We start from the raw sequence: 72,089 nt of genomic DNA on the forward strand, positions 1-72,089 counted from the left end.
TTATGTGTTCAAATATCCAAAGTTGTTACAGAAACAACCAAATTAAATCATGTAGAAAGAAGCTCTGTCTAGATTTCATGTCACTAGATTTTAGGATAACTGTATACATACATAATCTAGTATTTTAAGTGCTCACAGGGAAGTTCTAAGGAAGACAACAAACTGAAATTGGTAGAACTCAGATATCTAGAGCAATTTTCTTAATTAAGGCTTATAAAACCCAGCAAAAATCATTGGAGAGGAAAATAAATATGTATTTGTGAAATCCTTTTTTTACTAATAAAAGAATCAATTTCATGCTCAGAGTCTTTCATATTTGCCCATTAAAAGTCTTCTTCAATTTTTTTCTTCCATTGAGCTTCATGGCACTGCACTCACTCAGTTTTATCCTTAGATATCTGGACCTCCCTTCTCTAACTCCATTACTATTACTTGTCATATTAGTCATGGTTCTCTAGAGAGACAGGAGATATCTGTAAATATGAGATTTATAAAGGTGGCTTATGCAACCCTGGGAATGGAAGCGTCCATAATCTGTAGGTCAGGCTATGGGGCTGGGAGCTCTGATGAAAGGTCTAGATGAACTCCACACATTGTCTTTCTGACTGAAGAAGTAGTAAAAAAGTCTCTCTTCCCCCTCAAAAGACTTCGACTGATTGAACTACCTCATTGGTGGGGGAAACCACCAGTGTTGATCACAGATGTAATAGCCACAGATACAAGCAACTGAGAGATGATTTAATACACCAGCCTTCCTGTCAGTCTACCAGCCATAATATATCCTTGCAGCTATAACCAGGCCAGTTCTTACCTGACCAGACAACTGGGCATCATCACTTGGCCAAGTTGCCACCAGAAACCAACCACCACAGTCCACCCACTGTCAACTTGGCAGTTATACACACCACCCTGAAACATGCTTAATTTCCAAGTAGAACACAATAATAGACATACATTTTGCCTAACAATACTCATCTATCCTGAATACAAACAGAAAAGTACTGCATCTCTTCAGAATAGAGTGCAAGCCCTTAGGTAACATTCATTCTTAAACTTCACTTCCTATGACTTAAATATTATAACATGAACAATACAAGCTATGCCATATGATAAGAAGAAAACAAGATATTTACTTATGTACAAATGCAAACATGCTCATAACAAAACAAGGGGAAAATATTCATAAGATCATAGCCCTCATTTCTGTAACTGGTCACGTGGTCATAATTCATATTTATCACTACCTTCTCTACTTCCCAGTCCACGTTCCATTTATCCGCAGCAAGCACTTCAGCTGGCCATGGTTCTTTGCCATTAGGGTGATTCAAACCTTCATATCTGAAGTTTCTGGGCCATTGGTACTTGTGTTAGTTTGCATTCTACTGGAAAGTGATATCCCAGAACTGGAGCTGCTTTTACAAAGGGGAATTTAATAATTTATGAGTTTGCAATTCTAAGGCCATGAAAATGTACAAATTCATAAAAAGATACATTAATTCCAAAAAAGGGCTGATGAAATTCAAGGTTTCTCTCTCAGCTGGGAGGGCATTTGATGAAGCCAATCCTGGCTTTTTGGAGATGGTTGACTGGTTCCATATTTGGTTAAATTCTCATGTGGGGCACTATTTTCTGGGGTCTTCCTTTCTGGAAGCTCAGAATTTTCCAGACCGTCAATTTTTGGTTTCCTTATACCCAAGATTTCAGTTCTCAACTGATCACTTTCTTGTCACATTTCACTACAAGCTGCAAGGAGAAACCAAATCTCACTTTTTATATTTAATTTGGAAATCTATTCTGCTAAATATCCAAGTTCATGGCTTTTAAAATCTGCCTTCTATCCAAAACCAGTCAATTTTGCAAGATTCTTTACCTTCCTTCCAGTTTTCAATAATATATGCATTATTTCTGTTTAAATCCTTACCAGAAGTATCTTTAGATTTTGCATTTCTACCAACAGTCTCTTCAAAGTATTCTAGGCCTTCTATATCAAGCTCCTCATACCTCTTCCAGAATCTTCCCCTTATTCATTTAAAAAGCCATTCTAACATGTGAGGTATTTATAAACTGCAGCACCCCACTTCTTTAATACCAAAATCTGTGTTAGCTTGCAAGCTGCGGGAATGTAATATACCAGAACTGGAACTGCTTTTTAAAAAGGGAATTTAATAAATTATCTGCTTATAGTTCTAAGGCCATGAAAATGTCCAAATTAAGGCATCCATAAAAAGATACCTTAATGCCAAAAATGGGCTGATGAAGTTCAAGGTTTCTTTCTCAGCTGGGAGGGCACATGCTGATGTCTGCTAACCTTCTCTCCTCATTTCATAAGGCTTCCCTGGGGTCATTTCCCTTCTGCTCCAAAGGTCCCTGTCTATGTGAGCTTTGTCTGTTCTTTCCAAAATGGTTCCTGTTTAAAGGGCCCCAGTAAGCAATTGAGACATATCATCACAGAAACCATCTAATCAAAAGTTATCACCTACAATTGAGTGGGTCACATCTCCATGGAAACAATAAAAAAGATCCCACCTAGCAATATCGAATAAATATTAAAGAACTTGGCTTTTCTGGGGTACACAACAGATTCAAAGTGGCACAGTAGTCCTGTCTGGATTGGGTTTTACAGTTTTCCGTTGACCTTAATCACAGGGCATGGTAGTATAACAGATACCCTAGGGGATCTCCTGTATTTCCAGAAAACTCCATTACCTCTATTGAATAAATTGCAATCCTATTTTCCCTTGATAGTCAAAGACTCTAAAGTGATTCCCTTGCAATCACTCTAGACTGAACAGTAATCCCCTTTCATGTCTATTGATTCAGTGGCATGAGAAGTCCAAAGTGGCCAGATGGCAGTCTTAATTTCCAGTTCAATGGAATTATTTTGTCTTCTGGAAGAAGCACTCCTCCTTTTGAAAATAAAACCTTCAGATAAGCAGAGTCTTGGTTTCAGGAATAGGAAGGAAACATTTTCCTAATGGATCATGAGAGGTTATGGTGAGTGATGCCACTCCCATTTCTACCCCTTGGTTCCTGGGCCCATGAATCCTGGCTATGGGAGAAACAACACCATAGAGTGGACACTGATTCAGAGCCTCCACAGCCTCCTGGAGAACATTGCCTTAGCCTTGCAAATTATCGCCACCTTCTTGGCACTGTAATTGGGTCTTCAAAAGGCCATTACACCATTCCATCAACCCACCTGCCTCTGGATGATGGGGAATATGGTAAGAACAGAGAATTTCATGCAATTAATTTGCTGCGAAGTGGGTTCTTTCATGCAATTAATTTGCCCATTCATGCAATTAATTTGCTGTGAAGTGGGTTCTTTCATGAGAAATAATGCTGTAGAATACCATGACAGTGGATAAGGTATTTCATAAGTTCACTGATGGTAGTTTCTGAGGAAGCATTGCATACAGGGAAGTCAAATCCATATCCAGAGTATGTGTCTTTTCCAGTTAGAGCAAATTGCTGCCCTTCCATGATGGAAGTGGTCTAATGTAATCAACATGACACCAGGTAGCAGGCTGATCCCTTCAGGTATAATGGGGATTAAGTGTGGGTCTCTGCTGTTGGCAAGCAGGGCAATCAGAAGTAGCCATAGCCAGGCTGGCATTGGTAGTGGAAGCCCATGTTGTTGAGCCCGTGAATAACCTCCATCCTTACTTTTATGTCCAATTTGTTGCAGAAGTGACTGAGTAAAGAGAATGGTTTGTATCCCCAGGATGGGTCATCTTATCCACTTTTTTATTAAAGCCTTCCTCAGCTGCAGTCACCCTCTGGTGAGCATTTACGTGGGACACATTTATCTTCATGTTCTTTGCTCACTCAGAAAGGTCTATCCACATGCCTCTAACTCAGACCTCTTTGTCACCAATTTTCCAATCATGCTCTTTTCAAGTCTCCGGCCATCCAGCCAAATCATTAGCAACAGCCCATGATTCAGTATACAAACACACCTCTGACTAGTTCTCTTTCCAAACAAAATAAACAATCAGGTACACTGCTCTAAGTTCTAGCCATTGGGAGGATTTCCCCTCACTACTCTCCTTTCAGGACATCTCAGAATGGGGTTAGAATAGTGTTGCCTCATACCGGGTAATCCTTACATATGGTGCAGAATCATCTGTAAACTAGGCCTAAGTTTTCTCTCCCTCAGTCAACTGACTATAAGGAACTCCCCAAAAGGTCATAGCTCTGGTCTGGAGAAGAGAAAGTAATGTGGCAGGATTGGGGGTCATGGGCATTTTGGGCCACTTCCTCACGTAACTTTCCTCTGCCTGCAGGACCTGCTTGAGCCCTATCTCTTATATACCATTTCCATTTGATGATGGTATGCTACTATGCATGCCCAACTTTGTGGCTTGGTGGGTCAGACAACACCAAGCTTATGAGAGGCAGCTCAGGCCTCATGGTAATTTGGTGGTCCATGATTCAGCAATTAGTCTTTACTAAGTAGCAATCTAAAAGCTATTCTTCAAAAGAGAGCAGTTATCTGCTGCACATGGTAAGGCCTTGTTCCAAAATTCCAAGGGTCTACATTTTGATTCTCCTGTAGGGGTTACCCAAGGCTCCAAACAGCATCCCTATTTGCCACTGACAGTTCCAGCACCATCGGATCTTCTGGATCATATAGAACAAGTGGCGAAGCAGCTTACACAGCAGTCTGGATGTGTTGCAAAGCCTCCTCTTGTTCCAGTCCCCACTCAAAACAGCATCTTTACTGGCCTCTTGGTAAATGGGCCAGAGTAGCACACCCACATGAAAAGTATATTGTCTCCAAAATCCAAAGATGCCAACTAGGCCTTGTACCTCTTTTTTGGGTCTAGTAAGGGCCAGATGCAACAGCTTATCCTTCATCTTAGAAGGGATACCTCTACATTCCCCATACCTCTAGACACCTAGAAATTTCAGAGGTGGAAGTTTCCTGTATTTTGTTGGATTTATCTCCTATCGCCTGACACAAAAATGCCCTACAAGTAAATCTAGAGTAGTTGTCATTTCTTGCTCACTAAGTACAATCAACATGATATCATCAATATAATGAACCCGTGTGATGTCTTGTTGGAGGTAGACACAATCAAATTAACTTATGGACAAGATGGTGACAAAGGGATGGGGAGCTGATAAACTCTTGACACAGGACAATGAAGGTATACTGCTGGTTTTGCCCTTGGATGCAAACTATTTCTGGTCATCCTTACTGACAGCTATTGAGAAAAAAGGATTTGCCAGATCAATAGCTGAATAACAGGTGTCAGGCACTGTGTTGATTTGCTCAAACAATGACACCACATCTGAAACAACAGCTGCAATTGGAGTCACCACTTGTTTAAGATTACAATAATCCACTGTCATGCTCCAAGACCCATCTGTTTTATGCACAGAACAAATAGAAAGTTGAATGGGGATGTACTGGGAATCACCACCCCTGCATCTTTCAAGTCCTTAAGAGTCACGCTACTCTCTGCAATTGCTCCAGGAATCCAGTATTGCTTCTGAGTCACTATTTTGCTAAGTAGGAACAGTTCTTGTGGATTGCAGTTGGCCTTTTCTACCATAGTGTTACTTTGTACTTCACCTTTCAGGGCTTCTGGGACTTTAGTCTAGTTATAGGTCTTGAAGAAAAGAGGCATTGTGGGGGTGGGCATTGAAAAAAATAAAAGTGTCTCTCAAGCCAATTACTTCAGGGAATTCCTTTACAGTTTCATTCTGTGGAATGGGATTAGTTGCTCCAGACAGAACAGTGAGGGCTGTTTCATCAGGGAAAGTAGTTACAGAGTTATCAGACACTCGAGGGTTAATCTCTTTAAGTGGAGGTTGGATAGCAGACTCCTCTGGGCAGACTCAAGTTTAGGAAGATGTTTCCTCAAGGCAGGCTAGAGGTCAGCAAGCTCTTTTCTCAGGGCAGTCCATTACAGGTCTATCTAGCAAAGGCTCAGCAGATTCCAAAGATTCTATCTCCCCATTGTCAAATTACCAAGACATATACCCCATCCCACATTTCAGGATCCCATTATTTTCCAGTCAAAGCCCTTACTTTAACTGTAGACACCCTGCCCTGATGACATTTTAGTTTATGTTGTAAATCTGCTATTCACACAGTGAGGTTTTGTATCTGATTTTCAGAATTCTCAAATCTGCAACCATAGGAAATAATATTTTCTTTCAGGGCACACATGGAAACTTTTACATCATCCATACAGTGCTTAAGTTGCAAATTGGAAGTCTTCACCCCATCCCTTTCCTTCATCATTGTATCCAGCATATCTAATAATGACCAGCCAACATCATTACAGTTCTTAATTTCACAAAGCTCCATAAAGGTGTCAAAAACTATTTCACCCAGAACTTTGCTTCATATAAGTTCAACTCACCCCATGGACTGAAAGTGCCATCTTATTTATTGGAGATTGTGTCATTAGTTCTTTGAAGTTTAGTCAGAGTCTAAACCACTTGTATAAACCCATTTTTAAGTTTTTGCTTCTCAAGAACCATCCTGGTACCAATCGTGTTAGTTGGGGTTCTCTAGAGAAACAGAACCAACAATAGATATCTGTAAAATATGAGATTTATAAAAGTGTCTCATGCAACCATGGTAGTGGAAGAGTCCAAAATGTGTAGGGCAGACTGTGAAGATGGCAGCTCCAATGAATAGAATAGACAAAGTTCATGGGAGAGGCTTGCTGGCTGAAGAAGCAATGAAAAAGTCTCTATTCTCCCTAAAAAAAAAAAAAAAAAAAAAAAAAAAGTCAACTGATTGGATTATCTCATCGGTGGGAGGATTGCCTTAGTTGATCACAGATGCAATCAACTGACAGATGATTTATTACACCAGCCTTCTTTTTATCAACAAGCCACAAAATAACCTTTCAGCAATGGTCATGCACTGAGAGAACTGGGCGTCATCACTTGGCCAACTTGACACTAGAATCTAGCCATTACCCTTGTCTACCACTAAACGTTAAAGTTTTTCAGACTTCATTCTAGAGCATCTTATTTACTCACTCAAAATTCTTCCTGTAAAGGAATCTTACTCTTCCCTTGTTTTATTGGCCAAATCTGCTGTTGGCTCCAAATTCTTTATTCTATTTTTATTTCTCTGTTGAGTTTCAGATTCAAATGCCTACCTGAGATTTTCATTTGTGTTCATAAGCCACTATTTGTTTGACATAATATTTGACAGAAAATTTAAATGCTGTCAAATCTGTTTTTCGACAGCATTATCTTATATTTTTATTAAAAGCAAAATAGAACTGCCAGTAGCTAGTTACTCAGTGTAGAAACCTGTGTGTCACTCTTGGCACAATCTTCTCGCTTGCTTCCCAAATGTAATAATTACCAAGAGCAGCTAGTGTCACCTTCTAAGTATTTCACGAATGTTATCCCCAGTCCACCAAAAAAGTACAATGCCCATAACATCCCCAGCACATACTATTGAAATACCCACCAATTTTGTTATTTTATTTACATTGTTGATCTTCCATCATTGAACTTGCATGTTCCAGTCACATGTTTTGAAATTCACAATTGATCATAGCAATTCCCAACTTATGCCACTTCAATATTTCTCCATTGTTCTTAGTACCAAGTGCAAAATATTTAACTTCCTCTAGAAGCTTTTTTTTTTTTTTTTTTTTTTTTTTTTTTTTTTAAAGGAAAGACAGAGAGAAGGAAGGAAGGAAGGAAGGAAGAAAGGGAAACATTTTTAAACATTCTCTTGTTTTATTGTATTCTGTTTCTCCGTTTTTGTTACATGGGCTGGGGCCGGGAATCGAACCGAGGTCCTCCGGCATAGCAGGCAAGCACTTTGCCCGCTGAGCCACCGCGGCCCGCCCGTCTAGAAGCTTTTTATCAGTTTCCAAAGTCTAGTGCCTGTAGCAAATACAGATTGAGGGAAAATGGATAATAATTTTTGTCAAAAAAGTGAAGAGCCACTGAAGATTAATTCTATTTGAGTAAGCCAGCAGAAAAGCAACAAAAAATTTAGATTTTTGGAAGGAAACTATTAAATCCAGAGTATTGCCATATTTTTAGATTCTCCGCAGATCTAGAGATTAAGATTTTTATATGGTATCTTGCTATTTTTTTAGTGTTGGCAGCTAATTTAAATACATTAATAAAGTTTTTTGTGGTAGAAACAATCCAGGTCTGCAGGTCAAATCCAGTCTCCATGATACCACTCACCACCTCTGCCTAATAAGATCTGTCTCCCGCTCACCTTAGCAGTCTTTTCTTATTCTTTTACCCACCTTCCCTTACATTGTCCTCATATCATCATTATAACTACATTATCCCTCATATGTTTTCTTTCTACTAGATACATCTACGTGACTTTCTTTTAGATATTCCCCACCCAATCATTCAGATATTAGTTCAATAAGCTTTCTCTAGACTTCTTGATTAATTTATCTGTACATAATTCACTCATATGGCATCTCTTCTCCTTAAGAACACCTCCATATTTACATTTATTCTTTCATATCTATATTAGTCACTGAATAGTTAACTCCATGATAGCAGGTATTGTGTTTGTCTTCTGGTACATTACACACACACACACACTATATATATATATATATATATATATTTGATATATGCATATATCAAATGAGTGTTTAATTATCTGCCTCTCAACATATAGACATTAAGATGGGGAAAAAGGACAAGTTGCTTAAGGTATATACTCATTCTGTGACTTAGGAGAATTAGGAGAAATACAAACCAAGAGTAAATAATCAGAATAGTCTTTGTAATTATCTTAGGCAGAAATAAGTAAACACAAATTCATGATCCTAGGAAGCATTGCCAGACAATTAAAAACATAGAATCTGAAAGATGAAGAAATAAAGTTAAACAGAGTGTGAAAAATATTGGAAGTATTAAGCTTTTGTCATCTGGAAAATTTAATTATATAATACATAATTCACCTAAAAAAATCTTATAAAGACGGTGTTACATGGCTTTTAGGAATATCAGGAAAAAGTTTTGTTGCATAGAATGAGTGAAATGTAACCATTCTACTCTTGAATTTTGTCCTTTCAGAGAGGAGGCTTGGATAAAGGAGGCCAGATAGCCAGTACTTACTCAAAAAATTTGCTCTTACCTAGTTTTAAAACGGTTTGTGTATGTGTACACATATATACCTTTAATATATGATTAAATAATATATACATATTATTAAATAGTCTACATAATTATTTATTCTAATTTTTGATGCAAATCTACAATCCAATGCATAACTAATAAAAGTTTTGACATCAAATAGATGTGAGTATAATTCTCAGTGTTATCCTGGAGACACTTTGAAATTTACATGATATTCTTGAGCGATCTATCTTTAAATAGATATATGGAGGTTTTAAAAAAAGATTAAATAATTTTTATGGTTTATTTAGCAGATTTGTTGTGATGTTTTTGAGGGGATGGCATATATTTGTTTATTTCTTTTCTGTTTTCCACATACTGTAAGAAAACAAAGGATTTTTATCAGTTTTTTTTTCGTCAAAAGAAAGGAGTGTTAGACATCTTACACTATTTAAATGGTGTTTATTTTCAAGGATAAGCCCTCTCCAAAAGAAGCATAATGCAAAATACTCTATTCTCTTTATAACCACTCTGCCTGTTCTGAGATGCCCACCCTTCTTTCCCTTTCAGGTCACTGCTTGTGAGATTCTTGTTAAAATGCATGTGATATAGGTAACCAACATACCCTTACAGTTAGGTCAATTTTAATTCCAATTAATTGACCCACTTTGAAAGCACATTATTTCCTGGTAAAATCAAACAGCATTAAAACACACTGTTCTTAAAATATTTAATGTCTGTTTTTAAAAGGTGAAGGGCAGTAAGTTCTAGGAATAAGATGTATTACTGTAAGTTTCTTCAATGAAAAAAAAACATATTTATTAAGAGCTTTTGTGACTTTCTTTGGGAAAAAAAGACTAAATGATACTGAAAATTTCCCACATATTTATCTTACTTTTGAAGAGACATGTTGGATGTGGTGGTAGTTTAGACTTAAAAATTTATTCACCATCTCTCAAAAAATGAAATAGCAGTTATAAAGTAGCCAGCCCACTGGAGTTCTGAAATATAACACAGAGAGAGAGATAATGATTTATTTACTGAAAATATTACAAAAAATATATTACGAATGTACCAAGAAAATATCAAATATTGTTTTGGCAATTTTTGTTCTTGATATTGCCATTTTCATTAAGGTGTTGTTTTTAAAGGGAGAGATATTTTGTTTTAAGCACTTGAAAAAAAACATTTCAATTCTCCAATAGCATTAACATACCATTTACATATTTTAAGTATACTCTCATGACAAGTTACAAGTGGAAAATAAAGGAGTCTTTTTGAAATTCATTTCATTCTCTGTCAAACAGATGCAAAAATGAGATGGTTAATGCAATCTTAATGGCTGCTTTAGTTATCACAAAGATGACTGTCAAATAGTAATTGAATGAGACTCAACTCCTTTAATTCGAATTACCATTAAAATATCTATGCCATTTTTACTCAATATTTTAAAATACTAGATAACCTTAGATTGTATTTTGTTAATAATTGCATACATTTTTTGATGTGCTAATTTTACAAATTGCTTTATTTTTGTAAAATATTTAATAAATTTTTAAGGAAGAAAGAAAAACAATTGCTAAAACAGATGACTTTCTACAAAGAGCACAAACATTATTTAAATAAGTCGTAATTATTATTTTTACTTCTGAAACATGAAAACTTGAACGGTACAATTTTTCACATCCAATAATCCCTTTTCTGATTACGTAAAAGTCTCCTATTGTACTTTACATTTTAATGAAGTTAGCAACACAATGCCTATAGGTATTATATGTTGTTTGCTTTCCCAACATTATTTGAGAAATTGAAATGCAGAAATAAGTTTTTGAACAATACTATAAAAGAATAGTAAGAAGAGTGGTGTGTAGTTTCAATAATTTGCAAATTTATCTCTGTGTCTGTTTAAATTATTTAAGGTATCATTCTCCTCCAATGCATGACAAATCCCTGCCCATTATGAATTATTAGTCACATATGTCAAATCACCTGCAAAAGAACAAAGAAAAACTTTTACATTTGAGACTATCATATGACATGTTTGCATAATGATTTTTATTTAACAAATAGGAATCAGAAGGGAAAATTATCTAGTTCTATAATGCCCACTACTACCTTTAAGACATGTTTTTCATAAAATATAAAGATGTTTCTTCAAAAATGCATTTTCTAAATTTCTTTGACTTTAACTTCTTCCACACCCAGTTCACTACAGGTTTTGTAATGGAATAATGGCATTATGTTGTGACTCTGCTCTAAAGTGTGTGTGTGTGTGTGTGTGTGTGTGTGTGTGTGTGTGTGTATGTGAAGTGTCTGCATGGGGGAAGGAAGCATTCCTTATAATCTTACGTTGTTTTGTTTGATGGTATTCTGCACCATAAGTTTCCCTGTGTTAAAATCAGCCTGGCATCATTACAGTAGTTGGCCATTTTATGATATAAATGGGAAAGGCTCCTTTTTATTCCCAACCAAATGTTTTCTTCTATCTTTTTGCTTTTGATTATTGATCTCCTCATCATGTGTTGCTTTGCATATTTGAGCTTTGTCCCTTTAAGGCTATCATTCAACACATTCTGAATTTAAGACATACCTTCATGATAAAACAGTGTCACAACTGAAGGGCGTAAAATCATCAGTCCAATACTAAATGGTCACCAGTAATTTCAATGTAATCATTTAGTATAGTAAGATACTATTTTACGATGTCTATAACAAGACCTATAATTATTGCTTTATTTACTGTTTTGATAATTTAGAAAAACCATTACTATTCTAGGGGTACTGTTTTCTGATCAGAATCAAGGTTCTTATATGTTCCCATAAGCATACAATGCTTGATTAGAATAGCTTAATATGAAGTGGTTAATACTGAGTGCTTCCTCTTACTTAGAAATGTAAATACAAATAAAACACTGAAAGTATTTGTCCATATACCTGTTTAAGATTCAGGGTAAGATACTCTGCTGATATCTTTCTGTTCTAATGCATTCATAAGGCAAGCAATCCGAAAGCATCAGAGATAGAAATTCAACAAGTCCTAAAGGAGTGCAATAGAAAAACAGGATCCCATTTCCACAAAGTGCATATGTGGTGTGAAAGTTGCAAATCATTTTGTCTTAACATATATAAATATATGATGCTAGCCAAACTGATATTGGCAAAGTATTACAATTGACCATATTAATAACTTCATATAATTTCTTTTTATTTTATAAAACCATCTGCGAGCAGAAAGCATTGACTGATAGAAGAAATTCCATTTTGCACTACCCATTTGGTCTCTTCATTCACTCAGAATAATAAACTTCAATGATCGTGAATAAGTAAACAAGGTCATCATACTGGACTTGGTCTCTGCTAAGTCCGTGGTGTGAGAACATTTTGACTTATCTTAGAATATTAAAATAGATCATTATAATCCATTTACTACCAGCCACAGCATGATATTCTGAGCAATTTTGAAGTTTAAAACACAAAACAAAACAGGTTGAGGTCTACTTTACAATTTTATATATAGTATAGAATATAATACCATGGCTTATATTGCTGATGTTTTTTTTTTTTTTTTTAAAGAAGAAAGAGGGCAGGCCACAGTGGCTCAGCAGGCGGAGTTCTTTCCTGCCATGCCGGAGACCCGAGTTCAATTCCTGGTGCCTGCCCATGCAAAAAAAAAAAAAAAAAAAAAAAAAAAAAGAAGAAACAAATTTATTGCAACATAAAGTACATTGCCAAGGCATATTTTAAGATTCTAACTTGCAGTATCAACTTCACCATACCGACTGCAGTTCAATTTACTATAACCTTTTTCAGGTCAGTTATTCCTGGAAAGGATACTAGAACATATCCACAGAGCAGTGTTAGACCAATAAGTACGTTAAATGCATGTTTCTTGCCCATAAAATTGGAAAAGTGAACCTATATATGCATAATATGTTGTCTATACAATGATACTAGAGAGATTGATGATCATTGGAAATATCTAATACTCTGAGAATAAGCGAGCATTATGCCATCTTTAATTGTATATTTAGTAATGCATATGGAAATGTGCGTGCATATACACAATGTTTCAATACTTTGGAAATAATAGTTCATCTAGCATTTACTCTGTACTTTTCAATTTGCACAGTGCTTCAACACACACAAAATTTAAATCAATGTATATATGAAAATAGCCTCAGAAAGATTGAACAACTTGCCAAAAGATTTGTAATAGTTGAATGGCTACTATTTTAACAAATCTTCAGATTTATAACCCCATGGTTTTCCTTAATAAGTAAAAAACATTAAATCAAACTATAATACAATATTAGCAAATACAATATAAGTAAATTATAATAAACATCTGTGTAAAGTAATACATTTACAACTCTTTAATTCCTCTAAGTTAAATATAAGAGTGATAGCAGAATATGTTGATTTGGGGCAAAAAAACACTTTTTTTCCAAGTCAGAATTGATACCACCACTATTTATGACCAAATATTGTTGTTATATAATCATGTATAAAGATAGTTTCAGATATATCATGGAAAATGAATATTCATGTGGTTTAAACTAATCCAATGAGTCAAGATGCAGAATGAATGGGGAATAAATGTTAAACCACATTCAGAAACACTCTTTTAAAAATTTATAATTTTTGACAGATGATCAGATTATCCCTAAAATATATTTTTAAATTTTGATAATTGTGTATTTAAATAATTGTTGAGAAACTGGAGTGGATTAAGCCTATTGCAGGGAATTGGGAAGTTTAGCTCTAACTCTAGTTTTTTTTTCTAACTCTAATTTTAAACATAAGGATTAAACTATGGAAAATGGAGACGTGAGGAGATGTGTGGTGAATGATTCATTTCATATAGTTGAAGGGTTGTCATGCTGAAATGGAATAGAGAAGATTTCTTTTTATCTGATGATAGATCTGTGAACAAGGGTGACAGTTGCTTTAGTGGTCAAAATGTAAGTGAAGCCTCTGCTATAAGTTCTTCAATAATCTTTAAATTTGAAAAAGAAACACATCATAGTGAAAAGAATACATTTAAAATCAATAAAAATGTGAATTTTGGAAAGTTATTAAAATCTTAGAGGATTAGATTCCTGATGTGAATATACTTCATGTAATTTATTTATAGGTTATTAGGAAGATTGAATTAAATATCTATGAAGTCTGACATATAGTGATTATTCTTAGTAATGTTATTTTATATTTTCATAATTAAAAATTTAAGAGAGAGCAGTGCAATGGTGGCTCAGTGGCAGAATCCTCGCCTGCCATGCCAAAAGCCGGGGTTTGATTCCCAGAACCTGCCTATGTAGAAAAATAAAATAAAATAAAATAAAACAAAAATTAAGATAAACAAAAAAAATTAATGGACACAAAATATTAGGGAAATATATACTTTAATGTTTAAAAAAATAATCGTATTCTATTTAAAATGCTAAAAAAATTGAAGTAGTCTTGTATTCTACTAAAATATCATTGCAATATGAATTCAGATGGTTGGTATGTAAAAATTGCAAGTCTCTCTAGTTGAATAAATTTCTTGTAAATGTCCATCTCCTTTAATTGATGATCATTCATGCAAGGAAACACATTTCAACAATCAAATTGTAGATGTAATAATAAAAAAGCAAAGCTATGCTGCGAATTTTGAATTCCTTTATAATTTGACAGCAATTATATGACTACAGATGAAACAGACAGAATTATTTACAATAGCAAGGATTGCTGATGGGTTAAAATTGACGTTGAAGAAGCCTACCCTTTGCAACCCCCTATTGGCAACAGTGCTACCATGTCACCATAAATAACCTGGCTCGAATCAATTGTTTTTCCCCCAAGAGAAACTTTTTTCTATAATATCACCAAAAAATAATGAGAGGAAAAAGTTTCCCTGCTAGAACATGAGAAATTTCTCAGTATTAAACTAACAAAGCTTGAACTAAGTCTGCCAAGAAGTACACTATGGGAAATTAACAGGACCTGCACATCAGCAAAATGTCTAGGCAGGAAATGGCTGGACAAGTAGAAATGCAATCACTGTCTTATTTATTTGCTACTCTTGGAAACAGTAATATGAAAATGACTAATATGGTATAATAGTTCCCAGAACCAATTAATTAGTCATAGCATGACATTAATAGATATATTCCTTGGGGAGACTCTCTCATGCTCAGGGAAATTAAACCATTTTATTATGATAAAGTTTCCCCTGTCAAAGTTGCTTTAAATGCAGATTCTCACACTGTTAACTAGGTGAGAATTCTAGTGTCCTGTCTCCAGATGAGAATTAGTAAGAAATGATAAAAAAGAAAATAAAATTTAAGGTGAATATGGAGATGGTTGTGATTAGAAGAATCTATCTTCAATGAGAGAGTTTTCTTTGTGTTCTTCCTTTCAAGTTTTTGAATACTCAGATCTCTAGGAACTTAGGTTCCTTACTGTAATCATACTCCAATATAACATAATTGATTATTAATCTTTTTGCTGTAACAGAAGAGAATGGAGTTGGATGAAACAATACAAATGACAAATTTCTCTCATTTTCTTCTGCTCATCCAAAGTATTTAATTTTATGCTATTAAAGTTTCTTTTCTAGTAGTACTGGCTTCTTGCCTCTAAAGTCTGGATCCCAGAATGTTGTAAGAAGCAAATGTGTAAGTATTAAGTGAGTATTTGGGAAAGTATGTCAAAGGGGAAAGACAAATAAGTCTACAGGCAAGTTTACTGCCCTCCAGTTCTCTGGCTGCAGAGAAGACATGTGAGTTATTGGGAAATAAGAGAACGCTCTTCCCAACTCTTGACTCGCTCTCCTTCAGATTATGTGCTTAAGTTAGGATCTATGTTTATTATTATTTGCAATTTCAATGATAGCATGATGTCTCATACATCAGAGGGATTTTTAAATACTATTCCGACAAATTTGTGATGAATTAAAAATATCCAAACATGTTAGTGGATTAATGCCAAAAGTAAGTTTATTTCTGTCTCATATTAGCTCTACTCTTTTAGTGACCCAAAGCACCACACTGAAGGAGATATTTTCCTGATTTAAGCTTTTACAATTCCAAAGCAGTATTTAAAAATTCAAGAAATTACATTGGCTCTTTGTTTCTGCCAAAGAGTGATTCTAGTAAAGCATGCCATTTTACTGGACAAAGGAAATCGTGTGGTGGTTAACTAAATGCAAATGGAGCAGGCAAGTAATATTTTATCATGCACTTGGAAAAAGAAAGAGAAAAAAATTCTTCATAAACAGTCCCAATGGCTAGCAGAGTGTTCAATCAATAGTCACTGATGTGAGATTGATCCTTATCCTTGGTTTTGTAAGATTGAGGGCACTTTCCCCTTCAGTTTGTTCTATTTGTCGACATGTTCTTGACTTGGTAGTCCATTTTGGAATATACATAAGTTGAATCTGATAATATTTTACTTAGGTGTGCTTCTTGTGCACACTATTTTTTTCTTGAGAGGAAAGACATTCAGTACATTCCATAATCTTTCACATCTCCTTCTGTATGTCATTTCTTTTTATTCAGTCTTAATTCTTCTTCAACAAACCAACACCTTTGGGTTGATCTTATCCTTTGAGCTCAACTGAGAATTCTGCTGTAGCCTTTCCATCACAAGTCTGGATTGATTGTTTTTACTCTGTGTTTCCAGACTGTATTATCTGTGTTGTAGGTTTAATTGTTTTATTTAACTATTTCTCTAATGAGTGACATGGTGCATTGCATGATATATAAAATATGCTCAATTAATGTTTATTTGAGTTCCACTCTGTTTAAGAAACAGGCTCTGACCAGGATACTGTTTTTGTTTGTTTTTTGCATGGGCAGGCACCGGGCATCGAACTGGTCTCCTGCATGGCACGTAAGAACTCTGCCACTGTGCCACCACAGCCTGATACCATATTTGTAGCAGATTTTTTGTACTTCATGGGAGTTTATCCATTATATGATGACTTTTTATTTTTGCAAGAAACCGGAAAAAAGGGAAATTAATATATATTGCAAAAAGACGGATTTTATTTAAATGTCAGGAATCACTATTAAAATGATTTAAAATATAAAACATGATGTAATGATAGATATTAGATACTACAATTAAAATGTTTTTACCTAAAGAATAATGAAAATTCTTTCTTAGAATGTTTATGCATTTCAATAACTCATGTTTTCTTTTATTGTGAAAAATAACATCTATTTAAAAAGGGATAGATTTCAAAGTGCACTGCAACAATTAATTGTAGAACTAATTGTTGGTATGGGTTATAATTCTACAATTTTAGGTTTCCTCCTTCTAGCTTTTCCAAGACGCTGGAGGCTAAAATTAATACAATGATTTGGCAGTCATATTCATTTGTTAAACTCTATCTTCTCTTTTATAACTCCACCTTCTCCTTTGCTCTTTCTCCCAATTTGTATGTGTATTTGGGATATGCCCATATCAAATTTTCATGTTGAAAAGGGCTATCAATAATATGGGATGGGGGACGAAACCAGCTGATGTTCTGGAGAGGCTGGCCCCTGTACATTTCAGAACTTATCTGGAAAATAATAATAGTGTGTGGAACCTTTGTAGAATCTCAGAGAAAGCCCCAGGTGTTCTGTAGGGTTGGTGGGAATGGTTTTGGTTGGGGTGTGGCAGACCACGCTAAGTATCAGTGTCTTGCTGAAGCTTGCATAAAAGTAGCCTCTTGATTCTATTTGAAATCTCTCAGCCTCTGATATCTTACTTATTACAATTCTTTCCCCCTTTTTGTCTGGAATGCATTGTCAATCCCACAGTGCCAAGCCAGACTCAATCCTAGGAGTCATATCCCATGTTTTCAGGAAGATTTTCACCTCTGGATGTCATATCCCCCATAGAGGGAAGGGTAAGGATTTCACTTGCAGAGTTGAGTGCTGGGAGAGAGAGGCCACATCTGAGCAACAAAAGAGTTCCTCTGGAAGTAACTCTTAGGCATAACTATAGGTAGGCTAAGCTTCTCTGCCATATAAATAAGCTGCACAAGAGCAAGCCTCAAGATCAAGGGCTTTGCCTACTGACTTTGAGTCCCGAATGTTTGAGACAGCATCAGGGATTTTCCCAGTGGTAAAGCTTAATAGTTCTATATTTTTCTCCCATCCATCAAGGGACTTAGCCAATAATTTCAAATTATCTGCTCAACATACTTTGAAATGTATCTTAACATTACATTAAGCTATGCAGAATTATAAACCCTCATCCCCATTCTGGGTTCCCTGTGTTGGCATTGTTCAAATGACCTATCTAGGTAGAGTTAGGTCATGTGCTACAGAAAATTTAGGTTCTGGACAATATAAACCTTTCTTACTTTGGTCTCATAGAGTAGGTGAAGTTCTAAAATACAGACAATGTCCTCTCTACCCCTGTTTTCTGATTTACCTTAGTCCCAACCTGATTGGCTTCATTCCTATCTCTAATTGAAGCCTGATCTCTTTTCCAGTTTCTTTAACAGTTGTTGTATGTGGCAATGCAGACCTTCAGAACTTCAGAACTCCTACTGTGAGTCTAAGGTAACACACAGGAACCCAAAGTTCCAGGGAAATACCAGGTTTTTTATATATGTATATAGATAGCACAGCCACTCAAAATCTAGAAATGATAATTACTGCTCCAGACTAAAGGGAACTGTTTTAAGAGCTCACAATTTAGGTCCCGATTATAAGTATTTTCTAAATGAGACTATATAATATTTCCTTTTTTGTTTCTGGCTTATTTTGCATCACATAGTGTCCTACAGGTACATTCACAGCTTTGCATGACTCATTTCATTCCTTTCTATAGCAGAACAGTATTCACTCATGTATACACCACAACTCACCACTCTACTTCTCAGTGTATCCTTCAGCCACCTCCAACTATTGGGCATAATTTTTTATGTCCAAAGTCAATAGTCCTTGTCTTTAGTTCTCAACTAATTTTCCTAACCCTTTGCTCATCTCTTCTTCTGGGACACTGATGATACTTCCTCTTTTTCCATCATTTCCCTGAGATCCAATTCAAATTTCTGCATCATTTTGCCATTTATTTTGGGAATTCAAAAACAATTGTCCTATCCTCTAGTTCATTTATTCTTTCTCCTGCCTCTTAAAATCTGCTGTTGTGTGTCCCTAGTATATTTTTATCAATAATGTCTAGTTATTTTTTAATTTAGTTTACAGCAACTCTAATCTCTGTGATATTGTTATTTTTCTATTTATTCTTCCAAATTCTCCTTTAGGCTGTTCTAGTATCATAATGGCCTCCTCTATGTCATTAGCCAACCCATTGCATTCATTTAGTAGAGTTGTATAAACATCTTTGATTAGCTGTTACAAAATCTGTGTTTTCTCTGGTGTTTTAATTTGATCATTCAACTAGGCTATTTCTGTCTGCATCTTCATATGCTTAATGATTTTCTGTTTTCTTTGAGGCATATAATTTTCTTGATAGGGCTAATTTGGAAGTTGATTTTCTTTAGTGGCCTGAGGTTTTACATTTGTGGAATGGATGTGGGGCAGGATGCAGCAAACAGTGTGGGGCTCAGCAGCGTGGTGGCGAAGCACAGTGCCAGGCTAGGTGGGGGGTAGGGGTGCTATGCTAGTGCCCGTGAGCATGGGGTTCTGCGTATGGTGTGACAGGTGTATGACGTGGAGCCATGGAGCAGGGTCCAGCTTCAGGAAGCCTTGGAGCATAGGGACAGGGCACATGTGGGGGGACATGGAGGCAGGATGCAGTGAGAGGTGGATTGGGCATATATGGGTGTGTGAAGATGCATGCATGGGCAGGAGCAGGTGTGCAGCAGAGAGTGGGTGAGTATGTGGAACACAGGGGTCATGGGTATTGCAGCATGGGGCTCAGGGCAAGGAGGACAGACTGGTGGGGGTGGTGCATGGGTATGGGTGTGCATATGGAGGGAGGTTAGGTTTCCTTGGATGGGATGGGTGGGGTGAGGGTGTAGGGAGGTGGGATATGAGAGGCTGCTTGTGTGTGGGGTGAGCATCCCAGGGAGGATCCGGGATGCAGATGAATACTTGGGGGTGGGTGGAGCACAAGCATGCAGGCCACAGGGGGGTGAGTGTAGGTTGGGGGTGTGGCATGTGTGCAGGTTTCATGGGGTGTGAGGTGGGCCTGGTGCAGGTGCGCAGGTAAAGGTGGGTGAGGCACAGTGTGAATGTGCAGGGGTATGGAACACAGGGGCTGGGATGGGACTGTGCACATCCATGGGGTGGGTGATGAGGTACGGGTGTCAGCATGCACATGGCATGGATGCACATGTGAGCACATGCAGGTGTCTAGGGGTGGCAGGGTGAGACTGTGCATCTGTTGGGGGAGTGTGGCCAGGGTATGGGTGCACATGTGTGTGGGGCTGGCGGGGTGTAGTTAGTCTGCCTGGGTTCTTTGGGAGGGTGTTTGACGTGCTGGGGGACAGGGTTTGAATGCATAAGGCGTGGGTTGTAGAGGATGGAAGTGTGTGTGGGTGTGGCACATTCAAGCAATGCAACTTGGCCTACTTCCTAGTCCCCACTTCCCTGTACATGCACTCCTGAGGACTCCAGGACTCCAACTGGAAAGGGACACATTAGGTTTTTTGCATTGGCTGAATGGTCTCTTGTTTTCTGCATCTCAATTCCTCAGCTTTTTCAACAAAGGCCTCCTTATGTAGTATAGAAGATCTCTCAGGTCACTCGCATCTTGGAATCTCTGCCCTGTCATTTTTACTATCACTTATCTAGCTATTCCTTAGAGTGTGGAGGATCTCTCTATCTTTCAACTCATGTGGATCTCTTCCCATGGCCACTTTTGTTTCTCTCTATACTTAACCCTGGATGGAATCACAACACATCTCTTCAATACCCAAAGAAATGCTTCAAAGCAAAATTTTGATATGAAATTTTACTGAATGTTTCATGGGGTAAACCAGGTTATTTAAGAGAAGACTATAGGATAAAAATATAAAACAAATGATAAAAGCCTCTTTATGAAATTTCTTACCCCAAAAATGTTTTCCTCTGGTCCCTTTTGCCAGGTTTTTCCATCTCCCCTAGCAAGATTATATAATGATTATCAAGAGGGTTTAGAAGTATGTTGAAAGAATAGTGTTGAAACTTAGAACCTCCACCTACTCTGAGTAGGCTGCTTAACCTTCATTAACCTTGATAATAAAATCTGTTATGTTTTCAGCATAAAAGCTAGCTGTAACGATTGTGACAATGGTGACAAATAACAGCCTAAGACAGAGAGGTGAAAGCCTTAACCCATTTCACATAGTTGTCATCATCCTGCCTTAACATCATATAATATAATATTATACTTAAGAAAGGGTATAAGACAAGAATCTGAGGCTTACCTTCCAACCAATTAGCCATTCCTAAGTTTGTTTAATATAAATGCCATAGACCTGTTTATAAAGTAAGCCCTCAAAATCTGTCTCTAGTCCTTTCTCTCTCCTTGGTCTTATTTCTCTTGAAGTTTTCCCCACATTTCTTTACTGCTATAATCCCAGAGAATGTCCTAGACTTTTTGAATGTATGTATCTTAGTTTATATTTCAAGGTGCTTTTGGTCAGTACATTACCTTGCAGCAGATTTCAGAAACTATGCCCATACTCATTGTGCTGGTTTGAAACTGTTATGTACCCCAGAAAAGACATGTTCTTTTTCCAAAACCAATATTGTGGGGGCAAACCTATTGCTTAGGGTGGAACCTTTGTTTAGGTTGTTTCTAGGGAGATGTGACACACCCAATTGTGTGTGACCTTCTTATTTAAATGCTTAAACAATGATGCTTATTAAAAGTTTTATTATGATTGTTTACTTTCTTCTTTAAACAGCATAATGAGAAGTATTTGTGAAATTTAGATTAGAAGATGTGACTGCACCCATTCAAGATGGGTCTTAATTAGGTAACTGGAGTCTTTAAAAGAGCTCACAGAGAGAGAGAGAGACAGTTCAGAGCCAATGCAGCTGTAGACATTGGGAGTCAATTGGAGTGGCAGCAGAGATGCTTAGATAGCCAATACAGACAAAGCTGAGATGGAGACACTTGGAAATGCAGAAGCCCCAGGATACACCAGAAGGTAGAGAGGAACCAAAGCCCAGAAAACATTGCCATGTGCCTCTCTATGAGATACTAAGCAAGCCAGAACTGAAGACTGGCTTCAAGAGAAGCTAAGAGAAGAAATCCAGAGTTGCCCCAGAAAAGCTAAGAGAGGACCAGTGGACGCCGATAACATGTCTTCCCATGTGTGGTACTTAGGTTCAATTGTCAACTTGACCAGGTAAAGGTGCCTATTATATTGCTGTGGATATGAGCTGATGGCATGTGAACCTCATCTGTTGCTGATTACATCTGCAGTAGGCTAGGAGGCGTGTCTGCTGCAATGAATGATGTTTGATTTAATTGGCTGCCGCTTAAATGAGAGAGCTCAACATAGCACCACAAAAGCAGCTCAGCATACCTCATCTCAGCACTTGCAGCTCAGCCCAGGCCTTTGGCGATGCAGAAAGGAATCACCCTGGGGAAAGTTGTAGGAACCCAGAGGCCTGGAGAAAAGGCCAGTAGAGGTCACCCTGTGCTTTCCCATGTAAGAAAGAACATCAGTTGAAAGTTTGCTGCCTTTCCTCCGAAGAACTAAAGAAATAAATCCCCATTTATTAAAAGCCAATCCATCTCTGGTGTGTTGCATTCTGACAGCTAGCAAACTAGAACACCATGTGACAGAGGAAACCTGGATGCCATGCAGCCTTTCTTCAGAGTGAAGGTATGTTTCTCTGAATGCTTTAGTCTGGACATTTTAATGGTCTTTGAACTATAAACCTATAATTTAATAAATCCCCACTTATAATAGCCAATCAATTTCTGGTATATTGCATTCTGGCATCATTAGCAAACTGATATACTCACTCATCATTAATTGTCATTATGACAATTAATGAACCTGTGAAGGTTCATGCAGGATCTCTAGATGCTTCAGGTTTTTTGGTAGTCATTAATAATTCTTCAAATTTGTGCACAATATTTAGCAAGTTTTTTTTAACTGTCCTATGGAAGAGCACATAATTTGCATACATCAAATGTTAAAGATTACATACCTGTGGAGCAATGTTTCTGGAGTTTTTAGTCAGTTAAGTAGATATTTTGTAACAGATCATGATGTTATATTATGCTATAATGTCCTCTAAGAATAAAAATAAACCTATGTAAAATAATCAACAATTCCCAAATTGTGATTTTTTTCCCTTTGTTTGTATGCAATTCATGAAAGAATGTCAAAGATATATTTTCACATGACTTCAATAGAATTTTGTTATATAAAATATATTATAAGCACCCAAGCATATAACATATCATGAGGTTTTTTTTTTGTTTGCTTTGTTTTTTTACCATAATAGACCTTTTCTTTGTATTTGTATTCAATGAATCTTGTATTTTTTGTAAGCCACAAAACATGTCTGGAAGAAAAATTTCAGAATCTATCCTTGTTGCATGACAAAACACTGATCTTCATGCTGGATTAAAGTGCAAGCACTATGGTCAAAAACCCTAATCTCATGGAATTTACATTATAGTGGATAAGAGAAACAATAAACAATGTTTACTAAAATATTTGGTAGGTTAGCTGGTTCTAAGGAGGAAAAAAAAAACAGGAAAGAGAAATAGGCATCATTTAGAGAAGTGAGTTGCAACTTTTCACATCAAGGTTAAGGAAGCCATCACTTGGAGCAAGCATTTGAGTAAAATGATTTGGCTATCTAGAGAAAGAGGCTTCCAGTTATAAGAAACACATGCAAAGCAGGTTGTCTGGAAAATTTGAAAAACAGTAAGAATGAGCTTGGAATGGAATCTATGAAGACAAAAGTGTTACTTACCGTGAGCAGAGAGGTATTGGGATAGGAGTGAATGTCAGATTGTGCTGAGTGGTATGGGATCTTCACTTGTACTTTGGGTGAGGTGGGAAGCAAATAAAGAGTTTTGAGCAGAAGAATGCAATTATCACTTTAGTAGCTTTGCTGATGACAAATAGAGGGAAGCCAGTGTAAAAGTAAGAGATGTTGGGCGGGCCGCGGTGGCTCAGCGGGCAAGAGTGCTTGCCTGCCGTGCCGGAGGACCCTGGTTCGATTCCCGGCCCCAGCCCATGTAAAAAACAAACAAACAAACAAAATATAATAAAACAAGAAAATGTTTAAAAATGTTTCCCTTTCTTCCTTCCATCCTTCCTTCCTTCTCTGTCTTTCCTTCCTTTCCTCCCTCTCTCTAAAAAAAAAAAAAAAAAAAAAAAAAAAAAAGTAAGAGATGTTGTAATAATCTAGGTGAGAGTTGATATGGTTTGGAAAATGAGAATAGATGTAGAGGAAAAGAGAAACAATCAGATTCTGGGTAATTTTGAAGATAGAGTCAACTAGATTTCCTGATAGTTTACTGGTTGCTGGATTCTCAAGAAGAGAGAGATTGCAGATGACTCTAAGGTTTTTAGAATGAAGAACCAGAAAAACAGAGTCCCATTTAGTAAAATGGGGAATATTCTAGGTGAAGAAGTTCGACATTTGTTTACACATTAAGTTTAAGATATATGTTAAATATCCATTTGGAGACACTGAGTAAGCATTTGGGTATATGGATCTGAAGCTCAGGGAAAAGTTCTTCCTGGCGATACAAATTTGGAAATTGTCCACATGTATTTCTCCAGACATCTTTAGATGCATGATTTTAGGCAAGGAGCAGAAAAAGAGTTAGATTTAACCAAGGTTGTAGTTTTGGCATGAAGTTCAAAAAGCAAGAGAAGGACAAATGGGTTGAAGGGTAAGATCAAGTGATTAAAATGGTTGATCATTTACTTCAATCTTCATGAGGAAAAAAGAAGTGAGGGAAAGAGGTTTGAGATGATAAAATATTGGTAGAATCAGTTATCAAAATCGCTGTTAGAGTTGGTGGTTTGTTGGAGTTAGAGTAGAAAGGTCAAAGACAAAACTCATTAGCAGAGAGATAATTATAAGAAACTGAGAATGGGAAGAGGTCAGGCTGAATAATATAATTATCTTCTACTTTGATCAGAATATGTAAACAGAAATTTTAGATCTGTATCTTTATATGTGCATATATTAATATGAATTTTCCAAAATGGAAAATGATATAAATATTTATAATATTTGTAAAGCAAATTGTAATTCTTTTATAAATATTCTTCTAGTTTTCTAGTTACAGTGTTTGGGGTAAAATTAAGATACTAGCATAACAAAACATGATTACTATCAAACACTATTACATTTACTGATTAATGTGGGAAAAAAGCACATTTTGAATTTCCACTTTATGTTAAAAAAGTTTAACAATTAAATATAAGTAATTGCACCTAATTTCATAGAAAACTATTTCAAAACCATACCATATAACTTACAATTCAACTTTTTTTGGAAATTTTTACACCTATTTGACAACAATTATCTTTGCACATGCATTTGTGAGGTTGATAGGAAGGGACTAGAAAATGAGAAAACTGCCAAAGAGAGTTTAGATCTCTCTGAGTCACTCACTTGTTCTCTTCCATATTTGCAGGGAATATAAACATTAGTGCTGACAGTGATGTGACAAAATCTTTTCTAAAGCCCTGAATTTACAGATGTAAAATCTGAGGTGTAGAATGCTCTGTGATTTACCCAGCTTTCTTCCTGACCATACTTAACATAGGTGACTTGCCTTTATAAAAGCAACTTTCCAACGTGAAATGTTATGAAGATACTCTCATTGGGATATTAGTTTATTTTAAGGAAGAACAAGGTTAGGTCCCCAAAACACAAATATAACCAGAAAATTGTCTCTAATTTTAGTTTTCTGTCTAAGTGCTGAGGCGATTGATGAAGTAAAGATCAAATGAGTAAAACAAATTTTAAACTTTTTAATATCCTTCTGAAACATCCTTTCAATTATCTACACACAATCTGAGTCTGTCTCTGAAGTATAGTAGAATGTAAGTTTTATCTTTGCAATTTTTTTGAGACATGATGGAGATAAGTTTTGAAAAAGAGCTTACTTAGGCATGTGTGCAATCTAATTTGAATTTTAATATACGATCACCCAATAACGTCTGTGCATTCTTTGATGTTTGCTGCTGGTGTTGCTCCTTCTTTCCCTTGTAATCTCTCTAAAGACCATGCTTCAGTAAATGACCCCATGGAAATTCCTATGGATTGCTAGTCTTTTCTATTCCTGCTCTCAGATGTTCTGTGAAGTTAATAGAATATTAGACTAACTGGGTCTTTTCCACATAAAAGAGAAAAATGAAATCAAATTGTGTTTGTCAGTTTCATCTATGAACTTGAAAGATGTTAAATCAAGAGTATAATTTCCCAAACTACAAATTATCATCCAATAGAAAAAAAAGCCAATTAGTATAAGACTATCTGGGAAGGAAATGAAAAGCCTCATTTAGCGATCTGCAAAAGAAGTTTTCAACAGATTTCTAATTAATACTATAAACTTATTAATGAGTTCCTATTTCAGTTCAGGGAGAGGTGGTAAAACCTATCTAACCACAGAAATAATTACTGTTGAAAGTCCAAAGTGGAATTTTCTGCTAGGATTTTGTTACCATTGTAATTGTTATAATAGCAAGCTGTCTGATAATTAAGCCTACTAAACTAATATTTAACAATACAGCGATTTTTCACTTTTCCACTCAAGCTCTGGTAAAATGTTTATAATATATTGTAACATCTGTTAAATCGATTCTATCAAAGACTTACTTGAACATTTTTTTATGGATTGTGTAAACAACCCCGGAAATTGAGAAATATATTCTATTTGTCTAAAAATAAAACAGAATTAGAAGTTACAAATTTTCTATAATAGGTCAAAGATTTTATAACTGAGCACAGAGCGTGGACTTACCTTTAGGCTCAAATAGCAGGTTTTGAATAAAAATGTTAACTGTCTATCAACTTTTGCATAGAGAGAAGTTATTTTGCAAAACACAGTATTCACTAGTATTTTAGTGAATAATATCTATACTTTCTCATGTTTAACAGATATTATTAAAAGAAAAGCACTCTAAAGTGTTACTTATGATTTTAGAGGAGATGTTATCTAAGAATATCATTTGATTTAAGGAGTATTTTGCTTCTATCAATGTACAATGATATTTACGTAATTTAATAGTTCAATATTGTACTTTCAATCATGTCTTAAATGGTAATTGCTACTCAGAGGTAGAAAATGTGTAATACTTGTATGATAAAGAAGGATTTTAGTAAACATTAAAAATGAATAGATGTGAAAATACATGAAATGCTACTAATAACTGAATTAATGTTAAGAGATTTTCCTCATCTTTGGTAGATTTTCTGATTTATAAATTTGTATATTTTTCACATCTCAACATTATTTTACAGAACACACACTGCATATTATAGAGGCTGATTCATTTCTCCTTCAGCGTTACATTCTACCTTATTTCAATAATCAAATATTTGGTTAGCATGTGCCTTTCATGTAGTTGGGAAATGTTCCCAGGGCACTATGGCAAAGCATGGTCTACAGAACATCTCTTTTCCTCTTTACAAGTGGAGCTCACTAGTGTCTGTTAATGCTCTTGGCTAACTTCTCACTGGCACTACACAGATGTTTCAAAGACATTTCTTAAAGCACTTGAACTGAATGATGTCTGGTATCTTTGAATAAATGTAGCAAAAAATATTAAATTAAGACTATGTGATCTCCTACACCTAATTAGAGATCATGACTCACTGTTTGTAAAATAATTCCAAGACTAAAATCTATATACCCCCATAGCATTAGAGATGTCCTAATGATGACAAATGAATATACACTATAGACTGACTTTAATATACATGAATTATAAGCTCACATTTGGCTGAAGAGACAGTAGGTCATGAATGATCTTGCCTCTCTAGTTACATCATTAATGGATTAAAGAATCAGGAGCAAGAAAATATAGAATAAAAATATGGCAACAAATATGGTCAAAATTAGTGTTCCAATGTATTTCAAAGGTTGTAAAAAGATTTTGTAACATTGAAAATGCTTGTAAAAAAAGTAAGGCAAATATTTTTCAAGACAATGAGTATATAAAATATAGTTAGCAATCATATTTGATGAGCATCTCTCAAATTAATACAGAGATGTATGTCTTTGAATGGAGAAATTATAATTGTCCATCATATTTCAGTGTATTGACCATGTTAGTCGACTGAATTCAAATGGTCCTTAATAATTTCTGCCCTTTTCTAATGTGCATTCCCAATAGAAGACTGTGAAGATGATATATGTTACTTCCAGGGTTAGAGAACATTATGAAAAAACTGACCTCAAAATAAGAAGGTTGTCAGGGTGGATTTGACATAATCACAAAGAGCCCTTTAAAAAGTAGAATATTTTCTCTAGTTGGTCACAGATAGGAAGTCAGAGATCCAAAGCATGAGAAGGACATAAAGATGGAGGCAGCCACATGGCAGAAAAGGTGCATGGCCTTTAGTCTCTGGTTGCTAGTTAGCAAGGAATTGAGGCCCTCAGTCCTACAACCTCAAGGAATGGAATTCTGCTGAAACAAGAATGAGTCCTGAAGTAATTTTTCCCCAGGCCATCTGAATGATAGAATTCAGCCTTACCTACACTTTGATTCCAACCTTGTGATAGCGTATGTAGAAAACCCAGTAACACCTTGCCAGGCACTTCACCCATAAAAACTGTCAGATAATTCATTTCTTTTGGATAAGCACACTAGAAAATTAATACAATTCTATTTTTAAAATATACATGTATTATGCTTATGATTGAGAATAAATTGATGTATTTAATAAATTAAGAAATGGAAAATAAATTTATTTTCAGTTAAGAATAAAAGATTTTTGAAATCACTCAACATCAATGACTAGTAAAAAAAAGAAGTATTACTTCCTAAAATGGGAAATCTACTGTGAGTTTCCCAACTACCCTAGGAACTGAGTTCTGTAGTCCTACCTGTCAAACAGTGAAACCCATTTATTTATCATTTGTCTTCCTCAGGGGATAGATAAGGAATTTTTTCTTAGTTCTACTAACATGAAACTTTGTACATGGCACAATAAGCAATTTAAATAGTTATGAAATAAACAGTATTTTTAAAGGAAAAATGAATAGGTAATTCAAGAAAGTATTCCTTAATAGTTATGAAGATTGTTCATCAGAATAATACCCAACTACTAATATTTCATTATTCTTTATCAGGAAAAACAAAGACAAAGAAAAAACACACAAGTCTTGCTAAATGATGAATGCAGCTTAACATAACTTTAAATAATGATAATGCCACATGTGGATCATAAATGAACAAATAGAAAAAATTCCAAACACATATTTCAGGTGTTTCTACAATAAAAGTGATTAGATGAGAAAGGTTTTGATAACCCAAATGATAACAAATGTCCATGGCAAATCTTTAAAGAAGACATTTACAAAGAAGGTTATTCATCATATAAAAATCCTCATAATCCCTGGCTTCAAAAATGTATGCTATACGATCCTCATAAGCACAAAATATCTACTAATAAAATGCAAACCTCAGAGCAATCATATGAATTAGAGAAACCAAAACTGTTCATGAAGTAGAGCTGTAAATTCAGTAATGAGAAAAAAATAAAGTAACATGCACATAAAAGCTGCTTAATTGAGGGTCTAGACTTCACACCAAGTAGTAAAAAGAATGTATTTAATGTCATGGAAGAAGCTTTATAATAATAACTTCCAATATAAAATAAATATTCTTAAACTAAACATAGATGGCACTAAAGAATTAATTGACCACAATGCAAAATTTATGTCTTTCAAAAAAAATTATGATACTGTTAAGAGGTATAATAATTTACCAAGAGCACCTCAAAATTGTAATGTTTTCTGGAAACTCAGTTTCACCGATTCTGCAAAATATATCTAGTTGACATATAGTAGATGTATTTTAGGCATGTTCTAGATTAAGGTAATCCCACAATCTATTTCAATTCCAGGTACCATAAAATTATTTTATTGTATTTAGGAATACTAAAAAAGAAAGAAAAACCATGTATGTGTATGTTTATGTTTGTGTTTATATGCAAGTGTGTTGCTGGTGGGTGATAGTATTGTGATATCTAAAGCCATATTATTCCCTATGGTTGTTGATGCAACAGTTCTGACAAACTTCACCAACACTTTGTTCCACGACAATTCATCATGATCTCTCACATTTCTGCCTATCTTGACAACAAGGACATTAATTGTCCTTTTATTCCAAACTATAGTTCAGGGATGATAATATAACAAACAGTGTTAGAAGATGGAGATTATCTCTTATTTTGGAGAAGGAAAAGGTTTATTTTCTGTCATGTATAGTAAAAATAATGTCTTCTTCTGGAGAAATATTGGGCAGATTTGCTTGCAGTCCCTCATAAAAGATTCAGGATTTCTGAGCTGGCAGTTCCTCTCCTCTAACACAATACAATAGCATCACCAGACCTTAGAAGCATTGCCCATGGAAATTGGGGCTCAGAGAACAGCCTAAGAACAACATGATAGGCTAGCTTCTCCTATTGCTGTGAGTAGTAAATCATCCTTTTTCTTTTACTGAAGTCCTCGTGTCTTCTACCAGCATTCAGGAAATGGTAGCAAGCTGAATTCCTAGGAACAGGTATGGTAAAATTTTAGAACCTTTGTAGTTATGGGCAGTTTTTGGCAAGGAAGATAGGATGCTGAAAAACACGTGCATGCATTTATGGAAAATAAAGCATGAGAGTGTTTTCTCATGGGCCAGAGAGGGAATATGAGAAGACTTCTTAAGATTCTGTAGCTAATGTCTCACCTAACCTGTGGGTGAAGAGGAAGTAGGAAGTTTCTACCACTGATTCACTCCCCTACGGACAGCTGCCCAGTGAGAGGTGAAACACCCTGTCTAAATGATGCATTGGTTATTATTCTCTTCTGGATAGATGGGGGGAGTTGAGATGGGAGGTTAGTAGGTATACTGTCATGACAATACGGTAGGAATCTCATAGCTTCAGCTGAAAGTAAATGTGGCTGAAGCTGCTGAAACAAGGAGTAAATAAACGGTGTCAGTAATGAGAATATAGGAATTTCAGTGGATTGAAACCTTTATAAGTTTGTTTGTTTACATCATGAGAAGTCACCAATTCCCTAAAAATTAAAACAAATGTGTCAGAGGTGCTTTCTCCCTTTACATCCCCAAATACATTTCTTCCCCTCTTGCCCTTTATCATAAACTCAGGGTTCAAAGAAAACGTGATTAAAAACGGAGCTGAACAACAACATAAGTACACTGAATGAAGCCGAATGTGAGTATGATAGGGAGAGAAGGGCTGTGGTCACATATGAAACCAGAAGGAAAGATAGAGGATAAAGACTGACATGGTATGATGTAGGAAGCCTAGAGTGTACAATGATGATAATTAAATATGCAAATCAAACGTTTTTGCATGAGGGAGAACAAATGTATGTCAGTATTGCAAGGTGTTGAAAATAGCATATGAAAAAAACACAATCAATGTAAGCTAGGGTCTAGTGTCATCAATGACTTCTTCTACTGTATGTCACAAAGGCATGTGACAAACTGAATGACAGCAGATGGGAGGATTGGGTACAGGGTATGGATTCTATGTGGAAGAAAAGGAAATGTCTTCAGATACAGTATGGTAGCAAAGGCACGGTTATACAATTAGGCTGGATTGTATGATGTGTAAAACTGTTTAAAACCAAACAGAGAGAAACACGTGCTAGAGAAACTGTGGTGAGAGAGACATGTACTTATTCACTGTTGGTAGAATGAGAGGTCTAGCTCCTTGGAGGGCAGTGTGGTGGTTCCATAGGAGGCTGGGTTGTCATATGATCCTGAAAACCAGTTGCTCAGTGTATACCTGGGGGAACTGAGTGTGGGACACGAATGGACATTTGGACAAGGGTGTTTTTGGTGGCAGTGTTCCTGATCCACAATGAATGGAGGTGACCTAAGGGTACAATGACTGAGGCACAGAAGGGTAACTATGTGTATATACACAATGGACTACTGATTGGCCACAAGGAGGAATGAAATTATGAGGCATGAACTAGATGAATGAAGCTTGAGGACAGTATGTTGAATGTAATATCAGGAACAAAAAGATAAATATTATCATGCCTCAATCATATGGACTAACTATAATATAAAAATTCGGTGAACTAAACTCAAGAGCAGGGTTTATCAGGTTGGGGTTTATTGTAAAAGTCCTAAATTGTAAACTCTTACAGCAGTCATTATATTCAGGAGGTGTAACTGTTAATTCTAAATTCTGAGATATTGAGCTGTTTGTATATAACATGGTCTTTTCCAGGAACTTCAGGTATTTATGTGACACCTGAGACTCGGAGTTAGAGCTCTAAAGCTATGAATGTCAGCACTACCCCATTCAAGAACTGTTTAAAAAGTTGAAAAAGTAATCAGACATTGAATAGAGACATGAATGGAGCTGATCTGGATAGGACTAGGGAATATCAGAAGACTGGGTAAAGGGTGATATCCACATTTTAAAACTGCAACTCCTGTATGAGACTAAAAGAAGAGATGTTTAGTTGGTGCAAATTTATATTTTGTGTGGTGCATTTCCTAATTTAACTTGTGTGCTAGGTTTAGTTAACAGTTTAGTTAACACCCTAAGTACATGGAGTCTTGAATAAGACATGAGATTTTGTTGGTTTGTCCAGGTTAGTGTGATGCTCTGATAAATCCCAGAGAGATTTAGACAATGAAAAAAAGAAGTATTTGCAAAGTCCCTTGGAGGAATGGGGAGAAAGGGGACAGTATTCTACTTCCCCATTTGGAGAATTTCTAATATTTGATTTGGACAATGAAATCAATAAACCTCAATCCTGGGGCTTGCCCCTATGAAATTAATCCTGCAAAAGATAGGCTAAACCTACTTAAAATTAGACCGAAGAGCCACCCCCAAAGAAGCTCTTTTGTTGCTCAGATGTGGCTCTTTCTCTAAGTTGACATGGCAAGTGAACTCACTGCCCTCCCCCTCTACGTGGACCATGACTCCCAGGGGTATAAATCTACCTGGCAATGTGGCACAGAAATTCTGGGATGAGGCAGGACCCAAGGAATTGAGAAAATCTTCTTGACCAGAAAGAGAGAAATGAGACAAAATGAAGTGTCTGTTACTGAGATATTTCAAAAAGAGTCAAGAGGTTATCCTGGAGGTTATTCTTATGCAATTTTTTTTGCATCCCCATTTTAGTTTATGGTGTATTGAAGTGGCTGGAGGGAAGTACATGAACTGTAGAGCTGTGTTCCAATAGCCTTGTTTCTTGAAGATGATTATGTAATGGCATTGCTTTTATAACGTGGCTGTGTGATTGTGAAAATCTTGTGTCTGATGCTCCTTTTGACTAGTGTATGGACAGATGAGTAATAAATATGGATTAAAAATAAGCAAATAATAGGGAGAACAACGGTTAAAATAAATTGGGTAGATGGAAATACCAGTGGCCAATTAGAGGTGGGGTGAGGGGTACAGGAGGAATACGTTTTACTTTTTTCGTTTTTACTTCCTTTTCCAGAGTGATGCAAATGTTCAAAAAAATGATCATGTTGATAAATACACAACTATGTGATGATATTGTGAGCTGTTGATTGTATATCATTATGGGATGTTTGTATGTTAAGAATGTGTGTTTGTATGTTGTTTTATTAATAAAATATATTTTTAAATGGGGCTGAGGTATTCATCTCCCTAAGGGGTATCAAAAGTCCTATGAACCTATCTGAGTGTGCTGAAGAAATTTTCAGGAGGGTCTCAAATATATGTGGTTACGTTGGATGTAGTAAAGCCCAAGTCACTATCAAACGTGGGCTTGTGGCATAAGTTTGTCATATTGAATTTAACTAATGCTATTTGGGCAAGGTTCTCAGTGGAGAAGGGTAGTTAATGTGACCTTGTTATCGGGGATGTCTGGCCAGTTTAACATATGAGTATTGTTGTTTTATAGATTTTGAATAAAAGTAAAGTAAAAATAGATGTTTGACATGATTTTCCTTCCTGTCCAACATGTCAAAAGGTATTCTCCTGATAAGAAACAGATAAACAGACAGACAAGTTAAAAGCACAACTTCCTTTCCATTAGCTACCAATGGGTGTTTTAGAATTTAGCAAGAATGCTTCTACCTTCTTTCATCCAAAGTTTGCACTATAAAATGTTTTGTTGGATGGGAAGTCAAAACCTCAGTCTCAATAGCCCTGAATATGATAGCATCACATTTCTGCAAGCAGGAGTGGCTGAGAACCCAGCCATTACCTCCACCCCAAACACACAAACATACACACAATTCAGGGGTCTGATAGTCTAATAAAGTCTCTTAGAACTACATGGGTGGTTCACAACATACAATTTCACTGAATGTCAAGGAAACGTTATTCTTTTGGCCCACCACCAACAAAATGGAAGTCCATCACCTTATTGGACTTAGTGGTAATTGGAGTTGGGTCTTAGAGAACGTAGGCACCACATTTAGGCAATCTACCATGCACGTCAACATCTTTTGAGTGAGGCCCAAATCACTGGGCTGTATTTGACTTTGTCCAACAAGTTGTGGTACTCCGTTTACCTGCGGCACTTTGCAACTCTAATACACTTTTGAGCTCTAAGTTTCTCTAATGATTTTTTAAATTAAAGCCTCTGGAAAAGGAATGGAACCGCCACCCAGAGTTACCTGTTCGGGTTTTTGACTAATTTCATTGCTGACACAGTTACCAAATATAACCTTATAGAAAAACAACTGTTAGCTAGATATTGGGCTTATGTTGAGACTGATTCTTTACTCTTGGAGACTCTGGGACACTCAATCCTGAAATTCCTAATTTGAGGTAAATCAATTGAACAAAAGTCTTGCTAGTCAAATTGCAATAACATAATAAACAACACGGCTGGCTTGGAATCAGTGGCAGCTCAGACTTACATGCAGAAAAGGCAGCTTTCCCTTTGGTGGAAACCCCATCCCCACTCGGTAGCCTAAAATCACTAGTTCAGTGGAGCATTCAAGTCACAGAGTTCCCTTAAATGTCTGAGATGTTTTTAGTTTATGGCATTACTAGTTCTGCAAACCTCCATCTACACCATATTGTGGTCTTAAACTAATCTATCTCACATGTTTAGCTTTCTGGCCTATGTGCAATCTGATGATTGTCATCTTCTATTTTTTTTTCAAAAGAGCTACTCAAGCATTGACTGGTGGTTAGTGTGTATGATGGACCATCCAGAATTCCTACCATTAAGAGGAATTTGCTATTGCTGATTATTATTAGCAAGTCCTCTTCAAAAAAAATTGACCCACAAAGCTTCTTGATTTAACTTCCCTCATATCCTCCTCATCCACACACCTTGGTAAGGAGGTTTGGTTATTAAATGGGCTGTCCCCAGAAAAGGATCATCCCTTTTGCTCTCTTCCAAAGTAATTAACAGAATGAAAAACACAGTGATCATATAGACCTATTTTGAAATTCAGAATTTTTCCTGAAACAATATCCACATGAGGACGCTAATCCTGAGAGATATAAATAACTTTCCCAAATGCACAGATTTATTGCTTTTAAATGCATTCTTTCCACTATGACATGTTGGTTCATCAAATTCAAATGTTATTGAATAACTTCAAAAGGAGATTTCACCTACATTTTGACCAAGAAAGCAACTATCATTCCTTGTTCACAGAACATCAGAAGAAAGAAATCTGCTCTAGTCCATTTTCATCGTGACAGTCCTTCAAATATATGAACGCCTATCTTCTCCATTTTCCATAGTTTAAAATTAAAGTGAAGGCTGAAGTTTCAAGCTCCCTATAGTAAGCTGAATTCATTCTAGTTTCTCAACAGTCCACTCTATATGTAATTACCAAAATTTAAAAATATACAATAGGATTAATCTTGTCATTTCCCCAAAACTATTGATTTTTTTAAAGTGTGATTACTGAATATGGCCTAACCTTTAATTATTTTCTTCATTTTAACTCTATTCTTATATCTGTTTGAAAGACAGTACATGCTGGTTTTCACACTTTCACATGAAGAACTAACGCAAAATAAAATACCTCTTTCTAAAAACACTTGTTTCCAAAACACTGACTATATTCAAAACTTGAAAAAGATCTTTTCGTGATGTTTTGAGTTGAGAAATCCCCAGTCTGCATGTGATATTTGTTGATTGTTTATTGAGCTGATGAATTGCATAACTTAAAATTAAGTCAGAATTTCTGTGGAATGTTAAAAAACTGAAAGGCAAGATTACATCACTACCCCTAAATGAACTTTCTAAATATCTGAATCCCAAAAGGTGGCTAGTATTAACAACCTTACTATATGACTTTGGACCTGTCAGCATTTTTTGCCTCTGACATTGCATATATCAGATAAAGATGATGGATGCTTCCACACATAACTCCAAACATTGTTAAGTAAGTAACATAAGAATTTGAAGCTCAGATACTTATAAGACATAAGGAAATTAAAGGTATATAATTCAATTAAAATAAAAGGAGTCTTATTTTGCTCCTATAAGATTCAGAGGTCTATGCCAAGGAAATTGAATTAGTTTTCTAAATTAATTTAAAACTTACAATCATGTTTAAAATGTTCAAGATACAACATTCAAGAAAAGCTTAAAAATGAATTGCAAAACTTGATAAGAATATTTAGATAAATAAGAGTCTTTTATGTCTGTGTTCCTAGATAACATGTTACATCCTTCAAAAAGAATTTTACTTATGCTCATAAAGTCCAGAGTTATGCTTTTACCTACATTATAAAAGATGATATACATAAATCACATTATCTCCTGCCTAACATATGTGTTTTAGTTTGCTAAAGCTGCCAGAATGCAATATACCAGAAATGGGTCGGCTTTTATAAAGGGGATTTATTAGGTTACAAGTACATAATTTTAAGGCCTTAAAAATGTCCACACTAAGGCATCCAGATAAAGATACCTTGATTCTGAAGAAAAACCAATGTCTATCACATGGGAAGGCACGTGACTGGTACTGCTGGCACTTGTCCCAGGTTCCGGCATTTCCAACTTCTGATTCTGGTGGCTTCCTCTATAAGTGACTGAGGGCACTTAACTTCACTAGGGCAAAACTCTGGGGTTCATCTCTTAGCTCAGCCTCTCCCAAGGCTGGAGATTTCTTCTTTTCAGGTTCTGGTTATTTCTATGACTCCTTTCTTAGTATCCAGGATTTATTCTGTCTTGATTTCCAGACATCTATGTGCCTGTGTCAAATCCGAACTATTTCTTTTTGTGAGCTCTCTTCAAGACTCAAGTAAACTGAGATGCACCTTGAATGGGCTAAGTTGTATCTCCGTCTAATTAAGATCCCACCCACAGCTGGATGTATCGCATCTCCATGGAAGCAACCTAATCAAAAGCTCACATTCACAACTAGTTACGTCACATCTCCACGGAAACAACCTAATCAAGAGGTCCTGCCCTACAATATTGGATCAGGATTAAAAGAGCATGGATTCCTGGGGTGCATAATAGTTTCAAATGAGCACAACATGTTAATAACTCAATGCATGTTAGCTGGTAACTGAATTTTTAGTTGTCATTGTGCTGCTTCCACACTTTCACACTGTAAATTTCATTGTTTCAAAAATATGAATACAACATTTGCAATGATTTCTTTTTAAAATAGTTTTTAAAAAATCCCTCTTCCAATGATGAAAGTTCTTCTAAACTAAGCAATTTGACTCTGGTTATTTTTAATTGGTTATTCATGTTAACAAGGGGGAAGTTGAAACATCCTGATAAAAACTTCCTTTGGTTTCATGCAAAATGTTTTCTAAGGTTATCTCTGCTATCTTTAACTAGAGTTGAATGTACATAGCATTGCTGTGATTGTCTGAAACAAATTGATCTAACGTAATGTTAATTAGTTGTTGTCTGCAGCGGAAAACATATATATATATAAAAGATAGGGTAATACAGCCTCAACATATGCTTAAGCATTTCAATAAAAGAGAACAGCACATCAGGTTGTTTGGTTTCAAGCAATCTGCTATGTATTCCTGCATTACCTAAAATCAAATATATTAAAGGCTAATTTGATTGACTTGAAAAATATTGAGCTAAATCGCTCTGGCTATTTTTTCAAGTGCTTTATTTCTTCATTTGTTTTATACTTCTTGGTTGAATTTTTAATACAAAAGCAAAGACTTCATTTAACAGGAGATCATGGAAGAAGAGATTGAACATTCAAGGGAACAGAGTTTCAAAAATTCAGTTTGAGCAAGAATATAGGTATTATTTTAAAAACATTTGAAACTTGAATGCTAAGACAACTCAGTAGAAAAATTGGGGACTTTTTGGTAGCATACAATGAAGTTAATGACAACACAAAACTCATTGTCATATAGGTACTACTCCAAGATAAGATTTAGCACAGACCATATATGTTCTTCTTATACAATGTAAATTGACATTTGACAGGCTGCGTAATATTAATTTTAAATATTAAAAAAGAAATTGGTCATATGAAGTAATGAAGTAATCATTGATGCAATGTTTGTAAAAATGGGTAAAACTGTATAACTGGGGGTAACAGAGTAGAAACTTAATAAAATACTGCAAATTAAATGATCAAACATAGAAAAAAGTAGATAATTAAAAGAAACACAGAGCTAGGGAGTTGGAACTCCGAACATTGAATTTTTAGGTATGTCTCACATTTACTGCAAACCTAATATTTTCATACATTTTAGATAATTATCAATTATTTTCACATACATATACACACACATTTTGAGCATACGTGCTTGTGTGTTTTTTTTTCCTATTTTACAAGGAAGAAATTGGCAATCATTTAGAATATGCATGGCTAATACTCAGGATTTTGGCATGTTCTGGGTTTGAGTTTAGAACCAGAACACATTTGAATTCCATATTTAATGCTCTTTGAACAATTTCATGCTATAAATTTAATGAATATAAGACACTTGAATATATATATATATATATATATATATGTATATATGTATACACACACATATGCAAACATTTTGTAATGTGGCAGGCAACATTGTTTTGAAATTTGAACTATTCTTTGTTGTACCAGGATTTTACACCATTTACACTACTTCTAAACTTGTTTTTTCAAATGGATTTTATGGCTTGCAGAAAAAAAGTAACACACAGACAGATTGGGCACAAAGACTTCACAACTATCTTCAAGAAAAAGTGAATATGTAGAAATCATAGAATCTTTTGATAGAGGTATAAGTTTAATTAGAGAAATAAAAACACTGTAATATTTACATACAGAGGTGTGTGTGTAGTGTTTAACACATAGATTTGATCTAGTGCATAATGAAACTGAATATACCATCATTGAAAGGCTATTGCTTCTGTATAATACATGTAGTTAAGAAGGAAAGATGGCACGTGTGGAAAATAAGGAAAAATGACAGCCTGCATGTTAGAGCTGGAAGTCAAAACAAAGAGACTGGAACACGTGAGAATGGACTAAACTTGAGTCAATCTCTCACTGACTCCAAACTTTGAAGTTCCGTAATGGAAGTATTCTCCAGCAGAACACGGAGCCCTTTGTAATAATGAAGGACCCTGAGTTAACAAGGCAGACTTGTGATGAATGCGTCACTTCTGCCCTCCAATTACCTCAGAAAAAACTTCCTGTGACCCTCAGATCAAAGTGACTACTATATCTACAAATTTCTGCCAACATATATGCGTTGGGGGTGATAGTTCAATTGTATGTTTGAGGATAAGGATGGGAAATGTTCACAAAGACCTAATACACTTAACCAAGATGTGACACTGTACTGAGCACTAGTTATTTTGAATTGTCATTTGCCAAGATTAAAAAGACAGAATTTTAGTAACTAATTGTCTAATCAAAGTTTCAATAGCTTTACATTTTTGTAGTAGGTATAAAAATATTTCTTTTCAAAATTCACATGCAACTAGACCACTTTGCCTAAGAGAAAGAACAGTTCACTCTAACAAAAACTGAAAGAGAAGTTAAAAAAGGAAGGACTATAAACTGGATGGGAGAACATAGGAAGTAACGGTTTTATGTCGGGAATAGTTATAGCAAAAACTGCTGAAGAGGACTTGGTTGACACAAAGAAATAAAACTTGGTATTCTTTTAAAATTAGTCTGCTATCTTTTCTACTCTAAGACAGAACTTTTCCAAAGTTGAGTATTGTAACAAAAAACAGTTAATTAATGGCAAAACCGCCACTTCAAATATCCATAGCACTCTATGAGTGCAAGGAAGACATTGGCCCTGCTTCTAGTCTGAAAATTCCTGAGAGAGAAAAGGGAAAGTGTGAACTAATTGCAAAGTTAATTTGCGTTTTAAACTAATCACTGTTTCAAAAATCCATACTGTCTCCTTGGATTTCCTTAGAGTCGTGCTATTTTTTATGATTTTTCTCAAAACTGTGTTTATAATTCTGAAAATAAATGAAAGGTGTTGACATCTGGCACTATTCTAAACATGCCTGCCTGCTGCTGGATCAGAATAGTTATAATAAATTACTTGGAAGAGCTTGTCAATTTTACTCAAGCTTGCTAGTTTCAACAGCATGTCAAACTTCAAAATTGTCATCCACCCATTTGCCGAATTGAAATAGAATTGTTCAGAATATTTTAAAACTGAGGCTTTTCATAAATGGCAGTATAAAATTTACTGCATTAAAACAGAAGATAATTCTTCAATCATTTATGACAAATTTTAAGGGAGTGATTAGAAATGAAAATTAATCCCTTGTAGTTAGGGTGTTTTTGATAAGTATAAAACATATATTTTCTTTTGGGATAGATTTACTTACACACTAGCCCTATAGGAAATGTCATCATAATTTAGTCAAAATTTTCAGAAAATAATTTTTAGCAAAATGGAAACATGTGGACTGAAGCATCGTTAAATTAAGTGCACACAGAACTAAATCTATAATTTATGCAATAACTACTGATTATTGTTTTAATGCATTCTGGAAAAAAAAGCTTTTACTGACATGCAAAAGAACCAAATAGTTATTTAGCAAACTCAATCGATATTTATTCCAATGATGTTGATAAAGATGTACAAGGAAGTTATCAAATTGGGAGATAAATAATACTCAGTAGTAGAGAAGATGAACTACTTGAAGAGAATAGTATTTGTAATATCCCAATTTAGTAGGCTAAAGGAATAAGGTGAAATTTCTTAGTCACCTTATGTTGTGGTCAGGTTCATGTGTCAACTTGGCCAAGTGGTGGTACCTGTTTGTCTGCTGGCCTGTATGTTGCAATGAGGACATTTCATAGAATTAGATCATGATCACATCAGCTGCATCCACAGCTGATTTCATTTGTAATCAGCCAAGGGGAGACTCTTCTTTAATGAGTCATGCTTAATCTAATCACTGGAAGCCTTTTAAGGAGGATTCAGAAGAGACAGGCTCTCTTCCTGCTTTGGCTGGTGAGTCTCTCCTATGGAGTTCATCTAGACCCTCCATCTGAATTGTTGGCTTCGCAGCCTGCCCTGTGGATTTTGGACTCTGAGTTTCTGTGGTCACGTGAGACACTTTTATAAATTTTATGTTTGTGAGTGTTCTCTCTTGATTCTGTTTCTCTAGAGAACCCCAAAATAATACACCTTATACTTACTTAACTTCTGTAAGTAATATTAAAGCAAATAAATATTGGATTACATGTAGGCTAGATACCAGAAGTGAAACAGAAACAAAGAAGAAGGCAGGAGGCCAAATACTGGTTTGAAATTGCAAGACAGATTCAGTCTAAATAGACAGGAAAATGAAAATCGGAGAAAATGAACGAATAGACCAGATTTGACAGCAAGGAAAATCACTAGTAAATTTCAATTAATTTCACATGATGTGTTCTGTCTCCACAAAGTTAAATAAATATATGGTCTGAATTCATTTCTTCTAATAGGTGATGAGATAAAATATACAAAATAATGTATCCTAGTTTCTGGGAGGAGTTTGAGAAATTGAAAGTATGTTCTTGAGACATACTAATTAAATATAAATAATAGTGCCTAACAGATGGTTTTATTCCTAGGAATATTATATCTTTATCAATAATTTTCTTTACCAATAATTTCCTTATCAGTAATTTTACACAGTCACAAATCACCCAGTTTCAAGTGTGCTTTGCAATTAGTGGATTAAACAGAAAATTTCATATGTGTTCATGATTTTTAAATGATGGCTTGCATATACATCATGCAGCAAAGTGAGATACCAATGGAACACTGAGTTAAAGGATAAACATGTTGGGTCATCCTGTGATTAAATGATTATTCAAAGATAAAGAAAATGATAAAATACTGCTCAAAGAATATAGAAAGAAATACACAAAATGAGACATTTTCTTCTTCACATTTCAGTAAAAAAATAAATGTAATGGTTCAGGTATATAATCTTTTATAATAGCTCATAAGACAAAATCAGGAAGCACACTCATTTAAATAAAAAAGTACAATCCTCTGCTGGTGTGATTGGTAAAACTACTTCTCAAGTTTGGATAAGCCATTTAAACGCATTCTCTGATTGCCAGAGGCAGAGGTAAAATGTGTGCAACTCTGGCCTTCTCTTGGATGTATATCCATGTGTGTATGCACATGTTTACCCTATTTCCCTTATTAAAATCTATTGTAGCTCTTTAAGTATATGTCTCTCTTCTAGAACCTCTTTGAGAGCTGCATGGTGGCAAGATCAATACCATTTACTCAGACTTAATAAATAATTGGGGAGTGTTGAATAAAAATTTAATCATGTATGTAGAGTCAAAGCATAGCTTTGTTCCCTAAGTCACATGTACTTTTTCACGTAACTCATCTTCTTTGTTTGTTTGCTTCTGACAATAATTATGTTCCAATTATTCCTAGAAAAGAAAAGCCATGATGCCAGTTTTGAAGATAATTCAAATGTGTTTAATTCCCCCAAGTGATATAAATTTTGCAATATTGGCAAGCTTCAAGAAAAGACTTTTACCCTTACACCCTTACTCAGACATGATAAATAAATTCCGTCAATAAAACATTTCATTAACTCCACTTACAGAGTCTACAGTAGTAACTTGTTCTGTCAATAAATTGCTGGTTTTTATTGGGCATGTCATCTTCTAAACAGAGCATAAAATATTGCTACGTAATGACCTAAGGCAGAAGGGAAGGCTCCTGCTAACAGTAGAAAAAAATTGGACAGCATGAAAATGTGACCAGTAAAAGTGGAATTTGGCCAAGATGGCATGAGCACTGCAATCAGTGATCAAAGAACAAACATAAAATTTTACTGTTTAGACAAAATTCTGCTTGTATTGATATGCATTATGGATTAGCATGCGAATGTTTATTTGTAGAGTAAAACTGATAGACACGGTATTTTGAACTAGTCCATTGTTAATATGCATGTATATATGTTCATATATTTTATTATGTGTCACAAAATCAAATAGATCATATAACTCTCCTGGGTCCCAAAACAGTCACTACATATTTACATCATTTTGAAGAATGAATTAGTCTCTCTAAATCTCAGTTTTTGCTTTGTAAAAAGTAATTCATATGAAGAATAAATAAATTTTCTTCATCAATTTTATCGCAGTTTATTTAAGCATCCTTTTAAAAAAAGCTTTCTGCTTTGAAAATGCCCTTATGCTTTTGTTTTGTATTTCACTAATATCTACTCCTAGATTTTTTATAACCTTTACTTTTTGGTTGTTCTTTATTAGAGACATTGTGAGCTTACGGATCAATCACGCATAAAACAGAGTATTCACATATACCATTGCACCATCAACGCCTTGCAGTGATGATAAACATTTGTTACAATTTTTGATAAAACATTTTATAACTGTATTATTAATTAAAGTTCATGGTATAGCTTAGGGTTCATTGTTTGTGTAGTGTAGTTACATGTTTTTTATCAATTACCACAGACACATTCTAACATTTTTCCCTTTATATATTTAACTGCTATTAATTGCATTCACAATATTATGCTACCATGACCACCGTCCATTGCTAAAACTTTACCGTCATTCCAAGAAGGAACCCTGTACATTTTAAGCCTTAACTTCCTATTCTCTATCACCACCCTCTCCCTTGGTAAACTATTTTCTAGATCTGACTCTTTGAGTGTGCTTGTTCTAATTGTTTCACATCAATGAGGTCATACAATATGTGTCATTTTATCTCTGGCTTATTTCATGAAACATGAAACCTTTAAAGCTTTTCCACACGATCACATGTATCATGACTTCAGTCCTTTCTATGGCTGAATAAATATTCTATTGCATGTATGTACCACATTTTAATTATCCATTCATCAGTTGTTGGATACTTGGATTGATTCCACCTTAGGGAAATTTATGAATGATGCTGCTATGAACATTGGGGTGTAAATATCTGTTTGAGTTCATGCTTTCAATTCTTTTGTGTATATACTTAGTAGTAGTGGGATTGCTAGGTCGTATGGTAGTTCATAATTGGCTTTCTGAGAAACCACCAAACTGTATTCCACAACAGCTGAAGCAGTTTACATTACCACCAGAAATGAATGAGCATCCCTACTTCTCTGCATAATCTTCAGTATTTGTTTTTTTCCATTTTTAAAATAGCATCCTCTCTAATGGTTATGAAATGATATTTCATTGATATTAACTTGCATTTCTCTCTGGCTAATAATGTTGAGCATCTCTGCATGTGATTTGCAGCCATGTATTTATCTTCTTTGGAAAGATGTCTGTTTGTCTTTTTCCCTTTTGATAATTGGGTCGTTTGCCTTTTTGTGGTTAACTTGTATATATATATTTTCTGGGTATTAATCCTTTATCAAATATGTGGTTTTCAAATTTTTTCTCTCATCGTTTAGATATCTTATTACTTTCATGATAAAGTCCTTTGAGGAACAAAAGTTTTTTTATTTTTATTTTTATTTTTTTATTTTGATGATGTCCCATTAAACTATTGCTTGGGCATGGATATAAAGTCTAAGAAACCATTGCCTAACACAAAGACCTAAGTACACAGCCCTATGTGTTCATTTCAGAGTTTGACAGTTCTAGCTCTTATATTTAGGTTTTTGGTAACTTTTCAGTTGATTTTCATATAGGTATTAGACAGTGGTTCTCCTTTTTTTTTTTTTTTTTTTGCAAATGGAGATCCAGTTTTCCCAGTGTAATTTGCTGAAGAGACAATTATTTCCCATTTGCGTATCTTTGTCACCTTGTCAAAATAAGTTAGCCATAAATATGAAGGTTGTTTATGAGCTCTTAATTCAATTCCACAAATCCATACATCTGTCCTTGAGCCAGTATCATGCTGTTTTGATTGCTGTGGTTTTCTAACAAGTTTTAAGATTGAGAAGTGTGTCCTCCAACTTCATTCTTCATTTTCAAGATAACTTTTGTTATTCAGGGCCACTTAACCTTTTATATATATTTAATGAGTAGCTTTTCCATTTCTGCAAAGAAGGCTATTGAAATTGTCATGCGATTGCATTGACTTCAGAAGTTGCTTTGAATAACATTGACATCTCAAAGATATTTAGTCTAGCCATCCATGAACACAGAATATCCTTCCATTTATTTATGTCTTCTTTAATTCTTTCAGCCATATTTTGTAGTTTTCTGTATATAGCACCTTTCCATTCTTGGCTAGATTTATGCCTATGCATTTGATTCTTTTAGTTGTTATTATAAATAGACATTTGTTCCTGATTTCTTCTTCCAATTTTTCCTTTGTTACATATAGAGACACTATTGATTTGGAATTATTAATCTTGTGCCCCCCACTTTGCTGATTCATTTTTTTTTTAACTTTAGAAGCATTGTTGTGCCCTTTTCAGAATTTTTTGTATATATAGTCATATCATGAGCAAATAAGGAAAGTATACGTCTCCCTTTCCAATTTGCATGCCTTGAATTTATTTTTCTTATCTAATTGCTCTCACAAGAACTTTCAGTACAATGTTGAATAACAGGAATGACAGTGTACATCCTTGCCTTCTTCCTGATCCTTAGAGAGAAGGCTTTCAGTCTTTTACCATTAAGTAGGATATTAATCTTGGACTTCTCATATATGCCCTTTTATCATGTTGAGGAAGTTTCCTTCTAATCCTGGTATTGTAAATGTTTCTATTTGAAATAGGGTGCAGTATTTTGTCACTGCTTTTTTTGCATTGACTGAGATGATCATGTGATTCTTTCCCTCCAGTCTGCTAATGTAGAGTATTACATTGATTGATTTTCTTATGTTGAATCAACTTTGCATACTTGGGATAAACCTCACTTGATCGTTGTGTATAATCCTTTTAATATGCTGTAAGATTTGGCTTGACTATATTTTATTGAGGATTTTTGTTGCCATATTGATAGCAGATATTGGTCTGTAGTTCTATTTTCTTGTGGTATCTTTATCTTGCTTTGTTATGAGGGTGACGTTGGCCTTGTACAATTACAAGGAGCATTCCCTCATCATCAATTTTTTTGTGAGAATTTGAGCAGAATTGCAGTTAATTCTCCTTGGAATATATATTAGAATTCCACTGTGAAACCTTCTGATGCTGAGTTGTTTGTTTTTGTGGGACGTTTTGGATAACAGATTAAATATCTTTACTAGTAATTGGTTTGTTGAGATCTTTTATTTACTTTTGAGTCTCTGTAGGTAGATTGTGTGTTTCTAAGAATTTGTCCATTTCATCTATGCTATATAACTTACTAGAATAAAGTTGTTCCTAGTATCCATGTGTACTCCTTTTTATTTCAACAGGGTCAATAGTAATGTCCCCCTTTTAATTTCTGATTTTTTTAATTTTATTCTCTCTCTTTTTTTGTCAGTTTAGCTAAAGATTTATCACTTTTTCGATCTTTTCCAAGAACCAACTTTTGGTTTTGTTGATTCTCTCTATTGATTTTATTTATTATTCATTTATTTATTTATTATTTTTATGTTATTTAAGAAAACAGACAATATATTTAGAACCTCCAAAAATGGATTGTTTTCTATTTCATTTATATCTGCTCTAAACTTTGTTCTTTCCTTCCTTCTGCTGTCTTTGAATTTAGTTTGTTCTTCTTTTTCTAGTTCTTCCAGGTCTGGGGTTAGGTCTCTGATTTGAAGTCTTTCTTCATTTTTAACATAGGCATTTAGTGCTATAAATTTCCCTCTCTGCACTCTCTTTGCTGCATTCCATAATTTTTTGATATTTTTATTTTATTTTCAGTTGTCTAAAGATATTTCCTAATTTCACTTCTGCTTAATTCTTTAACCCATTGGTTAAATAAAAGTATGTTAATTTTCACATATTTGAGAATTTTTGCTCTCTCCTTGTCATTGGTTTCAAGCTTCACTCTATTATGGTTGGAGAATATACATGGTATGATTTCAATATTTTTTAATTTATTGAGGCTTGTTTTTGGACACAGAAAGTTCTATCCTTTCTCTAATGATCCATGTGCGTTAGAGAAAAAAATGTGTACTCTGTTTTTGTTGGGTGCAGTTTTCTATTCTATGTGTGTCTGTTAGGTCTAGCTGGGACAGTGTATCATCCAAGTCCTGTGCTACCTTATTGATCTTCTGTACTGGATATTCTCTCCATTATTGAGAGTTTTGCATATTAGAACTGTCCATTACTCTTTTCAAATCTGTTAGTATTTATTTCACATATTTTTGGGGCTCTGATTTTAGGTGCATATATATTTACAGTTATCACATCTTCCTATTGTATTTTCTCGTTTATTAGTATATAATGACCATCTTTATCTCTCATTGCTGTTTTGGCTTAAAATTTATTTAATCTAAATAAATAATTTAAAATAATTTAATAAATGTATGTTTATTTAATATAGCCGCCTCAGCTCTCTTTATGCTACTACTTGCCTGCTATATCTTTTCCATCATTTCACTATCAACCTATCTTACATTGGAATTTAAAGTGAATTTTTTACAGATGTTGTATAGTCGAGTCACACTTTTATCCTTTCTGCCAATCTCTGCCTTTTGATTGGAAAGTTCAATCCATTTTTGTCCTTCAATTCCATTAAAGCACACTTTTATTTGTTTCTGTTTCCTTGTGTTGTACCATATTGAGTGTCTTCTCATTTCTACCTAGATATATTCTTCATCTGTTTTCCTTCTGGTTGCCATGGGATTAAAATTTAGCATCCTAAATATATAACAATAATATTTCATTTAAAATCAAGTTAAATTTAATAGTATTCACATATACTTTTCCTAAAACCTCTGCTCCATCACCATTTATTTTGCAGTTGTTACCACTCTATCTTTTTATATTATATGTCCCCAAACCTAGATTTATCATTACATTTTATGCATTTGCATTGTAGCACCAGTAGGAAGTAAGTGTAGTTACATAACAAGAAGTATAATACAAAAATACTGGCATTTACAGTTCCTCAAATGGTTATTGTGCCGGTTTAAATCTGTTTTGAACCCCAGAAAAGCCAAGTTATTTAATCCTCATTAAATATTGCTGGGTGGGAGCTTTTTGATTGTTTTCATGAAGATGTGACCCACCCAATCGTGGGTGGTAACTTTTGGTTAGATGGTTTCCATGGAGATTTGTCTCTACCCATTCAAAGGTGGAGTTGCTTACCTGAGCCCTATAAGAGCAAACCATTTTGAAAAAAGCTTTAGAGCCCAGATAGTCAGAGACCATTGGAGATGAAGAGGGAAAATGCCCCTGGGGGAGCTTCATGAAACAAGAAATCTGGAGAGAAAGCTAACAGATGTCATCATGTTTGCCATGTGCCTTCCCCTTTTGAGAAAGAAACACTGAAGTCACCAATTGGTCTCATTGAACCAAGGTCTTTCCTTGGACACCTTAGATTGGACATTTCTATAGACTTGCTTAATTTGGACAATTTCGCAGCCTTAGGATATGTAAACTTGCAACTTAATAAATTACTCTTTTTATAGGCTGTTCCAATTCTGGTATATTTCATTGCTGTTGCTTGCATACTAGAACAGATTTTTGGTACTGAAGAAGTGGGGTGCTGCTTCAGTTTACAAATACCAAACATGTTTGAATGGCTTTTCAGATGAATAAAAGGAAGATTCTGGAAGAGTTGTGAGGTACTTCATAGAGAATGCCTAGAAAACTTTTAAGAGGCTGTTGGAAGAAATATGGACACTAAAGAGACCTTTGATGAGTCTTTAGACAGAAATGATGACCATGTTGTTCCAAACTGGAAGGAAGGCATTTTTGTATATGGAGAGAATTTGAGAGTGATGAACTTGTGTATTTAGCAGAAGAGACTTCTAAACAAAATGTGGAAAATACTGTCTGGCTGTTCTTTGAAGCTTATAGTAAAATGTGAGAGGAAAAAGATAAGTTGAGAACTAAAATCTGGGTACAAAGTAACCAGGATTGATGTTCTGAAAAATTCTTGGCTTCCAAAAAGGGAGAATAGTGCCCCATGTGAAGATTTAACCAAAAATGTAGCCAGTCAGCCATTTCTGAAAAAGTCAGAATTGGTGATGGAGTTACCCAGGAAGGATTTGTGGAAACTCCTTTTGTCTGATGAACATGATCCTTGCCTACTACCCAGAAAGCCAACAAGAGAGTTGTGGGACCTGTATAAACAGAACCATTGACAGTACAGCAAACAGACTAGGACAAGGGACAAAGTAAAGGTAAAATGTCTTCAGAGGCAGAACCTTGGAGGCTAAGGTCTGAAGTCAAGAGACCTTGGGCCAGGAGAGTGGACCTACCCATCTAGTTGGAAAGGGTAGTACTGCTGCTTTCTAACCCCCTAAAGATAAATAAATCTCAGACTTTGAAATTTAATGGAGTTTTCCCTGCAGGTTTTTGAAACTGCTTGGATCCAGTGATTCTTGATTTCCTTCCAATTTCTCCCTATGGATGGGGGTATTTATCCTATGACTGTCCCTCCTTTGTATGTTGGCAGCAAATAACTTGCCTTGAATTTTATAGGTCAAGAGCCAGAGGAGAATTTTGCCTTAGGAGAGACCATGACTATAGCTGACTTTGATGAGATTCTGTACTGCTTCTGACTTTGTATTGCATTTGTATTGTTAATGAAATATTTTAAGGTTTTCTGATATTGTTATGGAGTGAACATATTTTGTATTTGGAAAGAGTGTCTTTTGAAGGTCCAAAGAACAGAATGTTCCAGTTTAGATCTGTTTTGAACCCAAGAAAAGCCAAGTTCTTTAATCCTCAGTGAATATTGCTGGGTGGGAGCTTTTTGATTGTTTCCAATCAAAATCAGGGTGAAAGAGAAACCCTGAAAGTCACCCCTGGTCTTCTTGAAACAAGGTATCTTTCTCTCAATGCCTTAGATTGGACACTTTTATAGCCTTGCTTTAATTTGGACATTTTCACAATCTTAGAACATGTAAACTTGCAGCTTAATATATTCCCCTTTTTAAAAGCCATTCCATTTCTTGTATATCACATTCTGACAGCTTGTAAACTAGACAGTTACGTTTACTGCAGAATTTTATTTCTTTATTCTGCCTCAAACCACAGTCCAGTGTCCTTTTTGTTCAGTCTGAAGAATTCTATTAGCATTGCTTGTATGATTGGCCTCGGGGTGCCCTCAGCTTTTGCTTATCTGAGCATGTTTTCATTTCCCCCTCATTTTTGAAAAGACTCTCACCAAGTATAAAATTCTTGGCTGGCAATTGTTCTCTTTCAGCACTCTAAATATTTCAACCCATTGTTTTCTATCCTCCATGGTTTCGGATGAGAAGTCTGAACTCGAACTTGTATATAACATGTTGCTTTTCTCTTGCAGCTTTCAGAACCCTCTCCTTGTCCTTTTCATTTGATAGTATAATCAGTATATGATAGGGTGTGCTGGTTTAAAAGGATGTATGCCCCCTGGAAAAGCCATGTTTTAATCAAAATTCCATTTCATAAAGGTAGAATAATCTCTATTCAATACTGCATGTTTGAAACTATAATCAGATCATCTCCCTGGATGATGTGATTTAGTCAAGAGTGGTTGTTAAACTGGATTAGGTGATGACATTTCTCCACCCACTTGGTGGGTCTTGATTGGTTTATTGGAGTCCTATAAAAGAGGAAACATTTTTTAGAATGGGAGATTCAGAGAGAGTGGAGAATGCTGTAGCACTATGAGGCAGAGTCTACCAGCCAGTAACCTTTGGAGATGAAGAAGGAAAACACCTCCCAGGGAGCTTCATGAACCTGGAAGCCAGGAGAGAAAGCTAGCAGATGATGCCTTGCTGGCCATATGCCCTTCCAGCTGAGAGAGAAACTGTGACTGTGTTTGCCATGTGCCTTCTCACTTGAGGGAGAAGCCCTGAACTTCATTGGCCTTCTTGAACCAAGGTATCTTTCCCTGGATGGATGTCTTAGATTGGACATTTCTATAGACTTGTTTTAATTGGGACATTTTCTCAGCCTTAGAACTCTAAACTAACAACTCATTAAATTTCCCCTTTTAAAAGCTGTTCTGTCTCCGGTATATTGCATTCTAGCAGCTAGCAAACTAGAACATAGGATATATTCACATTTATCCAGTTTTCTGTTCTCTTAGCTTCTAGGATGTGCATATACTTATCTTTTCCTGAGTTTGAGAAGTTCTCTGTCATTACTTCTTTGATTACTTCTTTATCTCTTTCTCTCTTTCTTCTCCTTCCAGGACTCTCATAATCATTAAAAGATTATGTGGTATGCTTGATGGTGTCCTATAGCTAGCATAGTCTTTGACTATTTTTGCTTTTAATAGTTATTTTTTTCTTCCACTACTCAGCCTGACTCATTCAAGAGTGTTTTTCTTAAACTTCACTGGTTCTCTCTTTGGCCTGCTTCAATCTGCTCTTGAAATACTCCTGGGCATTTTTCATTTCAGCTATTATGACCTTCAACTCCAGGAGGTCTATTTGTTTCCTTTTTTTAAAATTTTTTCTTTCTTTAATTAGACTCTCATGTTGCTTATGCATTATTCTCCTGATATTATTTAGTCTTTATCTGTACATTCCTTCAACTCCTTAAGCATTTTTTTTTTAACATGGGCAGGCACCGGGAAATGAACCCAGTCTCTGGCATGGCAGGCAAAAAAATTTGCCTGCTGAGCCGCCATAGCCTGCCCTTCTTAAGCAATTTTAAGATAATTTCTTAAAAGACTTTCTTTGATACATCCATATTTTCATCTTCTTCATTGGTGTTTTCTGTATTTTTGTCCTCTTCCTCTGTTGACCCATCATTTCCTTTTTATTTGTTTGTCATATACTATTTTGTTGCACAGTGTACAATTTAATATTTTAAAATGTTAAATCTGAGATTTACTCCCTGAAATCTCTATTTCCTGGTTTTGTAACCAGGTGGTGTCAAGACAGATTTTTTTCAAGCTTCAGCTCAACAGTCAGGAAGATTTGCTCAGGGAAAATGCACTGTGGGGTTTTCCCTGTCTTGTTTTGGGTCTCTATCTTGTGTTGAGCCACTGTTTTCCAGTTGTTTTAAGAGTTCTCCTCTTTATAGGAGCTTGGTTGTGCCCTCTGTTTCTCAGGGAACAAATCTCCCTCCTCTGGCTATCTGAAGCAGCATGCTTTTGTCCCAGGCTGTTGCTTCTATAGTTTTTGACACTCCTTTCATTGTCTCACACAATGACACAATAGCCTGAAGGACAAATTCTGGGAGGAGGGTCACCACAGGGAGGACTTTCCAAATTTGGTCTTTCCTGACCTATCACGGCCAGGGACCCATGAAGGGCATGCAGTCTTATTCCATAGTGCCTTTTAGAGGGGGTCAGGAAGGGCACTAAATCTTCTCTTATGACTCCACTAAGCTGACCTTTTCTAGCCTGCCTAACCAATGCAGCACTTCCACTAACTTTTCCCAGCAGCCCAGAGGAATTCCCTCAGAAATTCCAGTTTCTTAAATCTCCATGGCCTCTCTCACTCTCTTGGAGAATTAAAGCAATGGCTATGTCAGCTGCCTACCTTTGTTTCTGGCTGGATCCAAACAATGGCTTCCCGCAGAGCTGGAGCCCAGAGATCTGAATTCCCTAATCAAAAGCCATGATCAGTGATTGCCCATGCATATCCCTTTTCTTAGAGAAGGGTATTTTTACATCCTTTGCTATCAGCAGCAGCTAGACAGAGTTGGACTCCAAAGTGGTTTGCCACAGGATTGCCGCTGCACAGACAGAGCAATTTATAGTTCTTTGCGATAATTTATTAGTATTTTCTTCCCACTCTTCTCTGAAAGTCATGCTGTACAATGCTTGTCTGGCCTCTGTAGATTCAAAATAGTTGTTTGAGACAGTTCCTAGTTGTTTAATAATAATTTTAGTGGAGAGACCTACTCCACAGTCTTCCCTGAGAGATCTTTAATCTTTAATTTTATGTGGGTTTCTTCCCCTGTTCATTTGCAACTTATTTGAATTTGATGATCATTGGTTATATTTTTTTATGTTTTCTTTTTAAAATATAGGTATATAATGCTACTAAGTCACGTTTAACTAGTATGGTTTCTGTAATATACCCACTTTTTATATGGAGTGGTTCAGTTTTTCACTACTTATAAGCCTGTGTTCTCATTTCCTATTATGATACCTGCTTTGATCCATCAACTATTTTGTTTGTTTCTCTCACTCCAAATGGTTGTGTATGCTAAACAGGTATCTCCTGTTGGTAAAATATCCATCTTGACTATGCTAATTTTCCCCATCACTAAAAATGGGAGAGAGCACCATAAATCAAAATCAGCATCATATCACATGGCAAGGAATGTGCTCCAGTGAAAGCAATGTGGAACTGAAAATTTTGTTATAAAAAAGGCAGCACTAGTGATGAAAAATTTTGAGAGTAAATTAAAAGCAAAACAGAACATAAGAAAAACAAAAGCAGACTGCCTGTAATAACATTAAAGTTGTTTTTGTCGCTTGTCATATCAAGTACTGAAGCCTCTCACTCCCAAACTTAGACCGCCACCTCCTACTGACTAAACAAAACCAGACAAGGAGGCGTATTGTTTTGGAATATAAAGTTCAACACCACAGAGCACAGGTCAGGGTAAAGGATTGAAGGTGGGGTGCGTTCAGAGTGGAACATACAATCAGATATATGAAGTGTCACCTTTGCAAGCTGAATTAAATGTCTTAATTTCTTATTTAAATGTCTTCTGGTTTGTATGCTTATTAATTTTTTTAAGTTTTATTATATTTGACGTATGTGTCAAAATGCGCAAATGCCTTAAAATCAACTATAATAGTAAATATAAATTAATTTGAAATACAACCTAATCCTGTGGAAATAAATTTGTAAAATAAGATTTAAAAATTGTTGTAATCATAATCACTATCTTTTGACGCTACTTATTAAAATAAATAAATATAACTCCTGAGTGTAACCAATTTAAGATGGGATTCTCATGAAAAGCATTTTTTGCATAATTTTTGCCATTATAATTATGAAGAGTTCTCTTTATTTCTAAGATGTGCTGATCCAAATTAGGGCAAATAATAAGAGTAATATTTGTTGACACATTTAATGTGCAAAACTACTGGCCTAATCACTTTCATATAGCTATCTTTTAAAGCTAATTTTAGTTCTATGAGAAATAGTAGAATTACTCTTTTATTATAAACAATGAAACAGAATGCTGGATATTTTAAGTCACTTGTCCAAGGTCACACAGCTAGAAAGATGAAAAGTTACCAATATATTTTAATTCGCATGTCATTATACTGAAAACCAAAAAGAAAAAAAATTTGGTTTTTAGTTAATGAAACTCAGCATGGTATTCTTTTGACTCATGACTGTATTAAGAAAAATATAAATATTCATGCAAATATACATATAAAATGTGCATCGTGCTTAGATTATGAGCTCCCTGAGGGGGAAGATATGTTTATATTGTAATTAGTATTCTTTGTTTAATGAATTTATATCAATGATGACGTTGGCATTTTTAGTCTTATGAATATGCTATTATACGCAACAAGTTTTAGAAATTATTATTTTTTAGCACATAGATCCCACACCAGATTTTCTTTCAGAACAGAGTTATTTAAAATAAAATTTAAAAGAAAATGCTTAGAAGAGAAACAGTTCCTTGCAAAGTCTAACTCTTAGTAGATGGTAACCGCAGAGACCAAGAACTTTTGTTGTATTAATTTATTCAATTGGTTATACATTCTATTGCTTGCAGTATAATTTAATTATATTTTAGGTGCAAAATATTGCTTTGGGTGTGCCTACACGCCTGGTTACAGATAATACTATGCAGTCCCAATTAACTGGGGAACCTTCCTTTATTTTTTCCACAATAAGGAACCAAATGCTATGCTTGATTTTAGTATGTAATCATTTTGATTGAAACCACATGTTTTCCATTATGTTTACTACGGAGCTCTTACCCCTCAGGGGTTGCTTATTAAAGTTGATTAATCTTTTCTGAAACGGCCAACTTCTCACTCATCGTAACCTCCACATCTGTTTGCTCATGTCAATTCTTACCAACTATGGTGCTTATTTCAATCCTATTTTCTCCTGTGCTGTTTATTAGAACAAATAAGGTGTCACAGCAGCTTATCTATCCCTCTTCTATGACTCCTGAATCTAATCACTTCTCTAGATTTTTTCTAAAACCACGTTTTCATTACACCCTTGCCTCTCAAAATCGTCAGTGGATCCACACGGTGCCAACGAATAATGTTTAAATGCTTCAGACTTGAATTCAAAGCACTAGAAAATACTGTTTTCTCAGACGTATCTTCCATTATTCTCTATATAAAAAATGTGTTTCAGTGAAATTATGCTACTCTGTCCATAAAATTTTCATTGCATTTTTCACTGCTATTCTTTAATCACACTGTTACCCTTTAATATAAAATTGTTTTTCTCCTCATCTTTTCCCCCTCTAAATTCTACTCCATCCCTCAAGGTCTGGCTAGCTTTAATTTTGCTTATTCCCAAAACCAATTTTTAGGCCCTCCAGGCAAAAGCGTTATTGTTGCTACTCTAAAAGCCTATGTAATTCAACATCTGCCTGTGTTTATGAATGCATTATTCGCTAGTACATAGAACTCTGGAAAAAAATGCATATGCTAAGTTTCCTAAATTGATTTTAGAGATCTGTTTACATCACCTTGGTTCCTAGAGGGGTATATTGTTGATGTTAAAGATATATTTTATGAATGGATTTATTTCCCTAGATTGAAAAGTGGGAAATAATAGGAAAATTATTCAAAAGTGCAATGTAGTTTAGTTACCCAAATGTTTGGTTTTCCTCCTAGATGGAGTCTTCCTGGTTTCATGATCTTCAGTGATTTTATAGCTTACCATTTATTGAGCAGCCCTTTTGGCACTACTCAGAACACAAAAGACAGCTAATAGTTTCAATGAGCTTGAAAATTTCATTGTACAAATAAGGTTGTAACTATTAGAATATGTTGTCTCAGAAAAGTATTATCTTTATTACCAGCCCCTTCGTTTCCATTCTCTTTATTATTTCTCTAATTTTCAGGCCATTTTCTCATGCCTAGACAATTAAAGCTTCTGAACTACTTTGTCTAAGAATATCTTTCATCCCTTTTCATCTTACCAAACTCTCTGTAAATGAAATATTATCCTCATTCAGTTTCCCCCCCTACAGAAAAGCATTGAATAATTTCCAACAGTCATTAAATGAGGTAATGATAGATATTTTCTAATTTTTTCTGTTTTTTATGTCTGTTAGTCCACCTAAATCTTCACTTACTCTTCACATCCGTCCATTTTTCTTCCCAACACATATGGAAATGCTATTCCACCTCCTCCTAAAACCAGACTTGAAATTGTGACCCACCTCTCCCATCTCTGTCTCCTATCACTCCCTTGAGGATTCTACTACATCAAAAATCCCATCATTCTTTTATGTATCCAAACATATTCAACTTCTAAAATTTCAAATATATCCACCTTAAGCAAACAAACCAACTTAAACAAGGAAAAGATGATGCTAGAACCCAGGCCCTCTCTAGCTTCACAGAATATATTTCCCTCCTTTCAGACCCATATTGAAACTAAGAATCTTTATGTTGCATTTAATACAAATCCCAAGTCCAAACTGTCCTAAAAGGAAAATTTTAATTTTATGTACATGAAAACCCAAAAAGGTCCTTTATTGGGACGAGAATGTTAAGAAATCTCAAGTGACATGATTAGCTGCTTTTTTCTACATCTTTAGACTCTTCCTATGCCTATGTTTCAATTTTTTTTTGTGGGTTTTCCACCATATACATGCTTGAAGGAAGTATAGATCTCACGTCCTTAACCACCATAACTTGAGAGAGAAAATATGTGTTTCTGTCTTTAAAATGCAAAAAAAGAGAATGTTTGATGATTTACAAGCATGTGACCACTACCTTTAGATCCAGAGTCAGATAAATGTTGGTGAAAATGGAAGAGATATAAGTTGCTCTAAGGAAAATCATAACACTCTTGGTTAAAGAAAGGATTTATGATGATGTGGAGGCAAAGAACAAATACCTACTGGTTAGTTAAATATCTGGAATAGGTTTGCTACATTGACTCACTTTCTTTCTTATTTACATGTCAAACAATGCACTCTAGCTTTTAACTCCATCAATTAACTGAAACTTCTCTATTAGAATCCACATTTGATTAATGCCTGCTTTTTTTTTTTTAAACCATTCATTCAACAAATATTGAGAGCATCCCATGTCCCTGCCTCTGTTACTTAGATACATTCATGAACACAAAGGATGGGTGGTGGTATTTGATAGCAAGCAGGAGATTAGGACTAATTGAAAGTGTTTGCATTTGTTTTAAATGGGAGAAAATCAATATGATTATTGTATGTCCAATAAAGAATAAACATCTGATGACAAAAGACAGAGAAGACAATTATTGGAATGGTGTCTTTGAATAGGTGAGAGTAAGTTCTGAGATTTGTCCATTGAGTAAATTAGGTATAGCCATAGCAAGGAGCAAGAGAGTTCATCCGTGGTGGCAAAAGTGAAAGTAGAGCATATAAACACAGATGCAGTACATGCATAGATACAGTCTTGAGTGATTATGGAAGTCCTCTTCTAATAGTTATTTTTTTCCATTTATTCATACACTTTAATTTTTAGAACAATTTTAGGTACACAGAAAAATGGAGATTATCAAACAGAGAGTTAACAAACACTTCTCTCCTCTATACACTAAGTATTCTATATTATCAACACTGTATTGCACATTTGTTACAAATAATATAACAATATTGATATGTTTTTAAAGTCTATAGTTAATTCAGATTTCCTTACTTTTAAGCTAATGTTTTGTTTGGTTCCCGGAGCTCATCCAGGATAGCAAATTACAATTAGTCATCATCTCTCCTTAACTTACTTTTGACTGTGACATGTCTTCAGACTTCCTGCTTTTGATAGTCTTGACAGTTGAAATGTACTGAATAGGTAATTAGTAGGATGCCCCTCAATTGAAATTTGTCGGATGTTTCATTGTCTGATGTAACATTATTGGTTTGAGAGAGGAATACTACAGAAGTATAGTGACATTCTCATGACATCATGTCAAGGTTGGATATTATCAGGATTCCTTACCACTGCTATTGTTGACTTTGATCACTTAGCTGAGTAGTGTTTGTCAGTTTTCTCCACCATAAAGTTACTTTTCCCGCCCTCCCCTTCCATACTGTACTTGTTGGAAGCAAGTCACTATGTGCTGCCCACACCCAAAGAATGGGGAGTTATGCTCCCCCTCTCCTTTAGGGCAGCATATCTTCATGAGTTATTTGGAATTATTCATCTTGTGATAAATGTTTCTTCTCCTCATCTATTAATTTAGTATATCCTTTATTTGTTCTCTAGGAACTCATGGATATTATTTTGTATTTGAGGATCTTATCCAATATTACATTATTTTCTTGCTGAAATTTTTCCATCTTTGGACATTGGGTGTACTTTCTATTGGCTCCTGTGCCTCTGTGTCATATCCCCATCAATGTTTTATTATTGTTGTGGTTTTTTTTTTACTTTATTGTATTTTGTTATTCTTTTTAATTTGGGAGAGGTTACTTTACTTTCTGGCACTACAACATGCTCACCTTATGTATTTCTTGCCCCGGTAATAGAGTCAGCCATTTCTCTTAGAAGATCTGGTTCCTTTTATTGGAGAATGATTTTAAAAACCCAGAATTGGATGCTACTAGTGCTCATAGCTACTGGGGTATCTTTCTTTTAGCCACTCAGCTGACAGACCCATATATTTATAAATGGTTCTATCTGTATCATGTTTATCTGTATTGGTTTAAACATGAGTTCTTACTGAAATCTTCAACTTTACTCTTTTACCACCAACCATAAGAAATCTGATGCTCACCCTCCTCCATCCATTTACTGAATTTTTCAATTTCAATATACATGCATAGCAGTCAAAATAATCATACATACCCTTTGTGAAAACACCTTTATTGACTAAAGAATAGTATTTATATGCAATTCTTTTTATATTTAACCTTACAGATTCTACTCCTTTCCAAAGTTACTTAGTCAACACTTTTCCACCATCCAATCTGGCAGTGAGGTTTTCTTATATTTTTGCAATGCAGTTAGATTTTCTTGTCACAATCAACATTAATTTCTGCGATCCTCTGAAATCCTGATTTTAAAAAAAATTAGATATTAGAGTTCATTCATTTTCTGATAGTCTATAACTTTGGTAAATACATAATATCATATACCTACTATTTTAGTTGCATATAAATTAAGTTCACTACTCTAAAATTATCCTGATTTATTCCTCTCTCCCCTCTTCCAAGATCCCATAAAACCAAGATTCCATTTATATTTTTAATGTTTCTACAGTTTTGTATTTTCTGGAATGTCATGTAATTGTGATCATGCAATATGTAGTTTTTTTAGACTGGCTTCTGCAATTAAGCAACATGCATTTAAGTTTCCTCTGTGTCTTTCCATGATTTGCTAGCTCATTTCTTCGTGTGGCTGAATAAGATTCCATTTTATGGAATATGTACCACAGTTTGTTCATCCATTCACCTGTTGAAGAACATTTTTGTGGCTCCTAGTTTTTAACAATTATGAATAAAGTTGTTATAAATATTCATGTGCACAATTTGTGTGGATGTAAAGTTTCAACTTAATTGACACAATACATCAGACCATGATTACTGGGTCATATGTTAAGAGACTATGTTTAGTTTTGCAAGAAGCGTCCTTTCTTCCAAAGTGATTACCTTTTTGTACTCGAAAAAAGCAATGAACATGAGCTCCTGTTGCTATGATACCTACCAGCCTTTGCTGTCATCAGTTTCGTTTTGGATTTTAGCCATTCTAATTGACATACTGTGGTATCTCATTGCTGTGAGAATGAGGATGAGAGAAGTTTTGGAATGTCTGAAGACTTGCAAGTTGAAAATTATTATCTAAGAAAGTGAAGTTGAGTGGATGGGGAATATATTATTGTGGCTGGGGAGCAACAGGGTGCCCAATCAAGGATCATATTTATAAATTTAAATTGAGACCATTTACGATGCTGGATGATTGGCAGATTTCCAACCAAGTGCATCTTCCTGGATACAGATATATAGTGCTCAGAGAGGTAGATTTAATATTGTCATGCTTGTTTTATGAAAATACAAGAGAAGGCCAGAATACATAAAAGTATGAACAAGGGAGTGATCATTTAAATTTAATGTTTAATTTAATCTGGATAAGGAGAGGAGAGAAGGCATCAAGTTTCAGTGAAAAGGTAGTAAAAATGGATAGGAAGTCTAAGAGTGTCCAAGAGTGTGAGAGTTTGGGACTAGAGAGACTGCCCTGAAGGATAAGAAGGGGTTTCTATATAGTGTGGTGCATGAAATGCCTACTGCTGAAGACAAGTATTAGGATACAATCAAGGTTGTAGGAGGCTGAGATAGGATGATGTGCTAGCTAATTAGATAAGAGGAATCCAAGAACTAAGATGTCAAAAAGATCAACAGCATATATTTTGAAACTCTAATAAAAAAAAATGATTGGGTGAAGGTCAATAAAACAAAGGTTATATTGTGAAATGAGGGTATAAGATCCAGGTGCTGGTAAATGACAAGAGCAATATGGCATAGCAGGTGAGAAAATAAGATGGCATGAGATAAAACATTGGGATGTTTTAGAGAAGACTAAGGAAATGGTATTAAAGCAAGAATGCATGGAAAGCATAATTAACCCTTCATACATAGGGTAGAAATAGCATTCACTTAAGGAGATGAATGGAGACAAATGGTCTCGATTGAGAGACAGGTTTCTATAAGTGCAGGCAAGGGAGGTAAATATCAGAATTAAACTCAGAGTTATAGAATACTTTTCTGATAATGGAACATGGGTTGTAGAGTGTATAGGTAACAGAAGTTGGTCATTTGGGAAGAAAAAAAAAACTAGTCAGTGTTTTTTAGGTGAAATTAAAGTACGGAAAATGAGGCATCAAAGTTTGGAGTATCTTGCAGATACATAAACAGGAGAAAAAGAATAATAATAACAGTTCTGGAGACTTCAAAGCTTCTGGCAGAGGCTTTAAAGAGGGGTGGATGTCAGGGGCTCCTTCTTAACTGCTTATGATAGAGAGAAGAAAGTCTCAGAAAAGATAACTTGGTCGCAGTACAAAGAAATCCCTCTTGATCCCTCAGAATGTGAGTAGATGCTATTGGTAAATTTGGGGAATGGACCAAATCCACACCAAGTGTATGAGTTCTGCCTCAATGTAATGTCAATCTGATGACCACGCGTCAATTGAAATTGTCTCTTCTCGTTTGTTTGTTTGTTTTGCTTCTGTCATTTTGGTCCCTTCTTTTCCTCCTTACTCATAAGGTGCTACATTTCAATTTTCTTTTTTCTGTGTGTCTTCCTAAATTTTGGTGTCCTACCATGGTCTGATCTCAGCATATTTCTTTTCCTCCATTATTATCCACCTTTAATAATACCTCATTTTTCATAAAGGTAAAACAAAAGCCTTTAATATGACATTAGGAAGCTACCATACTGAAATTTAAATTAATTCTAGTTCCCTTATTATTTATTTACTAAACAAATAAGTTTTAGCATCCCGATATCTGAGTCACTCCACCAGATGCTAATGTAAACGTGAAGGAGGCTTGTTTTATGATGTCTGCACCTGCATCTATAACAGTGTGGCATAATATAATGAAGGAAGCCCAAAAATAGTTTATTGCTTATAGCATATATTGAATAAGCAATATCCTCACTAATAAAAATCATCTGCAAAAATAAAGACACTTTCGTATATGTAATACCTCAATACTTTCATTAATTGACAGTCTTATCTGTGTAGATTTAATTTTTTTAAATATGACAATTCCCATTATTATTTAATATGGCTTCCTTAAACAATGAAATTTTTGTTTTTGCCTTTTCCGTAAAGATTTTAAGATATGTAAGACCATCAAAATCATTTTAATTACTGTAACCTGTCCATAAAATGTTTTGTTTGATATTTGTGTTACACTTGGTTAATTATCAGTTTGAAAAAAATCAGTTTTGTGAAGTATTATTAGAATGAATGACTTACAGTTTACCATATGTTTTTGACGGAGGATGTTAGAGAAACCCTTTGGCAGAACTATATATTTAAAGTTTTTAATGATGTAAATTTAAATTTTTGATACCATATTTCTAAACGTTCTTTCAAATACGTCAAAACATTACATGAGATATTTTATAATAATGTAATTACTTCAGAACACTAAATGGACATATAATATTTAGAGAATAAAGATTCTCATATATGTCTGTTTGTAATGTATATGTTTGTATGCTTTAGAAATAAATCGTTTTTTTTAGATTTTAAATCTCGCCTTTATGCATGTGAACAAATATGTTTCAGTGATGATACTAAATTAATGTTTCAGTAGTTGTTAATAGATATGAGTTGATCAAACTGATTGCAATAGGAAAAAATCTGAATGGAATTTTAAACACATGATTTTTGACATTTAAGTAGAAAGATAACTTTCTACTATTGTTAGGTAACTTTGAAAATCAGCTGAATTTGTAAGTGTAAAGAAAAGAGCAATTGTATGGAAGTACGCTACTTTAGTTGATAAACTTGTTTTCCACAAGGATATGGGATAATGGTTGTCAAAAAACTATATGTAGATACTGAAAATCAGTGAGTAAAATGTTGGCTGACAGCTGGAGCTAGATTTCTCATTGTTGGAATGGAGACTGACAGATCAGCAAGGGAAGTCTACAGTAACCAATGTGGAAATGTATTAGTGTGGAAAACGTCAGTTTGAATGCGTGTTTAGATTAATATAGATAAAGGTAGTTATATAAAGAAATATTTAAAGTTATGCCTATTTCCTTACTTTTGCCAGAATTTAAGGAAGCGCCCATGCTTTTAAATGATAGGTATATAATAAATGAGCACAGGAGCCAACTAAAAAGAGCTACAATTGTTCAATGGTGGAACAACTTTATCATAGACATAAATAAAGAAGTAATAGATAATAACCTAAAGTATACAATAAATATCCATAAATTCATATGGATATGAAAAATGATTGAATAAATAAATCATAAAGAAAAGACAAATATCCTATGGAGAGGAATTTCAAATAAATTATATAGATACTTTGCCCTCAGAGAGGTAAACATAACTCCCCACTTCTAAGTGTGGGTTACAAATATGACTTCCTCTCAAAGTGTACAATATGAAAAGGTAGAATGAAAGAGTAACTTTACAGTGGAGAAACCTAACAAACCTTTCTCAAGCCAGGCGATCAGGGTTAACTTCAAAAGCAATGGTATGTACACTTTATATGATGTGAAGAAAATGGCAATTTTAATCTGTGGTGTTCCTCCAAAACTTATAACCACAATCTACTCATGAGAACAACATCAGACCAATTCCCACAGAGTCGCACCTGCAATATACCGCACGAGTATTTCTCATAACTGTCAAGGTCATCAAAAACTATTCTGAGAACATATCACAGCCAAAAGGAGTCAAAAGAGAAATGATAGCTAAATGTAATGTGATAACCTTGAGGTGATACTGGAATAGAAAAAGACCATTAAATATAAACTAAGGCAATCTCAATAAAATATGAACTTTAGTTAATAATGGTAGTTAATTGTAACAAACCTACCTTTGTACATGCTATTGTAAGATGTTGATAATTGGGGACATTTGGTATGAAATGTATGGAAAATCTTGGTACTATGGTTTGAATTTTTCTGTATATCAAAGCCATTCTAAAATACAATTGCATTAAAAATATTAATGTATAACAATGCGCAACAATGGAATTAAGACCTGAGAGATGACTGTCTTTAAAACTCTCCTCCTCCAAGTCCAATACAGAGTTTCAAATAAAGTGAATGAAAAGGTACAGAGCCTTGATTAGTTTGAATGCTGTGAGGATTCTTCCCTCATTTGTATGTAATGCAGCTCTGGGAGTTTCATCATTCTGTATGTTGATGTCTCTCTCATCGTTTTTTTGTTGAAGGTTGTTGTTCAGTGGATGTTTCCCGAAGTACTAATGGAAACAATGTTCTATGAGTTACTGCATGTTTAAAATAGTTTGTCTTTAGCTTTAATGCTTGAAGATTAGTTTATTTAGATTAACATAACTAAATGAATGAATTAACAAGTGAATAGATAGGTAAATAAGTAAATACATCTATTTATTTAAAATTTTTTATCCTTTCCTCCGGTATGTCAGAAATGCCACTCCATTATTTACTTTCTACAGAAAATCCATTGTTTTTGTCTGTTTGTTTTTTCATGCAGTATTGATACTGAAAAGACTGATGACTATACAGTTTCTTTGTTTTACAAGTGACTTGGTCTTTTTGCCTGGATACACCATTTCTTTCTGCTTAAAGACTAATAATTTTACAAGAATAACTTTTGCTCTTGTTTATACTCTTGTCAATTTTCCCAGATACTAGGTCTATCCTTTTAATGTATTGCTTCAAGACTTTATTGCTTAAATTTCAGGTAATTTTTCTTATATACAAGTGATAGTATGTTTCCATTCATTGTAATTGTTTATTTTTCTTCAGAGAATCCTAGTCATATCCATGTCTAAGTCCTCAGTTGTTACTTACTGTTTTTTTATAGTTCTCATCAGAACTGATCATTTTCCTTTTAATTTCTTGGATGCTTTCACCTCACTTTTCAATGTTTTATTTTTCTAATCACCTCATTCTAATTCCAATGTATATATTTTTTCATAACTTTTACTTTGTACACTTTAAAAAGATGAACTTGCAGGATTCCTTTGTGATTTTTTTTGGGGGGGACATGTTTTCTGGGTTGCTTCAGTTCATCTCAGGATATTTTTCTGATCTTATTTTCTTTTTCTCTATAATAACTATTATGAGTTTCAACCATGATTCTTTCACACTGTACCATGATTCTTTTATACTGTTCATTAAAATTATCATGAGCGGGCAGTGCGACGGTGGCTCAGTGGCAGAATTCTTGCCTGCCATGCTGGAGGCCTGGGTTTGATTCCTGGTACCTGCCCATGCCAAAAAAAAAAAAAAAAAAAAATTATCATGATAATTTTTTATAATTTTAGAGCCAAGTAGTTCGGCCTTCCTAAGATAGCTTTTCTGGTTTCATGATTCTAAAGTTTATCTTCTGTTGTTTCCATTATGTGTTCTTAGATTTGTACTCATTGTGACATTCTTCCACTATAAATCCCATCCCATTTTTCTGGATACATCTGTCTTATCCATTTATTACCTGTCCTGATCAATTTGAATGCTACCCTCAACTGATATTTCTATGTGAAGGGCTTGTCTGGGTAGGGTGCTTTGAATTTGAAAATCATGTCCCATCCCCCCAAATCATTTTTCTGTCCCCTTGAACTGACAGCAATTTAGAGTCTGCCAGTCTCCCTTGTACTTTTTGCTGCTCTTCCCTGAATGGTCAGATGTGACTTAGAATTTTCAAGGTCTATAGTCATGCATACCTTTGATTTCTTCTGCTTGTTTCCAAATATTTGTTATATAATATAATTTGGTTAGCTATTGGTAGCCTGTCCTAAGCTGCACACATTGCCATCATGTTTTGGATTTCCTATACTAGATATCATGCCTGAAAGTGGGTGAGTATTTCAATTTCAGTTAAATATTAGCATTATAACTATATTTTTGTACGTGTATATTTGTGTGTATGTGATTGTTAAGACATAGTTGGAAATATGGAAATATACATATCAGATCATTAATATTGGTTATACAAGGAAGGTTTTATGGAGGTTTGGGATTTTGATAGGAAGAAATTACCAACTATTCCTGTTGGTTTATGACTTATTAAATAATTCAAATATGATGTATGGAATTTAAAATGTAAGAAAGTAGAATAAAATAATGAACTATTTCATGTCACAGAATATTTTAAACAGCTCTCCAGACTTTAGTATTGTTCTTAAAAGATAATTCTTGAAAGCTCTTACTTTAGAATAACCTGGTCTGATTATTTAAAATGCAGATTCTTGTTTCCATCTCTCAAGTAACTGAAATAAAATTTTCTGTATTTTAAAGAGATTCTGAAGATTCTTGTATACATTAAAAGTGTAACACTATTTCCTTATGGAGGAGAAGGTTTGCGATATTTTCTAAAACCACTGTGATTGCATTTTGTCTCCCTTACTTCCTTTTGCTACATCTATCAATAAATTAAATATATGCAAATATTAGTACTTAATAGTACACTAACTTTTCCCCCAGATCACCATGACAACCAGGGAAGGGATAAAGAAATGAAATGAATTATATTCCTTATGTTGCATTATCATTTCTAGTTGTCATTCATGTATTTAAAAAAAGGTTTTCTTTCTCTGTCTAGTTTATTTTAGTTCCACAAGAGAGGCCACAATGAATATTTTTGTAGAGGTTGGTTGGTTTTAAAAATAGTTCCCATAGATCAGCATTTGATATCTGGTGTGGGCAATTCAATGAATCATTTATTACATCAAGTACAGGTGTTCATTTGGAAAGCGTCATACTCTAGTAGAAAGAAATGCTATTCTCTCAAGATCATTCAAATGCAGACTATATTACAGACAATAATAAGGGATTATAGTGACCAAAATGCTACCTTTATGCATTATGTTATAAGCAATAGAAACAAGACTTATAGTCTCTATATCCCCAAAATAAAGTATAGTTTCTTTCAAGACTAATCCAAGATGGTAAGCATTTCAAGAGTCATATAACTTGACAGATTCATACTGAACTCTCAATACTATTCCATCATTCTTCTCTTTCCTTGTTCACCTTATTCTTCCAATTTCAAAAATAATTTTTTCAAAACTCCTTTATTTCTCTTATTCCCTTCCCCTATCTTTGTGCTCAGTATATGATCTACTTAATAGAGAAGATTGAAATCCATGAAAGGGTAACACTTTGAATCCCCAAATCTATAAATCTATCCAATCTTAGCTAGACTCTTTTAGAATTGGATAAATTATATTCTCATTAACTTATGCTTTTATTCCAGTCCCTTTGTCTTCTCAAGTTATAGATGCATGCCCATATCCCTCCTTAACTTCAACATCTCCTATGCTGACTTATTTTTTTTACAAACAAAACCTCTCCTACATTTAGAAAAAAACAAAAACAATTACCTTTTTCAGGTACTGCATGTATTTCCCTCCTTCACAGAACGACTTACTAAAGTTTTGTTTTTGAGCATATCCTCTTGCTTTCCTTATCTCCCACCTTCATACAATGCACACTATCAAGGATCCAGTTCTATATGTCTACTGAGAATATCTTTAAAATCCCAAATGTCAAAAAAATCCCTAATAACTTATATGGCATTAAATTTAGAAACATTCAAAACTTCATCTTGCTTTACTCTCCTAAATGCCTCAGATGTTTGATAACTCTCTTCTACTTGAATTATGACCGTCCTTTATTCAAGGACACTGAACACTCCTGATTTTTTCTTACCTCTCTTAGGACCCGTTCTTATTAATCTTTAACCTTTGCTCTTTATTCTGCTTCTTAGATGTTATTATGACTCAGTTCCATTCCCTAGTTGCACTGTTCTTCTTACTATGCAAGAGTCCATAAAGAACTTCATCCTCTTAAATGATATTAGCACCAGCTGATCTAAGTTATGTGTGATAAAAATGGTAATGGCATACAAGTATTAGACTATGACCAAGGTAGGAGGAGACTGAGATAGGATGATGTACTAGATAATTAGATGAGAGGAATCCCAATGTCAAATGTCATTGTTATGTTGTTGAAATTTGAAATTCTAAAGACAAAATAATTGTATGAGGATCAATAAAACAAAAGCTGCATTGTGAAATGAAGGTAAAAGATTGAGACACTGGGAAATGTAATGGCATACATTCTTGCCATTAAGACTATGACAATATTACACAGCATCCTTCGATACATCTAACTCCTTAGATTATTGTATCTGTAGATATTCAGTGAAAAAAAGTGTGAATAAAGGTCAACAAAAAGTTTTGTGTAAACTTGCAACTATCAGGAAAGTATCACATGAAATGTAAATTTTGAGGTAAGATGAAAACTATATAATTTTTGTGTTCATATATATATGCATAACTATGAATGTTTCATCAAAATGGGCACGTTTCATCAAAATGGGCATATCCAAGGAAAAGACCTGAATATTCATATATGGACAATAAATTATGTATAATATGGACATAATTTAATATGTATAATTATGGACAATAAATTATGTATGTGTAGTGACTACAATAATAGAAAAAAAAAGGAGGGACTCCAACTTAGTCTAGGAGAATCAGAGAAGACTTACTGTGCTCAGTTACAATATGTAATCTCTAATACAGAAGGTCTAAATTTTCAATAAAAGTTCCTCTCCAACAAATAGCATTATATCCATCTACCCCATATTGCAAACTTGAAAAGGTGAATAAAATAGGTATACAAGTATCAAACTTGCCTAAATGAATAGATTAGGAGAGGATGGAAAGAGAATGAATGCTAGGGGACTTTGCTGATGAGCTGATCACTCATCATCTTCCTCATTCCTTTAGTGCTAAAGGTGCTCATCTTTATGTCATGTTAGCTCTATACAATCGTGGTTATTCAAGAGACATTATAACCAAAAGGTTGTGTTCAGTATCTTATATCTTTTGTTTGTTTTTGTTCAGTCATTATTCCCTAATACAAATTAAATAGACCTTCTCTCTTATTTCAAGTGTCTAATACTAAGCATGTTCAGCCCAAGCAAATGATGCTGTCATGGAGGCATTTGACAAGTGGATTTCTGCTGTCTGGATTTATCCAGCTAATTTGCAGGTGCTTTCTATCATAGTTCTCTTACCTTCATTAATCCAGAACTTGTTATCTATACATTGAGATATCAGTCCACTCATAATTTTCTGTTTCACCCAATAGTTCCCTGGCTACACTGGATGCAGGTCTGATTCCATGTCAGTCACATTGTTGATAAACCTAAACAATTTTATTGATGCTATCATCTAGTTACTCTGCTTCTATTTCCAGCATGCACAATGTTGCTAACCACCTAAAAAGCCTCCTCCAGAAATACATTCTGAGACCTCTACAAGATTTTTTCTATTACTTGGAAAGATTTTCAATGTTTCTCTTAATTTCCTAGTGAATATCCCATCCCCACCCCCAGCCTGCCCTCTACACTATTTTTTCTCTATGTCCTAAGTTTTACAGCTTTCACTAATTTTAATTTCAGGAAGCAATTCCTTTTCATAATGTATTAAGAATTAACAAAATTATTCTACACAATCACTTGTATTTATACTTTTCCACATTTCAAAATATACTGGTGTTTTCTCCACATTCAACTATGAATGTTTTCATTTATTCTAGCAAAAATTAAGGTGTGCAAAATTAATGAAAGCCTGAGCATTTAGGATCAGAAGCTTAAATTATTTAGATAGGCAGATGGAGTTTAGAAGTTTAAAAACTGAAGAGACAGCCACAGCAGGGACCTCTGGACAGGAATGTGAAAAAGAACCTGTGGAGAACAGAAATGGGACTATAATCCTAGATGACATGAACCTTCCCCCCTCACTCCCATGACTTAAACTCCTTCCACATTACCTGTTACATACAATCCCACTGACCTCCTTAATGTTCCTTGAACACACTAATCACACCCCCACTCTTTCTCTGTCTCTGCCTGGAATGTGGTCTCTTAAATGTCAGAATGACTAACTGTCTCATATCCTTCTTTGATTCATGTTTGCTTACCAGATAGGAAGATCTTTTCTGACCACAGTATTTAAAATAGCACTGTGTTAGTTTGCCAGCTGCTGGAATGTTTGGGATGTACCAGAACTGGAACAGCTATTACAAAAGGGGAATTTAATAAGTTTACAAGTTTACAGTTCTAAGCCTGTGGATATGTCCAAACTAAGACATCCGGGGAAAGATACCTTAATTTGAGGAAGGCAGATGTGTCTGCAACACTTCTGTCGACTGGGATGGTCCAATGGTCCATTGTTCCAGGGCTCCATTTCTTTCAGCCTATGTTCCTGTGGAGTTTCCTCAGTTTGCTTCTCCAGGGCTGGCTTTCATTTCTTGGCTTCCCTTGGCTCTCTCCAGGTTCTGGCTTGCTTAACATCTCATGGCAACATCTGCTGGGCTTCAAGCATCTCCGAACATCCCTGTTTCTATTCTTCATGTGTCCATATCTGTGTCAGCTCTGCTGTGAAATTTCTGTGGGCTCTGAGGCTTCTGTAGTTTCTCTAGGCTCTGTCCTTTCTGGCTATCTCCAATATGTTTCCTCTCTTAAAGGATTCCATTAAACCAATCAAGAGCCACCTGGAATGGGTGGAGCCACATCTCCATCTAATAAAAAGTTAATACACACAATTAGGCACATCAAATTTCCGTGGAGATAATCTAATCAAAGGATTCCAACCTACTGTGCTGACTCAGGATTGAAAGAAACAACTGATCTTACAAGATTGGATCAGGATTAAAACATGGCTTTTCCAGGGTACATTATAATACTTTCAAACCAGCAGAACCACCCTGCTCCAATCCTATTTTCTCTTTATCAATTGATTCTAGTTCATAACATTTGCACTATATAACATATATGTTCATTTTCTTTTTTCTTTCCTCTTCTCTTATCTCCCTACCCCTGCTCTCCTTTCCTTTTCTTTTCTTTTTCCTTTATCTCTTGTTAATTGTCTTTCTCACAATTGTAACCTTACTACTGTAACAATGCATTATGCATAATGCACACTCAATAAAATGTAATGAATGAATTAAATCAGCCTTGTCCCTTTGGTGAATGGCAGTTCAGGAGTAAAAATAAACATCAAGAGTACTAGCAGGAAATACTCTCCTAGGACAGGATCAAGAATTCAGAGAATTTTAGATAGTAAATCAAATTCCAACTGGAAATTGATTCACAAATAATGGATTTAGCTTGGAAAGGTTATTTTTTCTGCTTGGGAAGCAGAGATGACAACATGATGTATGTATCCCTTAGCTGTGACTGACTACAGGTGAGTTAATTCGTGCTGAAGCAGAGGCAAGGAAATGTAGGTACAGGTGAATTTTGCCGCCATTCCAGAATCAGAATTAGGAGGCTTAGAATTAAATCGACCATCAATATTAACAAAATTTAGAAGAGCTATTCTAATATTATGCAAATTCCTTGCTAAGTAATTCCAAACTGTTTTCTTGCTTTCAAAATATAATGAATTATAGTGTTTCATACTGTCCTTATGAAATATTTCTGCAACCTATTATTACTTCCACTATATATTTTAATACAAATCTAAAGGGTATTTAAAAGAAATTAATTTCAGATCAACTGATTATTCTAGCTAACAGATACCTGCCACTTATCTCAAATGTTTCAGAGTTCCAGTTTGACAAGATAAAAGTGATGAAAGGAAGAATGAGTCTACAATTAATTTTAAGAGACTAAAACTCCAACAGTGTCTGC

The sequence above is a fragment of the Tamandua tetradactyla genome, chromosome 4, assembly GCF_023851605.1.
Source record: "Tamandua tetradactyla isolate mTamTet1 chromosome 4, mTamTet1.pri, whole genome shotgun sequence".
NCBI lineage: Eukaryota > Metazoa > Chordata > Mammalia > Pilosa > Myrmecophagidae > Tamandua > Tamandua tetradactyla.